Here is a 60,948-nt window from a genome sequence, read left to right as displayed (position 1 = left end):
CTACCACAGCACACAAACACTTCTTCCCCATACAGACGTTTGGTGCGCGAGTGTCATCCGAATTCCAAACGCGCGAAGCTCCGAAACAATCCGAAATTCGCGGGTTGGTGACGTGGGCCCTTCAGGCCAAACGTAGTCCGTTTATTCTATTTTTCAGTTTTTTTTACTATAAATACTCCACGATCTTTTCTATCTGCCTCGACGCCCGCACTCATTTCGTAAGGTGACTTTGTTCTCTTTCAGTGGAAGGGTGGAGCAGAGGAGGTGCGAGACGTAGAAGATGAAGGTGATCGAGAAGATCCGTGAGGCGGAGGCGGATGGGAAGACAGTCTTCTCGTTCGAGTACTTTCCGCCGAAGACGGAAGATGGCGTGGAGAATTTGTTCGAGCGGATGGATCGGATGGTGGCGCACGGCCCGCATTTCTGTGACATTACTTGGGGTGCCGGTGGATCTACTGCCGATGTCACGCTCGATATCGCCAAAAGGATGCAGAACATGGTACGGTGATGCTTGGTTGTGTTCTGTTTCTGCACGATGATGTGGTCGATGGTCTTGTTTTGTGATGGATCTGAATGTGAAGGGCGAGTTTTGGTTCGTATGTGTGTTTTTTGTCGGTTTGGTTGGTGAATTTTGCGGGACTTGTTGTTTTGTGAGATCTTGTCTGTGCTGCACTGTGTTTTCGATTCTGAAATGTGCGAGATCTGTTTTTGCTATGTCTTTTGAGCTCTGTCAGGTGATGGAGGGTAGCTCGTTTCGTTTAGTTGTTTGTCTTGCTTTGTTGCATGCTGATTCGGTGAATAAGATTGTTTTTTACTAGAAATTAAGGACACTAGATCTTTTGGAGTTTTATCTGCTTCTGTCCTTTTGTTAGCTGTAGATTCAGTGATGACAAATTAGTTCTTGTTTGCCCGTGTTTGTGCTTTATTCTGGTTTCTATCTTATTATCTACTGGTTCTGATTTTTGGTTTGAATCTGTTTGTTTTGTTCCGTTCGTCCTTTGCCCGCTTTTCTTGTGTTCGCTCCTTCCTATTAGAAGCTCTAGATCTTGTATTCTGTTTTATTGGTTTCTTCCTGTAATTTAGCATAAAATGTGGCCAATTATTTGTTCTGATAAATCTAACTTGGCTCAATCTAGTAATCCATTATGTATCTGGTGTTCGTCTGGTATGTTTTACACAACTTGTTTGTCTTTTCGTGTCACTTAAGGATAGGATTTTTGGACTTCTGAGGTCTTACGTGAGTGGATGTCCGATTATTGCTTCTCTGTTACTTCTTCCTCTTTCCTTTCTCTTCATTCAAATGTATTTATGTATGCAGGTTTGTGTGGAGACAATGATGCATTTAACGTGTACGAACATGCCAGTGGAGAAACTCGAACATGCACTTGACACCATCAAGGCTAATGGAATCCAAAATGTTCTGGCCCTCAGGGGTGACCCACCTCACGGGCAGGATAAGTTTGTCCAAGTAGAGGGTGGATTTGCTTGTGCTCTTGACTTGGTGAGTACACCTACTTGTCTCATTGTTTTTGTCTGCTTTCTTCTTTCCACTATAAAATTTTGTGCAAAACAAATATATGGACTTTCGAAGATATAATTTCATTTCTAAAGAGCCTTTTTTTCTTTTTAGTTTAATAGGTCAAATTCTCAGAAGGAAACTTAATCCAATTTTATATGAAGATGGAAATTTTTACTATATCAAGGAAACAAGAGACTGTAAAGAATCAAGTGAACAAAGAAGTATCACTAGTCAAAGTAACATAAACCACAAATCTGAGAAATTCTTTAACAAGCTATGCCCGTATGCATCTATCCACTGTAAGTATTGTTCTATATATGATTCCAAATGTATTTGAAGCCAGAAGTTAGTACTCATGGGAGAAGGTTCAGTGCTTGAAAGGAGCAAAACCCTTTTTTTTTATTAAAGGAGCAAAACTTTGTATGATGAATAGGATTAAATTTCACTGGTTATACTAACTTTGTTCTTGCTCGATTATTTGTATATATCTTCATTTCTGCTTTATGACTTGTTGAAGTATCATTATTCATTATATGATTGAGAAGGCCACTAAGAAGAATAAAGGAAAATATGCACTACATTACCACATAATTGGTTCATTTTCTGGTGATGATTTCCACTGTGTTTGTCAATATGATCATGGGTATCATGCTTTGGTACAGGTGCAACATATTCGTGCCAAATATGGTGACTACTTTGGCATTACTGTTGCTGGTTATCCAGGTTGGTGACATTAAATTAAACTGCTTAGCAGGAAAATTGCCTTTGGATTTATATGTAGTTCACCTATGTAACTTGTTTATTGCACCCCCAGCTGATATATGCTGTGAAATGTTCTTTGAATCCAGAGGCACATCCTGAGATGATACAAGGTGAAAGTGCTACTTTAGAAGGATACAGTAATGATCTTGCTTATTTGAAGAGGAAGGTAACTTGATGTACTTTTTCTTGTAACGATTTTCATGGGATTCCAAGTTTATTCTAAATAGGTTATATTTCTTTTCAAATGATTCTATTGTTTATATCGATCATTCCTGTAAAAATGCTGCTCTTTCATTCTCACAGGTTGATGCTGGTGCAGACGTAATTATCACTCAACTATTTTATGACACTAATATTTTCCTTAAATTTGTGAATGACTGCCGTCAAATTGGGATAACCTGCCCAATTGTACCTGGGATTATGCCTATTAACAACTACAAGGGCTTCCTGCGAATGACTGGGTTTTGCAAAACCAAGGTGTGCTTTCTTCTTAATGATTTTATTTCTGAATTCTGGACTTTTTCTTCATTTATCTATTTTAGACAAGGTAACCTTCTGAATTTAACATCCACTGTTTCTTCAGATTTTTTAATAAAAGACAATCAGGACAATAGTTTTTTTCTTACTTTTCAATATACTTATAAAATAGTGTTGGTGGCTTGTTGCCCCTTCTTTAATATTAGTTTACCTTGACATTTTACTGGATGGTTTAACTAGTTGTTTGTGATGTAGTCTGTGGTTAATTAAACCTGATTTTATTCAATCTAGCTGAAAAATTACTTCACACTTCACTTTCTGTGATAAAAGCAAGGGCCATGCTTTGACTTGGTCTTGCCACACTGTATTACCAACCGAAGTGGGTGTTTCTGTTAATGTTGCTTTGATCAAGTGTCTTATATTGGAACTGCACTAGAGGATCACCCGTAAATACTTGTTTGGCGTTCCTCTCTAGAACCTTTGATTTTCTTGTCAACAAGGCCCCTCAATCAAGAGTATGTTATAATAGGTTTTATACAATCATTTGTGTTTATATATATATACCGCCTTATTATTATCTCCTCACTATTTTCCTCACTCCTAATAGATGTGCCCAAGTTCTTTCTGACTAAAGTGAACTGCATAGCTTAATCTTTTCGTTGGTGCATGTATCGAAGCTGAATCTTCATACCTCAACTTTGTTCGTTGCATTTTGTCTTGATTAAGTTTGTTGGCATGATGCTGAGATGCAGCTCACAGCAGATGAATTACTGTAGTATTATCCTTATTTTCCTTGATATGTTGTGATATTGTAGATACCTGCTGACATTATGGCTGCTCTGGAGCCAATAAAAGAAAACGAGGATGCAGTCAGGGCTTATGGGGTACACCTTGGAACTGAAATGTGTAAAAACATTATGTCTCATGGGATCAAGACCTTGCATCTCTACACACTGAACATGGAAAAATCTGCACTGGCTATTTTGAAGGTAAGCTGTGAGTGAAACTTTTTGGATTTACGTGATGCCATTTGGTTTCAATTGGTTACTGTGCACAAACCTGTTTTTAATTGTTCTCCTTTTTGCTAAAAAACAATTTCTTGCACAATCTTGTCTGTCTCCTTTCCTGTTCAGATATTTGGTGAGTAGCTACACTGTAAATAATTTTTAGTTTTATTATCGGGAAATAAGTGCCTGTTTGTGGTTATCTAGAGTTAGGGTACTAAATAAACTGGTCTTCTTCCAATTTCTGGAAACACAATTATCTTGACACAAAGACCAGCGACGTTTTATTTTTAATTCTGGTTTCTATATAACAAAGTTTATCTGCAGAACCTTGGATTGATCGAGGAGACCAAGATCTCAAGGCCTCTACCATGGCGGCGTCCTGCAAATGTTTTCCGTGTTAAAGAAGATGTTCGCCCAATTTTCTGGTATTTATTGTTCCATATAAATAGGCAATTAGTAATGCTGCTGTAAGGCCTCAATTTTGAAGAATGAACCACATCTAAATCTCTCTTGACATCAATATGATAGGGCGAACCGTCCTAAAAGCTATATAGCCAGGACTATAGGGTGGGATCAGTATCCACGTGGACGATGGAGTGATTCTGGCAATCCATCTTATGGAGCACTGAGTGACCACCAGGTAAATACAGTTCTAAACTATTTGACTCTTCACATTCATTTTCCAGATTTCTATGAACTCAATTATCATAGCATGCATATATACCATATCTTTGGCAGAAAAAAAATCAATTAAAACATCAATAATTAGTGAATATCTTTTCTTGATCATGAAAAAGAGTACGTTTTATTGCCTCAAACAGCGGCTTTCCTCTATATCTTCAGAGAGAACAAAAAGGTTCTCATGTATCAGTGATGGTACTAAAAGTATTTTCAGTTTCTTTGTCTTTACCTCTTTTATTTTGTTTAGAATGTAAGAACTATCTGAAAGGTTAAAAAACTTCTACATGAGTTATAGCTATCCAACAGGTCTGCTATGCAATCTGTCATCCAATTATTTTGTTTGGTTTTACATTATTTAGATTGTAAGAACTATCTGAAAACTTAAAGAACTTCTATACGAGTTATAGCTATCCAACAGGTCTGCTATGCAATCTGTCATTCACGTTTCTTTTTTAGTTTTACATTGTTTAGAATGTAAGAACTATCTGAAAAGTTAAAGAACTACTATATGAGTTATAGCTATCCAACAGGTCTGATATGCAACCTGCACTTTTTTTTTTGGTTTTTCATTTCATTTTAACATATTATTTTAAATGCTAAAAAGGACACGGTTCATTAAGAAGGAAATATGCTTGGTAAAAGTATTGATTTTGACAATTAATATTGCAAGTCTTTTAGCTCATCCACTGATCAAAGTAGTGAAAGATGGGAGGCCAAAGAACCTTTTAAATCCATTGGTCTTGTCCTTCCTTCTTTACCACCTTCTGAAATGTGAATGACATTAAATGCAATAACCAATTCTCAATTAATACGGATATGTACTATCTGGTCATCAAGATAACATCTGCTATTAGTCTTCAGAGCTTTAAGGAGTGAAGAAATCTCTGGACTTTAATGAGAAATGACTTTTTCTTGCTGTACTGTTACTCATTTCTTTTTAGATTTATATTCAAATCAGTATTTTTTGGGAGCCTAACCCTGACTAAGTCTTGCCTTTCTGGCAGTTCATGAGGCCCCGTGCTCGTGACAAGAAACTTCAAGAAGAATGGGCTGTCCCACTGAAGTCTATTGAAGATATACGTGAGGTAATATGTCTTTGTATTTTGTTGCTCCGTTAGTGTTTTCCTTCCAGATGCAGGGATGGAAGTGTGTAGTACCATTCTGAGTGTTCTTTCAAAGGTGCATATTCGAAAAGTGTGTAGTTATGTTCTGCATTGTGTTTTGTCAGAGATTCATGAACATCTGCTTGGGGAAGCTCAAAACAAGTCCATGGTCAGAGTTAGATGGGCTTCAGCCAGAGACGAAGATCATTGATGAGAAATTAGGACAGATTAACTTGAAAGGCTTCCTTACTATCAATAGCCAACCAGCTGTCAATGGGGAGAGATCTGACTCTCCTGCAGTGGGTAATTTAAACATTCAGATGAATTGTATCTTTTTGATGATTTTCAAGAGATCATACAAGTGGTAAGAAACAAAAATGTACTCAATTCTGTTTAACATGCTTTCAACAGGATGGGGTGGACCAGGTGGCTATGTGTATCAGAAGGCCTATTTGGAGTTCTTCTGCTCCAGGGAAAAGTTAGATTCGTTGGTCAATAAATGCAATGCTCTACCATCACTTACCTTCATGGCTGTGAATAAAGAAGGCCAATGCATGACAAACATTGGCCCAGATGCTGTTAATGCTGTCACATGGGGTGTTTTTCCTGCCAAGGAAATTATTCAGCCGACTGTTGTGGACCCTGCAAGTTTTGTGGTCTGGAAGGATGAGGCATTCGAGATCTGGACAAGAGCTTGGGCTAACTTGTACCCAGAGGATGATACCACCTCAAGGAAATTAGTGGAAGAGGTGCAGTTCTTAATCTTTCATTATATTTATATTCATTAGCTTATCTGCTCCTTTTGCGGCCTCCAGGAAGATGAAGAGCATTCTTCTAGTGTTCAGTAGTCTGATAAGTAGTGTCTGAAAGCATTTGGAATCTTCCTGGGTGTTGTTGGTAAACGTATCACCTAACACCTGCTTAGCATCCTCACAAAAAAAAAAAAAAAAAAAAAAAAAAGAGCTAGTGCCAGAATTCTTAGTGTAAATATAAGAAATATAAAAATGGAATGGTTGATCTCTCTGATCCTCGAGGTTCTTCCATTTCGGTCTAAAACTGTCTGTATAACCATGTGACATTTTGAACTTTTATTTGAACCTGGTCATGATAGTTAAGCCGCTTTCCAGATCAGTTATATGAATTTCTGTTTAACCTCTTTGTTTGTTTAGAACTTTAATCTGTTGTTCCCTGTTCCCTAGCTTTATTCTTTATTGGTATTGTCGCAATTTCATTAATGAACACTCTTTTGAGCAGGTGCAAAGAAGTTACTTCTTGGTTAGCTTGGTGGATAACGACTACATCCATGGAAACATCTTTGCAGCATTTACCAATATTTGAAGAGGTGCTGCTTTTTGGGTACTCTCTTTTTAAAGTCTATGGGCCTTTGACATAAGCAGTACAAGAAAAGCAGGAGAAGAGTTTGGTTTGTGTTTAAGCAAAGTCTATGTATTTTATTTTCTAGTTTAATTGCTTATTGTTAAGGTGAAACAATAAATCCTGCTGTGGTTTTCTTTTCCTTTCTTTCTGCCGTTACACGAGAAATGCACGAAAAAGTTGGGAATGTTATGATTATTTATTTTTTTAAGGAAAAATTATTATTCATGGTATGGGGGATAAACTATAATAATAAAACCCAAGACAAAAAGAACCGTAACAGTTAACATCTCAAAAAGAAACCTCTCCGAGTCTTCCCTAAAAAGTCTAGTGACGTACGAGACATCCATTCATGCAAAAGTTGTTTAAAACCTGAAAGACCTTAATTGCAAGAAAATATAGTAAGCATTAATTTTTATCAATGGCTGTTTTTTGACTATTTTTTAAAGAAAGCAGCTTATTATAAAAAATAAAAATAAACAAAAGAACTTCATCTTTGCCAATTGCAAACAAAGAACTTCATCTTTGCCAATTGCAATGTTTTCTAAAGTCTAAACACAATGAAGTTCAATTCATACAAAAAATAAAAAAATAAATAAAAACAAATTGGTATAATTGCATGCCTAAATAGCTTCTTCACACGCTATAGAAAATCAATAATTAAATAATACTTGTATGGTAGGTCTCAGGTTTGTAATCATTGTATCTAAAAGAGATTTACCTCTTTGCATGCACCAGATTTTAGTGATCCCTTACGAAGAAACAATGAAAATACATGAATTTTAAAAATTCAAGACACAAACAATTAGTACATTGTATCTTTTGATGATAGGTATCTTTCAAACTTAAAACTTTCATCTACTTAGCATTTTGACACCCACACCAATCCTTCTTAACAAGTCTTAAATTGGATTTTATGTATAGGTTTTGAGAACATTGAACAACTAAGTGTCCATGTGTAGGTATCTTATCTTGTGAGTATCTCTTAAATAATAAACTTTTTATTCTTTATTAGACTACAACCCCCTAGTCTATTGGGTAACCCTTTTCATTGGTCACACCTTTGATTTGAACATGTTACTTGGTGCCTACTCTAATATCCATGTTAGGTACCCAAATGTTGAATAATAGGTAAGAAAGAGTTTTACATGAATCTCACAACAAGAAGCTCACAAATCTTAAATTAATGTGGTGGAGTCTAATAGGAGTGTAATGGGAAGGAAGTCTCACGGAAGAGTCTTACTTTGAAGTTGTTTTAGTTATATTAGTCTTCTATTTATATTTGATTATTTAATTACTCTAAGATTTATCTTTAAGTGTTTCATTTTGGATGTAATAGGAGCCGAAGAGGACTATATACCAGACCTTGCCTATACCGCTCTCTGGTAGTTCAAGACAACCCAATACTAATGCATTGTCATCGATACTCTCGAGCATCATGACTTTATCAAAAACATGATTATTGGTTCTATCGCACATCTGATGCAACTTGTCTAGCATCGTCTTTGAACTCAAAGTTTTGATTGAAATTCCTAGTTAGTAAACTGGTCACTCAACCAATCTCAATCCTCTATATCTGGAAACCCCACAATAAGGTGTCTCCTCCCTTCAACTTCATCTAGAAGCCCATGAACCACCCATGCAAAACACAGTATCCCATTTGACCTATGTACATTGTTGAGCCTTCTCATAATTGAACAAATATGCCTCAAGATTTCCTTCAACAAACAAACGATACAATACATCAAGCTCAATCTTAACAAAACAGACAAATACAAAAGGATTTTTTTTACCATGATGTAAGAATACATGTGAACTTCTTTACTTGATTGGATGCAAGATGTTGGGTTCTCTAGCCATGGATCGAGTCACTCGATGATCTTCTCTGGCTTCCAGTCTTGATGACGAGGAAGGAAGTGTCTTTGGATTCTTAGAACGCCCAATGATGGTTGACGAGTTCAGGGAGGATGGAGATGGAAGACGCTATGAGAGAATGAGCTTTCAAAGGAGCTCTACCCTTAGGCCTCATGAGAGAGAGAACCTGATCTCATTTACCTATTGACATTGCTTCCTTTGTTACATTCAATGACGCCCATATAAATCTTAGGAACGTCCCCTTACAGTAGCTAACGCAAAACCCAAGTTCTGAAATAAAATTACATTCACGCCACTAAGTTGAGCAATTCAGAAAATTACATATGTTACCCTCTACGTCTACGTGCTACTCTGGATGCTATGGAGTCCATAACATCACCCCCCTCCTGGAGAAAGAGCTTGTCCACAAGCTCAAAGGTGGGGTAAAGGGCCCGAAAGCCTCAAGTGGTTCCCATGATGCTGGAAGCAGATCGACGTCAGCCCACTGTACTAGAAGCTCCCATGAATCTTGAACGTGGCGAGCCTGCAAGACCTGTGCGGGGGAAGGAAGAGTACACCCCTCATGCAGTGGAGGCAATGGCGTGTGCGGCATGGGTGAGTCGCCCCGAAATGGCCTCAAGAGAGAGACATGGAAGACGTCGTGTATACTGGTGTCTGGGGGAAGCTGGAGACGATAGGCAACATCGCCAATACGAGCCAAGACCTGGAAAGGGCCATAATATTTGGGAGAAAGTTTGTGCCTTCGTGCTGCTGTGAGTGAGCGCTGGCGGTAAGGTTGAAGTCGCAAACAGACATAATCTCTCAGAGCAAAAGAAATGTCCATGTGACACTTGTCATAGGAAAGCTTCATAGTGTCCTACGCTTTCTGCAATGAGCCTTGACCTGTGCAAGCATAGTATCTCGGTCACCCAAATTCTGGTCGATCAGTGGTAGGCGTGACAAACTAGGTTCATAAGAGAGGAGACGAGGAGGTTCACACCCATAGACCACCCTGAATGGAGTAGTGCCCAATATTGTATGGTACGAGGTGTTATAACAATACTCTGCCCATGCTAACCAGTGCACCTTACGTTTGGGGTTATCCCCAACGAAACACCGCAAATAAATTTCAAGAGTGCGGTTCACCACGTCGGTTTGCCCATCGGATTGAGCGTGGTAGGCTGAGGAGAAGGCCAACTTGGTACCCTGTAATTTGAAGAGTGCCTTCCAGTAGGTACTAGTGAAGATGACATCTCGTTCACTGGTGATGGACTCGGGTAAGCCATGCAGACGTACAATCTGACCCATGAAAAACTGAGCTACCTGTGGCGCTGTATATGGATGTGCCAAAGGTAGGAAGTGGCCGTATTTAGAGAACCGATCCACCACAAACAGAATAATAGATTTACCCGAAGAATTGGGGAGGCCCTTGATAAAATCCATGGATATCTCTGCCCACACCTAAGACGGCAGGTGAAGAGGCTGTAGCAGGCCAACTGGGTGGAGGGATTCCGCTTTGTTCCGTTGGCAAAATTGGCACGCAGAGACATTTTCAGCAACCATATGTTTCATGCCCTTCCAATAGAAGTCCCTGCGAATACGGAAGTAAGTTTTCTGCTGGTTCTCATGAGTACTATCATGCAAGGAAGAGACAATGCTGGTGAGAAGCGGAGACGTGTGCTGGAGAAAAATGCGTTTCTTGTAGAAGATGAGGCGGTCCTGAATTGCCCAATTGGGGTTGACCGTGCCTTGCTCAATCTGCTGGTACAACTTCAGGAGCTCGGGATGTTGCTGGGTTTCATCTCTGATGGCGTTGAGCAAAAGAACCATCGATTGACTGATAGCATGCAGTTGAGGTTCTGACAAGTCTTTGCGTGACAGTGCGTCTGTGCCTTTGTTAAGGTGGCCTGGATTGTGTTCTACCTTGAAATCAAACCCCATGAGTTTATTAAGCCAATATTGGTGGGGGAAAGTCGTGAGACGTTGCTCCAGCAAATACTTCAAGCTGCAATGGTCTGTCCATATCACAAAATGTCAACCCCACAGGTAGGGCCTCCAATGCTGAACAACTTTGGCCTAAGCCGATGAGTTCTCATTCATAGGCAGCTAATTTCTGGTGGTGCGCGGCCAAGTGGCGGTTGAAGAACGCTATGGGGTGACCGTGTTGCTGTAACACTGCTCCAATGCCCCCACCAGAAGCATCACATTCAATAATGAATTGGTCTTCAAAATTCGGAAGTTGGAGAACCGGTGCAAACGCGAAAGACTGTTTCAGCAGTTGGAAGGATGAATTTGCTTCTATTGTCCATGTGAAGGCATTCCGCTTGAGTAAGTTTGTAAGCGGTGCGACGATCTGGCCATAGTCACGAATAAACTTTCTGTAATAGCCGGCCAAGCCTAGAAACCCCCTCAAAGCCGTGACCGACTGTGGAATAGGCCAGTCCAGCACTGATCGTATTTTGTTGCTGTCCACTTTCACTCCGGAGACGAAGATGACATGACCCAAGTAGGCGACCTCGGAGGTGCCCATCGCACATTTGGATTTATTGAGGAACAAATGGTGGGAGCGCAGCAGGTGGAACACCTGATGTAAGTGCTAAATGTGGTCTTCCTAATTTTGACTATAGATTAAGATATTATAAAAAAACACAAGAACATATTTGCGCAAGAAGGGACGAAATACCTCATTCATCAGCGCCTGGAAGGTGGACAGGGCATTTGAAAGACCAAAGGGCATCGCCAAGAATTCAAAATGGTCGTGGTAGGTACGGAAAGCCGTCTTCTCCACATCGTCAGGGTGGACCCGAATTTGATGGTAGCCGGATTTAAAGTCCAACTTCGTAAAGACTGTTGCCCTATGAAGTTTGTCCACCACGGGGATGAGAAATTTATCCTTGACCGTGTGAGCGTTGAGCTCCCTGTAGTCCACACAGAATCGCCATGAATTGTCATATTTTTTTTACCAACAACACGGGTGAAGAGAATGGCGAATGGCTGGGTTGAATTAGGCCTTGAGTCAACATAAGCTGGCACTGGCGCTCTATCTCGTCTTTCTGCAAGAGGGGGTAACAGTATGGACGCACAACTATTGGTTCGGTGCCCAACTGCAGCCGAATACGATGATCACAAGCTCGTATCGGAGGGAGGGCAGTAGGCTGCTGAAATAAGTCGGCGAAGTCATCCACTAGCTGGGAGAGCTGACGACCATCTGATTCCCGGACTTGGAGAGCTTGGAGAGTACACGGAAGGGGAGCATGAGTACCATGGAGTGTGAGCTATTGTTGATCTTGGCTGAAGCTCATGGTGAGGGAGTGGAAGTTCCATAAAATCGGACCCAATTGCTGCAGCCATTTAATGCCCAGTACCAAATCAAAACCAGCAAGTGGAATCACTAGAAAATATGTCTTGAAGGTGTGGCCGTCAATCACAAATGAGATGGCGGAACATACTCCCACATTGGTAATTTTTTCCCCATTAGCTACCGAAACGGACAGGCCCGAATTGTTTTGAATGGACAAGCCCAACTGGTGTGCTGCTAATTGGCTCAGGAAATTGTGGTGTTACCCGAGTCGACCAGTGCAAGTAATATAAGAGACAGAATGCCAGCGTGTACCTGCATCGTATTGGTGTTGTGCAACCCCGTCAAGGCATGGAGGGAAATGGCGGGTTCTTTGTCTTTTGTGATACCCTCTTCTTCTAAAGGAGTGTTGTCGTCGGGATCCTCCACCTCTAACCAAAACAGCCTCTTGCATAAGTGGCCTTGGAAGTACTTTTCATTGCAATTAAAACGGAGTCCCTAGGCCTTTCGTTGATCCATTTTGGATTTAGAAAGGCGTTTAATGTACTGCGGGGGAGGGGCGGACATGGAAGGCTCCGATGAAGGGGCGGTAGGAGGTCCTTGGCGCAAAGGGGTGTTGTGATTTGAGGCGGCACCAAACGTACTTTTGCTCTGCCATGGTGGGTGACGCACCAGGGATTCTTTCAAAATTGGGTGTTTAGCATCCAACGTTCTGGCCAAATTCATAGCATGGGCTAAGGATGGGGGGCCATGCAATCCCACTTGAAGGCGTAGAGCCTCCACCAAGCCAGTAGTAAACAAATGCATGTACTAGCTAGGATGAACAAAGGGACTGACACAGGCAAGGTGTTCCTGAAACTGTTTCTGATACGCCTCAATGGTCCCGGTTTGTTTGAGATTAACCAAATCCCCCAGAGGATTGCTGTGGGTAGGTGGGCCAAACATCAACATACAGTAATCTTTAAATATGTCCCAATCATGCACGTGATGTTCCAAATTAAATTGGGTATACCACAACAGCGCTTCATTGAGCAAGTAGAAGGCAGCTAAAGAGACCCTCTCCTTAGGTGGAGTTCGTTGGTGCAAAAATAATGGTCACACCGATGCAACCAGAGTAAGGGGTCAATAGACCCATCATAGGTGGGAAAGGTCAATTTGGTGTACCTGGGCACATGGGGGGGGGGGGGGGGGGGGATGGGCATAGTGGGTTGCTTAGTAGGGCGTGAGGGGCCTCCTGGTGGGGCTGCCGGTCTAGCAAGGCCGTCGTCCATTCGAAGGAGAATTTGTTGGAGGGTATCTTGCATGGCGGAAACTTGTTGTTGCAGAGCGTCAACTCGAGTTCCAACTTCCACACGATTTTCTTCAACAACATGGCACCAATCGGCAGGAGAAGAAGAATCGTTCAGGGTGGTCTTGTCTGATACCAAGATGTTGGGTTCTCTAGCCATGGATCGAGTCACCCAACGATCTTCTCTGGCTTCCAGTGTTGATGATGAGGAAGAAAGTGTCTTTGGCTTCTTAGAACGCCCAATGATGGCTGACGAGTTCAGGGAGGATGGAGATGGAAGACACTGTGAGAGAATGAGCTTTCAAATGAGCTCCACCCTTAGGCCTCGTGAGAGAGAGAACCTGATCTCATTTACCTATTGAAATTGCTTCCTTCATTACATTCAATGACGCCCATATAAATCTTAGAAATGTCCCCTTACAGCAGCTAACGTAAAACCCAAGTTCTGAAATAAAATTATATTCACGCCACTAAGTTAAAAATTTCAGAAAATTACATACGTTACCCTCTACGTCTACCTACTACTTTGGATGCTATGGAGTCCATAACACAAGATTCCCCAACACATGACCAAGATAGTAAACAAAGAGGATAGCATAGCCTCCAACTGGCCTCTTGAAACCCTCAGGTATCTCTATGGGAAAGGGACTTCCATCATTCCTATGGATGGTCACCTCAATGGCTAAGCCTTTAGTGGGATTGCACTCCCATTTATGTGAGGGCATGGAAAAAAAAACTTCCTATTAAAACAAAGAAATTCAACAACTAATTATGAGAAGTTGAACTGAACCACATATTTGTATTGATTAAGAATGATATTTATACAATTTAGAATAGGAAGAATAAATACAATCATGGAGATCTTATCTCCTAAACTGAAGGGGAGATAAGATATCTTATCTCCCAAACCTAAGTAAAAATAATAAATCACTTGTCATGCCCCCTCAAGATAGGTCACAATTAGATAGGCCAATTTCATCTCTTAGCAACTGAAACTGTGAATGTGGCAATGGCTTCGTAAGGAGATCATACCCAATAAGGACGAATTTGAGCCAAGAGGGAGAGACTTGAATTTTGAGAGAGATTTACAGTGAGGGTTTTCGATGGACAAAGCTTGGAGCCATGAATGTACCCAAGGAAATCATACCTGGTAAAGACGAATTTGAACCAAGTGGAAGAAGCTTGAATTTGAGAGAGATTTGTAGTGAGGACTTTCGTCGAACAAGGTTTGGAGCTATCAATGTACCCAAGGAGATCATCATACCGATAAGGATGAATATAAGCCAAGTAGGAGAGGCTTGAATTTTGGGAGAGATTTGTTATGATGGTTTTCGGTGGACAGGGTTTGCATCCATCAATGTACCCAAGGAGATCATACCTGATAAGGATGAATTTGAGCCAAGAGGTTGATGCTTGAATTTGGGGAGAGATTTGAAGTGAGTTGGAATAGAGAAATAATGAGCAGGCAGTCATTGACTGCAAAGATTGTTTTTTTTTTTTAACTTTTGTTGCTCATATGAAACTCACACATGTGAACCACATATGTGCTCCCTTTCCTTTGATTAATCATAAAGTTAAAAGGGAATGTGTGAAGGAGGAAGAAGGGAAAACCAAGGCAACAATTCCTAGAGGTTCGATTTCGGTGATGGTGGTTGGTGAAGGCATTGGTGAACTTCCTCTACAATAACGATGATGCTTTTGTGGGGACTGGTCAATGGTTGGAGCACGACGAAGGCTGGAAAGCATCGACTTGGGTTGCACTAGAGACTGGTGGGGCGGTGAAGGATGATACGTCAACGAGTAGTCTAAAGGACATCGATTGAAGGAAGAACAATCATCAACGAAATTTGGGTGCGACAACAGGAAGATGAAGAATCTAGACAATGAGTGTTGGAAAGTTGGTGAAAGATTATCGACGTCAGTGATGGTCCAGTCGAAGGCTTGACGGGAGGTTGACGATCACGGACGGAATTCGGTGACAACAATCTAGAATTTGGTGTTGAGTTTCTGTCGGAGAGGGTGTTGCAAAGAGAGTAGAATGAGGGCAACATTCTTGGGAAGGAAACGATAGCAACTTCGAGCGACTGGAGGGAGGAGTATTCGATCTGTATTTGGTCCATTCTCACAACTGGTCCTAGTGACTAATCAACCAGAATTAGATTCCTCAACGTTGAACCACATTGAGAATAATCACTGTTATTGGAGTCAAGTAATGGACTGCAACAGGATTGTTCAACAATAACAGATGGAATCGGGGTCAAGATTAAGGGAAGAGGAGGAGATAGCAGGGATGCAATTCCGATGGCTCAACTTGAATTGTTGGAGGCGCACGGAAACTCAGTGGGTGCAAGTTTCTACCGGAGAGGGCATGACGGGAGAGGCAGAAGAAACGAAAAAAAATCGAAAGAAGGCAGATGCAAAGGATTAATCGATATGCTTTGATACCATATGAGAAGCTGAAGTGAACCACATTTTTGCATTGATTAAGAGTGATATTTATATAATTTAGAATAGAAAAGATAAATACAATTCATGGAGATTTTATCTCCTAAACCGAAGAGGAGATAAGAGATCTTATCTCATGAACATAAGTGAAGACAATCCCTTATCAATAATAAGCATAATATAGTAGAAATAAAGGGCGGAGGATCCAAAATTAAAATTATCCCCAATAAATTGATTGTTATAATAAAGGGTTGAAGATCCTATTATTTATGTGTGTGGGCTTGCTTGAGACTCATCTCAATATGAGATAGCAATCAAAACCATTCATTTATAATGAACCCAAGTGAATCCATTACTCTAACAATCATGTCAAATTGAGACTATTCTATAGATAAAGGATCCAATATATGCACACAAGTTTCCTAAAACATGTCTCAATATGAGATGACAATCAAAACCATCCATTCATAAGTCTCCTCTTATTGTCATCTCATGGAGAGACCATCTCATAACATGTCAAGGGCAATTTATGAGTTTAAGCTATAGGCTACTATATAAGATAAAGGTCACTAATCACTAGTAACCAAGTCCACATTAATTGGAACTATAAATGGTTATGAAAGATATTTGGTAATGTTTGGTTGGATATTTTCCGACTTCACTCCCTTTTACTTTAGGAAATAAACCTATCTTCCCATAATTAAAATTTCTTGAGATGCAACAAGAGTTACATTAGCACACATTAACAGACAACATTGGTACAAGATCATAGCACTTAACATGACATAATCACATAACATTGTATCTAATTTCAAACTAATCTAAATTTTTAGGGTTTTATTTTTCATGCCCCATAACCCACATGGGGGTAGCCCCATGAATAGATGACCCCATATTACCCGTGGTTCATCTATGTGAATGGAGAGAGCTCTAATTCCTTCTCTTGCAACGAAGCTGCCTAGCAATCTTCGTGGGACAACCTAACGAGCCTTAATATTTTTAGTAACTCTTCATATAGATTGAGGTGGGAAAGGATAGCTGCGGCGGGAACGCGGAATGCCCAGCTACATACAGTTCATATCTAGCTGCCGTTGCGTGCGGCGGGAAATACGGAATTCAAGGAAACACGTATGTTGGAAGAGAAAAACCAGAGATGTTCCAGGAAGAATATGGAAAGAAAGAAGCATGAGGCCGGCGTCAATGGCTGGGATCGGTCTGGGACCAGCTGTCCGAACGCGGCGGCGCTCTCTCTCTCCGTGTTTACTAAATAAAGGGACTGAAAAGATCAATTTCGGTTGAGAAGTTATAAAGAGAGAGAAAAGGAGAGAAAGTCTGGTGTAACGGGGCAACCAACGGACGGTTGGTGTGGGAAGAGAGAGAAGAGACGATCGAGCAAGAACGAGCGGAGAAGAGGTCGTCCCTGTTGGTATATATAAAGGAAGGAAGGAAGGAGGGGTTTGGACAGAGCAACGGGAATTTCTCTCTTCTCCTCTTCTGATAACAGCAGTCCTCTCTCCCGGGTCTCCAATGGCTTCTCGCTAATCGTATCGTTTCAGTGGACAGTGAAGCGTAGTCAATTCAGAGAGACTCTGCGTTTCAGCTTTTGTTAGTCGATAGATAAGACTGTGAGAAAGGATGGTTCGTGCAGCGTCGTTGCTCCCTCTGGTGGTGTCGCTGCTGTTGGTGGCGGCTTGGGCTGAGGACCCTTATCTCTTCTTCACCTGGAACGTCACCTACGGGACCATCTCCCCGTTGGGGACGCCCCAGCAGGTGATTCTCATCAACGGCCAGTTCCCCGGACCCAACATCAACTCCACCACCAATAACAACATTGTCATCAATGTCTTCAACAATCTTGACGAGCCATTCCTCCTCACATGGAACGGTATCCAACAGAGGAAGAATTCATGGATGGACGGCACCCCCGGAGCTCAATGCCCAATCGCCCCCGGAACCAACTTCACCTATCATTTCCAGGTTAAGGATCAGATTGGCAGCTTCTTCTACTTCCCCACCACCGGAATTCACCGTGCCGGCGGCGGCTTTGGAGGTCTCAGGGTGAACAGCCGCCTGCTCATCCCTGTCCCCTTCGATGACCCAGAAGATGACTACACCGTCCTCGTTGGTGACTGGTACAACAAGGACCACAAGACTCTCCAGCGCCTCCTCGACAGCGGCCGCACCCTTGCTCGCCCCACCGGCTTGCTCATCAATGGCGAAAGCCGCAAGGTAGGAGAGAGTGATGATGCCACTAGGAAGCCCTTGTTCACGATGAAGGAAGGTAAGACCTACCGTTACAGAATCTGTAACGTCGGGCTGAGGAACTCCATCAACTTTAGGATCCAAGACCACCCCATGAAGCTGGTGGAGATGGACGGTTCTCACACAGTGCAGAATGTGTACGAATCTCTTGATATCCATGTCGGACAGTGCTTGTCCGTGCTCGTCACTGCCAACCAGCAGATTAAGCGCTACTACATGGTTGCATCCTCCCGTTTCACCAAGTATGACCTCAGCAGCGTTGCCTTGGTCGGCTATGAAGGAGCCCCCGCAGAGGCACCCTCACCGGCCCTCCCACCTCCCCCCACCGGATGGGCCTGGTCCCTCAACCAGTTTCGCTCCTTCCGTTGGAATCTCACCGCCAGCGCTGCTCGCCCCAACCCTCAGGGCTCCTACCACTACGGCGGCATCAACATCACTCGTACCATCAAGATCGCCAACACCGCCGGAACCGTTGATGGCAAGCTTCGCTATGCCATCAACGGCGTCTCCTTCGTCAACCCCACCACCCCCATCAAGCTCGCCGAGTACTTCGGTGCAACTGACAAGGTCTTCAAGTATGATATCATTGGCGACGAGCCACCCGCAACAGTCAACAACCTCAAGCTCGACACCATAGTCGTAAACGCCACTTTCCGCAACTACGTCGAGATTGTGTTCGAAAACCATGAAAAGAGCATCCAGTCTTGGCACATTGACGGCTACTCCTTCTTCGCCGTCGGGATGGAGCCCGGAAAGTGGACTCCGGCCAGCCGCAAGAACTACAACCTCCTGGATGCAGTGAGCAGGCATACCATCCAAGTGTACCCAAAGTCATGGAGTGCCATCCTCCTCACCCTCGACAATGCCGGAATGTGGAGTGTTCGATCCAACGCCTTGGAGAGGCAGTACCTGGGCCAACAGTTCTACTTCAGCGTCCTTTCCCCGGCCAGGTCGCTGCGCGATGAGTACAGTTTGCCGGAAAACACCCCCCTCTGTGGAATCGTCAAGGACCTTCCACTCCCTCCTCCATACACCATCTAAACAACAGAATTGGATAGGATCCTGAATCCAATAATGAGGCAGTTCACTCATTGTATTGTATTATTATCATTCTTTTATTAATTGAATTGAACCATTTTTTTTTTTTTTTGTCACCATTAAAGATGGAACTTCTCCGGTCTTTGCTTCTGCAATTTTGCAGAGAAATTTGTTCGAACCATCGAACCACAATGGGCACTTTTTATATCCAAATTCTAGAAGGTTGGTTGGTTCATTTGTATATAAGTTAGGTTTATTAAATAGAAAATCTAAATTTTTCTTATCATCTCTTTGTATGAAACATTATAAAACTTTGGGTTAAATCAAACATAAACCCTTTTCGGGTTAACACAATATCAGATTGATAAGAACCGGTCCTACTTTCATTAGTGAACCAGCCCATAAACTCGCATCATTTGTCATTGCAATGGGAGTTCTTTCTACATAGCATATATCAAACACTCCGCCATCCTCCTAAATACCTAAGTATTAAATGAATACCATACTAAAGAGGGCTGAAATCAATGGAAGAGGGGCAAAAGGGAGTAGGAGTTCTAACCTCAAAGGGACACCTACTTCAAGAACACCTGGACGACGGTCTGGTCCTTCTCTGGGCCTTCCTCATTGCCTTTACCATAGGGCAGACTCTCTTTACAACCTTTTTCTTACTACAATCCTCATGCCTGATTGGCATAAATGTAAAATAAATAACAAATTTTAAATCATTCAATCAGAAATTAATGGTTAACTACAAAAAAGAGTACACCAACCTTAAATAATGCCAAATAAAAGTCTTTTTTTTCCCCTTATAATCATCAAATTCAAATTCAGGGCACCAAGAACTGAGCAGAAGACGGACACAAAAGGAAAATTAAGAGGTAAACCACCAGAATGCAATTTCATCAAAACTAAGTTCCCATTGATATATCAATAAACCCGAATTCCGGGTGAGAAAAACGGAAAAGAAATTACTCAGCAGTATATCCACATTCGACAAATTAACGTGGAAAAAGAAAGGAACAAAAAAATGAATCTACATGAGACTCTGTAACGAATGGTGGCAATCCAGCTCAGGATGCCGGAACAATCTTCTGCTCATCTCTATATCACAGGGAATGAATGGCAAGTAAACTGACCCAAGTACTCCCAGTTTACAGAATCAAACCAACTCTCTGGCTAGCTACTGTCTTCCCATCTCTACTACATTCACCGAAAAACACCATACCTTGTGTTAAAGCCCTCTGACATTAAGCAACCTCCATGGTCGTGGTAAAACTTTCGACAGTTTCTCCACAGGGCCCTGTAATCTTTTATTACCAAAAGGAATCTCCACCATGGTGAGGTTGGTAGTTGGATAGATAACCATTCAGTATAGGGGCCTCTCGTATCTCTTACTAGCTGTTGGCTCTTTTCTTCTCAAATGCCCAGTCGAACATCCATTGGCCTAATCTGATTGTAGAAGTTGGATGGGAGAGGACAGATAGTGTAGCCTATAGGTGCCATCTAGATGAGGCAGTGTCGTTTACTACATATAAACAGCACAGGTCAGGTTGCATCAGATCCGGAGCTTTTGCCATCGAGCCGCACATAGCAATCATCCATGAACTGATCTTCACGTGTTAGGAACTCCAACCAGTAGCCTCTATATTGTTTTATGCCAAGGTCAAGCCACGGCTTCATGTTGCCATTGTAATGCAATACAGCTGCTTTCTTTATCAATTCTGTATCAACCCTATAGTTGTAGCCCAATCCTGACAATGCCCATGAATTGTCTAATGCATATATCTGATTATGAAATGCTAGCAAGTACGCAGGCAAGGTTCCAGCGGTCTTAAATTCCTTATCCCCATTCTGTTGCTGCTGCTGTCCATTTACAAAAACACAAACACAAAAGTCATGGAAGAATGTAAAAAGGAAATTCGGTTACAGTTTGAAATATAAATTGCTACAGCATTTTGCTTTCGCTTTTCTTTCCACAAGACACACAGCATGATAGACAGTGATAACTTCTCTTTTTTATACGGTACAAGAAGTCCCACGAAATATATAATAATAAAATATTCAAGTAGGAATGTTTTTATGATGGTGGATTGATTTTTCATTTTATGTTCTATACTGCAGTGTAAGAATTAAATAAACTGAGACAAGGAAATACAGAAGACACCGGCGAAATCATTTTCACATCTGCAAAGATCAGTTTAAAGTAAAGAACCACAAACAAGCGAGAAAACAAAGCACTAGTGCCATTGTTTGAGATACACAATCTGGATGGAAGCAAAGAAGAACAGGAATCAAGGGGAAAAAGGGAATACTGCAGCTAGGAGAAAAGAAGGATCAGGAGTCTCAGATGTGAATAACCATGAAGACTCCCTAAAATAAAGCAAACCCAAATACGCAAAATGACCAGCCACAACCGATACAAAATGTGCTGAACTTTGAGTTGTCACTTCAAACCAACCTCAACTCAGTTAGCATGAAGTTACCCCCGGCCCCAAAAGAAAAAAAAAAGAACCTACTGATCCCACAGTTACCTAGTTCAACTGACTACCTCAAAGGGGGTAAATAGGAACAATTAAATCTTCTGCACTTGCTTATTCCATTTATCCTAACTTATTTAAAGGGCATTTAGTTATGCATTTATTTACCCAATCATCCACTTAAATCAAATACTCTAAGAATAACTTTAAAAATCTTCAAATATTAATAAAAAATTATAAAATAACAGTAAAATCAATAACACCTATAGCAATGTTAACTAAACATATAATTAACTAATATCTTACAAAACCCAACTACTATTAAACTATCTTAAAATGGGGATAGAATTAGCACTTGCCCTGAAAATAACTGGTAATATGGTAATCCAGTACATAATATCCTTTACTGATATCTGTTCCCTATGGTAGAACCTATACGGGATAGAGGTATCATACAATAATTCATAAACAGGTAAAAAAAATTATTTGCGACCCTTTAGTAATCAGATAGGTGAAAAAGGAAGAATAGATAATCAGGTTAAATTGTCAGCTATACCTGTAAGTTTAAAAATAGCCCTTTTAAAAAAATTCTCCGAAATTAAGTATCAACATGGATTCTACTCATAATAAATTTGCCACCCAAAAGGAAAATGAAAAAGATGTTTACCATTAGGTGCCTCCGGTAAGTTTCAGTGAGATTACTCTCTCGCCACCTTTCCAGATTGATCACATTTAGACCAGACATCCAAGCACATGAGTTGCTGTCAAGTATACTCTGACCCAGATAACGTCTAAGCTGACCATGCCTCACCCCACAGTACTCTACAGCCCCATTCACCATTCCTTCCATATCAAGGCTCCACAAAGGAGACAAATCTCGTTTAACAACAACATCATCACCCAAAACTACCACCCTTTTCAAATTTGGAAATATTTCAGGAAGTAAAAAGTGTGTTGATCCAAATACAGATATATATTCCGTTCTTGTCTGGATAGCAGAAAGATTTTCAGCACTTGCACTTCGGATGGAAACACGGAACTCCTCATGTACCAATAGATGAGATACAGACTCTTCCATATGTTTCAGGTTCAGGTCATCAATATTCAGAACATCAACGGTGGCATTTTTGTATTTATGTCTAATAAACCAGAACTTCATTGCAAAATAGTTCTGCCCATCAGTGACCACATGAAAAACCAGGTTTGCAGTGTCCTGTAACATGGGAATGTTCATAATCAAAACCAAAAAGAAACTCAATTCTTGCAAATAGTTTTCATAGTCCACAGTGATGCTTCCCCATCCCACAAGCTCAGACAACACGGGACAGGAGTTAAGAATTAATACCAAACAAAACAACATTTCACCATTCAATTTTAGTCCACCAGTCTATAGTTGTAAATGTCTTCCATGTCTCAGACAATTTGTCTAAGAGTAATAATTGTTCTCTGTAGCATAATAGTCCCACATTGGTTAGGGTATGAAAACATCATATGCTTATTAGTTGGGACATTGCTCCTAACTGCAGCTAGCCGTTTTGAGAGGAACTCAAGCCCCTGTTTGTATTCTATTATTCTATGTGGGTCCTATTTTTGTTCTCTATGGCCTCTATGTGTATATTCTCTATGTCTTAAGCCAGTTTATCAGTTTAGACCCATACATGAGGGTGAGTGTTTAGTGACTAAGAAAATATCCACAGTTTATAGTTGTACATGTGCTCCACACTCGGGCTAGTTGTCTTACACTTAAGATTTGGCGTAGGGGAATAATCTTGGTTCCGGATTGAAAATATCGAATGGTTATTAGCTGGGAAGAGAGGCCGGCCGGCTAAGTTCAACCACTCATTTTGGGAGGAACCAGACAACTTTAACAAAAACTTACATCTGAGTATGAGCAAAAATAAATAAATGCATTTGACGTACCTCTGAGTGCATAACAGTTGAGTTAATAACAACAGAAGCCGCAAGGATGTGATTGGAGAAAATGACATAATGGTGATATGTAGGATCCTCGTGTTTATCATCCTCCTCACCTGCTGAGTGCGATCTAAAGTATTCTACTGTCAATCTCATTGACAAACAGTGAAGACTCTTTGGCACTGTATGCACACCAAGTTGGTATAAGAAAGCACTCTGTTTCATGTGAAAATGAGCTTCATCCTCGGTCAGATCAAGTAACTGCCTAAATTTCTTATCCACATTGCTGGTGCATGCCACATGTTCTTTTGCTTTGGAAATTACTGCAGCCATCTTCTGCATCTTTTCTTCAACACTGGAACATAAAAGCAAATTAACCTTCCAAATTTTTTTAAAAAAAAAACCTTCCAGATATCAAGTTGCTATCAAGGAACTTTTCCTAAGATCATGCTCACTTACTGCACTGGAATATCAGAATCTGTTGTGGCTTCACTGAGCATGCGTTCATATTCTTGAATGTTCATCTTCATTTCACGAGACAGATTGTCCTGTGCTGGAAGTTTTGCAACACTAGGATAGTAAGCTCTGGCCACAAAAAGCTTATCCTTTAATTGCTTCACTTTAGAATCCTGCATTTGTTCTTTATGCTCATCACGCCAAAGGCAGTAGCTACCGAATTCAAGTTGACATGAAGCTTCAGTTTCATCAACAGCAGCACCTGACAGGTCTGGGATACTTCCTGCCATAGTTTTATCATTTATCTTCTGCATAAAATAAGGAAACCTGATAAGTGCAATCACAGGAATTCTCACAGCCCAAGGACTGCATCAGTATAAAACATTTAGATAGTTCTGGACTACTATACGTTCTCCATGCAGCTGTTTCCACATACAATCAGATATCTCAAAACAAGATAAATCTGGTAATTAAAGCCAACTGGAGGCTTTTTCCACCCTTTTCCATGTTTACAAGATACAGGATAAGAAGAAAGTATTGACATAGATATAAACAGCCTATTCAAAACTCGGTGCTTTCACAAATGCATTACAAAGTATTAGAAGGTGAATTCACCAGAGATCCAGGAATAGATTTCAGCGTAGCAGCAGAAGCTGGAACAGGTAGACCTATACAAACCCAAGTTTGAATAGAGTTTCAGCCATTATAGTTATTGGAATAGAAAAAATCTAAGTGACTTGAAACGGGCACATACTTGTTGACTCAACTATAGTGCCTTTCAGTGCAGTAAGTGTGGAAAGAGTACTTTGAGAAGTTTTACTGATCGCTACCTTGGCAATGCTTTCAATAACTTCCTGAGGCACGTATTACAAAAAGTCCATTCAAAACCAAAACAAAAGATACCTAATGCACCAAATTTCTCAAACAACCAATTAGCAAAGGAAACCATTAGTTCAAGGATGTAAAAAAGTGTAAAAGGGTTTCAACCACCAGCAAAATGCACAAAAAATAAATGAACTATGGAAAAAGAACAAAAGACCATGATCCACATAAGTACATAATCATCTCAAACCTCATTATGAGATTAAATGAGAAAAGTAGTCATTTTAGTGACAAGAGTCAAAGATTACAAATAAACAGAAACCTTAATCACTCGCTCAGCACAATCCAGCAACTAAAAGAATATTTTTCCTGATGAACACCAAAATTAAGTCCCCTACAGCTGCTTAGACCCTTCAGAAAATATGCTTTTCCTAAAGGTATAATATAAGCCAATTTCAGGGTAGACACACAAACAGAGCCAAGCTACCCATACCCTAGGCTAGGTAGCTGATCATCATCTAATAGCAGCCTGATGGTGCTACATTAAAATATTGCATAAGATGGAATAGTGAGATGGCCTACTTGCCTAACAGGTGTTATGGTCCTGGGTTAAGTACCTATGTCTTCCGCTCCTAATAAGCCGGTCTTTTGGGTAGTATTGGCTAGGTGCTTAACATTTGGTATCAGAACGGGCTCCCACGTCGCGAGTTAGAGTCCCGGGACGGGCAAAGGCCAGATTAAAATACTGGTAGGTCCTTGTGATAAGCCCTGGGTCGGGCCAGTGTCGTTGCGCGGGCGCAAAGGCTAGATTAAAATACTGGTAGGTCGCGTCTAGGTATTATCGCGGTCGGGCCAGTGTCATTGAGCCACCGTGGTCGTCGACTAGCGAAGGTGGGGTATGATATTATGGTCCTGGGTTAAGTACTTATGTCTTCTGCTCCTAACAGGCCTGTCTTTTGGGTAGTATTGAGTCATTTGGTATAAGAGCGGGCTCCCACGTCGCGAGTTCCCCTAAGCAAGTGATCGCGAACCCCGGACGCGGTGGCCGTAAGAGATAATGGGATTTTGACCTAGCTCCCGTCGCTAAGTGTTAAGCTGCCATGGACGTTGGCTCGCTATTGTTATGGTCCTGGGGTTAAGTACCTATGTCTTCCGCTCCTAATAGGCCGGTCTTTAGGGTAGTATTGGCTAGGTGCTTAACATTTGGTATCAGAACGGGCTCCCACGTCGCGAGTTTGAATCCCCGAGGGGAGTTCCCCGACGCGGGTGATCGCGAACCCCGGACGCGGTGGCCGTAAGAGATTATGAGATTCTGACCCGGCTCCCGCCGCTAAGTGTTAAGCCGCCGTGGACGTCGGCTCGCGAAAGTGGGGTGTACTATTATGGTCCTGGGGTTAAGTACCTATGTCTTCCGCTCTTAATAGGCCGGTCTTTTGGGTAATATTGGCTAGGTGCTTAATATTTGGTATCAGAACGGGCTCCCACGTCGCGAGTTCGAATCCCCGAGGGGAGTTCCCCGACGCGGGTGATCGCAAACCCCAGACGCGGTGGCCGTAGGAGATTATGGGATTCTGACCCAACTCCCGTCGCTAAGTGTTAAGCCGCCGTGGATGTCAGCTCGCGAAGGTGGGGTGTACTGTTATAGTCCTGGGGTTAAGTACCTATGCCTTCCGCTCCTAACAGGCCGGTCTTTTGGGTAGTATTGGCTAGGTGCATAACATTTGGTATCAAAGCGGGCTCCCACGTCGGGAGTTCGAATCCCCGAGGGGAGTTCCCCGGCACGGGTGATTGCAAACCCCGGACGCGGTGGCCGTAAGTGATTATGGGATTCTGACCTAGCTCCCGTCGCTAAGTGTTAAGCCGCCGTGGACGTCGGCTCGCAAAGGTGGAGTGTACTGTTATGGTCCTGGGGTTAAGTACCTATGCCTTCCGCTCCTAACAGGCCGGTCTTTTGGGTAGTATTGGCTAGGTGCTTAACAACAGAGTACACAGATCTCCATGCCTAACCTTTAGCCATTAATTGACCACATTCAATAATAAAGAGAAATGACAAACTCCCTCCAGATCATTCAACACAACAATAACTCCAGTAACAGATCAAAGTCAAAGTTATAGTTACTTTCTAAAAAATTGCCCACAATTTCCAACATATTAAAGTATAAAGGTGCAAAATTTTGCTTTCGCCTTTTGGACATGTTTGTCATCCAGTTGACCTCACAGGTTTAGTCAATTGAAAACTTAATTATGAAGGAATAAGGGAAAAAATCATGAAAATTTTCTAAGAAGGTACACTATAAATACATGGCAGAGATAATAAATAATAAAAAAGACTTCCTCAGTAAAGCTGTTTCATAGTTAAACACTAAGTGGTGAGCATACTTTTCATGCTTGTTTATGTAGCATTGTCATTCTATGGCACAGTGATTGCAGGAGTTCAACATGAGAAACTTAACTAGTCAAAAGGTAAGTACTGATTCAGATCTTGCTGATGATACATACATCATGTCTCTAGCACCAAACATATGTCAAATTAAAAATATACTAATATACTTCTGTTTAGAAACAGAATCATGTAAAAAGTAATTGAAAGAATGTTTTTCATGGTCTTGCTTTCACAGAGCCTCCATCAAGCACAGGGTAAATTCTCAAACAATTAAAATACCTAGAGAAGTGAGCAGCTAAAAAATTTACCTAATGAATTAGTACAAATTTGAGGCGAGAAAATAGTGTCCTCACTAATATAAGACACTCAAACTTCCAGGATCAAATGGACCTGGAAATACATGTAGCAAAATGAATATGAAATCTTAAAACCCAACCTGAGATGCTTGATGATTCAAAGTCCTCAAAAACAATCATTTACTTATCTCCCAGGGCCTGTTATTAGGGATAATTGAAATTTCTGGCTGTTTCTTCTCATTACCTCATGACTAAGGTTCTTAAACGAACCCCCTGGTTGATGATAGTTCAAAATAAAGTTTGAATAGAAGTTCCAGAGATACCCCAGGTCCAGCTAGGGGAGGGGCAGCCATTCATGATTCTTTGCAGAGAATCAAACTGGTATGCTCTCCCCCTTTATGACTGCAAAATCTACTGAGGCTGGTTTGAGATTTTTCTTGGATTCATTGACCAATCTGCTAGTCATTAAAGGCAATCCTATGGTGACTGCACACTTGTTTCTGGTCCCCCCCCCCCCCCCCCCCCCCCCCAACGACATGTCTTCATTGTTTTTTTTTTTTTTTCAAGGACACCACATGTATGCATAGTTGCCTCAATGAGATCACTCACATTGCTTTCTTGCTCGATGTCACATCCCCTGAGAGGCCAGTTGGGTGGCAGACTCTCTTGCAAAGAGTAGTTGGTACCTCTCAACAATATAAGACCTTCCCACTGTGTTCCACTTACGGTCTTTGTTTTGTTTTGTCTTTATCCCACATACCTTTTTGTTTTTTACTTTCTTTAATTTTCCTTTAGGCTAGTTCAGTATCACCCCTTTTGTATTTCTCTTTTTAATGAGTCACGTCTCATTAATCTTGAACAAGAAAAGAAACTACATAAAGACAAAATTGAGTGTGCATATATCAAATGCTAACATGAATGTGCAGCAAAACTAGAAAAAAAAGAGACCTAACAAATACCAATCAAATATTAGATGTAGATCAGACTAGAGAAAAGGGATTCTTGGATCCAATCACAAGAAGGTTCCGAGGAAGCCTGATAAGAAAAAATGGTGACATTAACGATATGGCACTAGGCCTAAACTCACAATATTTATTCATTTAAGTTTTTTTTATGGCACAGTCACAAGATTCACCTCCTTACTGTGATTTTTTTTTTAATAGAGACGTTTCTTTTTAGAATAACATTATGTACAACATATTCATAAGTTCACAAAGAAGCCATACAAATTTTTTTTATCAATGATAGCTTTCCTCTTTATTTAAGGTTAAATTTTAAAATAAATTCCAGACACCAAAAGTTTTTCACTTTATTTACAAGGGACAACAAATTTAAAAATAAAAGACAGATCTTCAAAGAATACCTTAGAGATGCTTGGCCCTAATCTTCTCATTAGATCATCCACGCGTCTTGATTGGTCCCTCTGCTCCTGCGATGAATCACACACGCACAACAGTTGTAATTGTGTAGAAAAGTCCTAAAACACTCAGTTTGAGATGCATCAAGAAAAAATACCTCAGACAGATTACTAACTTCAGTATGTTCATCCACATCTAATCGTTTCAATACAGCAGCCTGATTTTCAAGCAGATAGCAAAAAAACGCAATAAGAAACCGAATAGCATCTAGAGATATAGAACACTGTAATAGTATCTACAGGATCCTCACCGGACTTTCAGTTTCCACCGAGTAGCCTGCGCACGAAATGTAACCCCGAAAGTGTTACTACGAGAAAGTAACAAAACTAAACTGTATAGTTATAAATCCCGCTTATTTAAAAACAAACAAGCACATAACCATTCGCAAACGAACAAAACGAAAAACATAAAAAGTTCTCAACAGCCAACAAAATGCCATGACGCACTAAAAACGTGTCTATTCAAACGATGATCGCACGGAGTAACAAAAAGCAAAATAATGAGAACCAAAATTACGAGTAGACAATGCAGCCGCGTTCCCCTCAAAACCACGAGAAACATACGAAACACAACACAAAGACGTGCAATTCCAAGCCAGATCTACAGATCTTAGGGTTTTCCGAGCACCGTACCGGACTGATTAACTAAGAAGAAGAGCGGAACGAGCAGAGACAGCAGCACGAGACTAAGAACTGGAAAACAGAAACCTCTCCATCCTCTCTTATGAGGAACCGGAGCAGCACCCTTCATCTCCTCCACACTCCTTGTTGTCCGCCTTCTTCCTCCTCTTTCTCTTCTTCTTCCTCCACTTTCTCCTCCCCTTGTTCCCCCACCCGCCGGCCTTCGATCTACGTCCCTCCTCTTCCCCTCGCCGCTTCTCTCGACCGATCTCTCATGCAAAATTGGAAATGCGAGCGATAGAAAGACAAAAACAGATGCAGAGAGTGTTGTCTGCGTGTGTGAGAGAGAGAGAGAGCGAGAGGAGGGAGAGAAGTTTTTGGCTTAAAAAACGAAGACAGTGAAAGCCTCTTTTTTTTCGCCCCTTTGGTTGCTTAACTGATTCAAACTCTTCCGAGTTACCGTTTTTACTCCTACACTCGTTCCCTGACTCGCCCGGGTTTTCCCGGACTCAGATTCCGTTACCTCGTTGAAAGCCGTCTAATTCTTGTAAATCTACCTAGTAAATCCTATCCGAAAAATTCTCTTTTTGAATCCATCAAAATCCATGACTGCGATGTGATCTTGTTTCGTGATTTGCATTAATTGTTCAATCCCATGCACACAGTAATTGATCATGTCATATAATACATGCCCAATTTGAGATTTTTTGTATCTTAGAATTGATGAGATAGGCAGAATCGATCATCTAGAGTGCAACCCGAAAGCATGATCAATCATTTGCATAGGCACGATAGATCATACAAAAGTTGTAAGGAAGGGTTTATAAAGCATGATCGATCATACAAAATACTGCATGATCAGTTTTATAAAGTACTTGATGCTTGGGAACTAAAAAAATATGGCTCCCAATCTCGAGCAATTATTGAGTATTTATTGGTATACAAAGTTTTAACAAAAGATTTATTTTACTTATTGATTATTTGAATATATGAATTTTTAAATATTTTTATGATGCTTAATTTCAAATTAATTATTTTTCGATATAATTATAAATAATATTTAGTTAATTTAATTTTGATGGTAAAAATGAATAAATATAGTGCAAGATTTGTAAGCTCATATCATTTATAACCAGACAATCTTAGTGACAGCCAAACTTTCCTTCTCCCACAGGATCAGAACTCGGACGCGTAGTCGTTCATTGAGTATGGTTTTTTGATCGGTTAAGATCCGGAAGGACAAAGTCTTTCGGTGTATATCCCTCTTCGTCTCCGTGGTGCCCGTCCGTGTTTAGGGTTTTCAGGCCCTCCGGGGATTTTCTGATCTAAGATTCAGGCGCGATTCTGCTTAGAAATCGATTCTTTTCGTCCTATTTTTACTTGGTGGGGGAATTTGTTCCCCCGAGGAGCCGGGCGGAAAGAACTTGAAGAAATTTTTTGATATCTCTGTTTATGGAATATCACTGAAGCATTTATGCATCAAAGAATCCGATTCTTGCCGCAGATGGGTCTGGGAGACACTCGTAGGGACTGCCTCGACGTGGGTCATCATGTCAGCGACGACGATGAGGAGGACGAGGACTATATGATTGAAAGCTCACTGGGGAGACCCCATTTGGGAGAAGAAGATGATATCATCGAAAGTTCCCTGGAAAGACCCCTTGATGATGGCCTCCTGCCACACATTGATGATGACGGGGAAATGCTGGAGAATATGGTCGGAAGGCACCATCACCAAATGGTGGTGGTGGAGGATGGCGAAATGATTGAGAACACTCTGGGGAGGGACTTGTTGTCGTACGGGGGTAATGAAGAAGATTTGGAGCCCAGGGAAGGTATGGAGTTCGATTCGGAGGAGGCGGCCAAGATTTTTTACAACTCTTACGCTAGGCGGATCGGATTTAGCATTCGTGTTAGTATCTATTGCCGGTCTAAGCGAGACGGAAGTATTATTTCTCGCAGATTTGTGTGTTCCAAAGAAGGATTCCGGCGAAAGAGAAATGTGAACGCTGAGGGTAAGATGAAGCGGCCCCGTGCAATCACAAGGGAAGGTTGTAAGGCAATGATTTTGGTTAAGAAGCAGAATTCGGGAAAATGGGTTCTTGCAAAATTTGAGAGGGACCACAGTCATCCATTGGCGCCTCCGGGGAAGGTTCATTGTCTACGATCTCATAGGGTGAGTTTTTCTTTCTTCTACTTACCTGCAATATTTTGTTTTATCAAGAAAGAAATGGATTTTCTTTATAAAACTTTAAGTGTAAAACTTGGAAGGTTTGTCTATGTGCTTCATGTGGTGCTTCTTTCTCACTTTCTTCTTCCTTTATGGTTCATAATTCATAATTAACTCCATCTGGTCTACGTTTGCCATTTTAATGGCATTGAAGAAGGTGTAAATCTTGGTTTTATTTAATCTGGGTCGAATCCTAGAAAGCGGTTTAGTCTGGGTGTTCTCTTTCTATTGGAATGGAGATTTATTTTGTTTATGCTAGTGTATTTTATATTAGTTTTCTACTCTGCGGAAGTAGTTGAATAAAGTGACAAGTCTTCTGTCTTCCTGTTGGTTTCTGAGTATGGGTAGAATTCTAAAACGTAGTAAGAAAAAGTTCTGCAGTAAGATTCTCAAAAGAATTGGAGAAAGAAAGGACGTGCATTGATAGTTTAGTCAGCTTGCTTAACTCGTCTTTTTGGAGCACTCACTTGTGAACTGAGATAATTAAATTTCATAGATTATGTTAATGCATTTACTGTTAACAAGTAATTGGAATATATTGATTATCAAACCTAGAGGCACTGATAATTGTCCGACCTGCTGATAGGAGGGGTTATTATGCTCTTCTTTAGTGGTTGGTTCCTTGTAGCTCATGAAAGCAATTATAGTGGAAGTTCGTTTTGGTGCTAACCTCATGTATGAGTTCTTGGATTTTCTTTTGCAAAGGAAGATTGTAGTACTTTAGTTTTTGGTTTTGACTGAATTTCCTGGAACTGGAAACATATATTACATATTTTGTGAATGTTTCCCACAAAGTTAACCTTCAGAGGCCTTTCAAAAAAAAAGCTTTAAGAGGTGTATGAATTGGTCAGTTTATTCCATGATTTAAATCTGAGTGAAGGTTTGGTTTTCTTTGGTGCTCCTCTAAAATGCTCAGTTGAACATTCTCCAATTTGTGTATGCCTTCGGCTTAATCTGTTGTTGCAGGTATATGCATTGAATTATGAGTTTATATGTACACAAATGTGATTAATTTTTTTTCTAATCTTTGTAATGTTTGAGAAATATAAGTTGGGAATTTGTTTGGGATAAGTTGTGATCAGTATTGAAGACTTCTACAAATTTGGTCAAATTTAGGACCACTTCCACCTGAGTACCTGACATAAGGCCCTCATAGGGTTGTCTAACTGTGAGGAATGCCAGTAGAGTGTCTTAAATTTTTCAATTGATTTGGAATGTGGATGCAATTTTTGCAGCAGCATCTTGACTTCATTCCAAATTATGACCTGCTTGAGGTCTATCTACCGGGTGTTTCCATGGAAAGTGAAACAATCTGTTTTGTTGGTCTCATCCCCTCTCTTTCTCTCTTACTCAAACATAAGCATAATATTACTGAAGCACATGCACAATTTGACCCAAGGTTAGCTCAGCATGATGAATTCGGTATGCATTGACATGCTTACTGAGCTGAATTGATCATTGGCCTGGTTGGTTTTTGTGCTGCTTGGCGATGTTTTTGACTAGAATTTTTTATCATTTAGAAAACCATGCTTTTATTTATACAAGTAGTATGATTTTGCTAGCCTTGTAGCTTATGCAATAGCTACTCGTTACTGTGGAAAGGTTGGGGTAGAGCAATTTTATTAAACCTGGGCCAGTCACTGAGGTGACTGTATCCTGTTGAACAGGGGATGATGCCATCAGACGCGATTAAGTTATAGGAAAATATGGAAAAAAAGATGGGGGAGAGACATCTCCACCGATTGCATGAGTGATCGAGGGGTGGGAGTCTCACCCTCCCCGCTTCCATCTGCCGGCAAGGAAGGGAGCCTCTATTCCTCTCCATGTGGACGTTATATGCAGTTCCGAGGAGGGGGGGCCTATGCTCCTGCCTCCCACCCCCCATCCACACATACAATCCCCTTTTTGCAACAGCAGGGATTGTCAACCCTCCTGCAGGAGCCGATATAGCCATGCATACCTCTGGCTTCCCCCAGTTTAGCTCCTTTTTTGGTGTCTTTATGCTTCTTGATACCTCGTTCTCTTTCTTTCTCTCTCTCTGTTTCCCTTTTTCCTATGTTGATTGGTTGTTGGTGCTTTGCTACTTTTGCTTGTAGGGTGATAAGGATAAAACCATTCGAGAACTAACGCAGGAGCTGGATCGTGTGAATCATCGATGTGCGAGCTATCGCGCACATCTCCTCATGGTATTAAAAGATATTGAAGAACAGTTGTCCAAGAAAGTTGATGACATTAGGCAGAGTATCAGAGCGATCGAATCTGGAGATCAATCAATGCTACACTTCAAATAACCAGAGCAGAAACCAGTTTCTCTTTCTGAATGGCGCGGTAGTGCCCTGTGGCAGCAAGTTATGTTGCAATTCAGATGTTCAGGTGTATGTGGATTCATCTTGTTCTGGGTTCCCTGATGAGGGATCTTGTTACTTGTATATGGGTTTTAAGGACAGAGAAATGTATGATCGCGAGTGTACAAAATGGAAATTTCTGGGGTTGGAAGGAATTAGTTTGGCCCCCACAGTAATTATTTTGGCCCTTTTGAAATCTATCTGATAGAGATGATACTAAACAGAATCTACCAGTTGCTGTTGATACTTTGCATATTCTTCCACCCAAAATCCCCTTATGTACTGAAAATGGAAATTACAAAGGAGAATATCCCAATGCTCATAATGTTTATACACGCTTTGAGTCAACCTTGAAAGGGTGCTATGTATGTGATAAGGATCTCCTGTTTCCAATTCTGCTGGTTCCATTGATATTTTCATGTACCAAAAGAAATGTGAATAGGAGAAGTACAAAACTTTCAAAAGGTATCATATGAATTGCTCACTGCACCTTGCATAAGCCCTTCTGCAGAAGTAATCAGTATTAGAGAGAGCATATGATAAGAAAAACTTAAAAGAAGCAAATGGGCAAATAGAATTGGAATAATGTAATCCTTAAAACAAGGAAAAACAGAGTAAAGAGATTACATTCTGAAAAACTTAAAAAATGCTCACCATTAGATTGTTAGATACAGTATCACCAGAATTAACCTGCTTGTTCAGTAGCACGAGACCAGAGCTCATCATCTGAAGACTCTGAGCTTTGATACTCCCTTCTTTCTACAAATGCACAAACAACCAAGCGACTGAGAGAACTGCCTAAAAAAACATGTTGAAGTATTTATCTCTATTTTCTTGCAGGGAAGGGTAGCTAAACATCTCCAAAAGAATCAATTGAAGTACAAATACAGAAGAACATGGAAAGAAGGAAGGATCATGCATTTGAGATTCCAATACGTAATCAAGAAATTCCTGGTTTTCAAGTTTTAAGGGAAAAAACTTGAATTTCCAGGTGCTATTTTGTAACTACAAGTAACTAGCACAAGGGAGAAATTCACTAAGAAAATATTATCAGCAAAACAAGGAGAAAACAAATGTGCTCCAACAGCCAAAGAGAAAATGTATTGATCTTGAAATCTTCTGAAAGTTATAGCTTATCTTTTTGTAGATTCTGAAACTACCATGTCCTTGCCAACATAGGCAATACTGCTTTGGTTGAATTTTCCTAGGACTAGACTTCCTAATTACAATTGAGTCGTGACTTAATAGAATTGAAAACCACTTGCTGGAGAAGAATTCCAGCAATTAACTTACTACCACAAATAAACACTATATATGTTTTCTAAATCGACTACTAATATAAAAAACTACTAACCAAACATTTTCCTAAATAAAATTCTCCTAATTTAGACTTATTGACAAACTAGGAAACTGATAAAAGTAGAAACTTGCTGATTTTCCTTTGATAGAAAGTACTAAACCATGGTACTTTCCAAAAAAAGTGCCTTTTACAGAAAAAGTAAGTTGTTGTATTTTCAGTCTTCCTCTTTCCTTTTCTGCTTCCTCCCTTAATGAGTCTTCAATTGTGTAGGATGACTTAGTTTGTCTTCATATTTTTTTCAGCAATCTCTTTGACATTAGAATTATGTACTACGTCATTCACATCCTCTTGGAAAGAACTCAACCGTGAGTGCTCAGAGTCAACTTTATATTCGTCATAATAATGTGATAGATGCATGATGTTCAAGTACCATTCATGTGTAGACATTGTTATTGATCTTTTGTAGAACTTCACTTGGACCTATCTTCTTAGGCTTGAGCTTATGATATTCATCAGCAGGATACCTTTTTTGAAAGATATACCCAAACTTCATTACAGACATCAAAAGTAACCTCCTTTCTGTGTTTATCAGGTGGGACCTTGTTGAACTTGAAAATTTGTGCAATAGTTACCCAATCAAGGTAATCTTCAGCATCAAGGATCCCATTAAATTTAGGAACCTCAAATTTAATTTCTCTCTCTCATTAACTGTTGTATGTAGGTGGAAGGTTATCTTGCAGGAGTCTTCGGTGCTGATTCCATGGTTTTACAACAGAAACATGTCCTTGGGCTGGAGCTTTCATGAAAATTTCACCTTTTTCAAAATCCCAAAGCCCCATATTGCCAATTCCCATATTAGCAGCAGTACTTATAGTGGTTTGTGATAATTGCTTCATGAGCTGCTCAAATTTGTTTGTGATGCCAGCCTAAAACTTCTCAAAATCTGATCTTGACATGCTCTCCATGTTGATTTTTCAAGATCTAGAGTCTTGTCACTAACCTGGATTAACACTAGTTTTAATACCAAATACCACTGCAAAACTGATAAAATATGGTTGATAGGTAAGACTGGAATATGAGATACCCAGCCACCACCTTCTCAACTTTAGGAAGTTCCTGGTTTTCAAGTTCCAGGGGAAGAACTTGAATTTCTAGGTGTCGTTCTCTAACTAGCAGTAGCTAGCATAGAAGAAAAACGTTTTTTTGTTTTTGATGAAAAATAGAAGAAAAACTCACTAAGAAAATATTTTCAGCAAGAGAAAGAGAAAACAATGGTGCTCCAACAGCTAAAGGGTAAATTTGTATGGATGTTGAAAATTGCTGAAAGTTGCAGCTTATCTCCCTATTTATAGATTCTAAAACTACCATGTCCTTGCCAAAATAGACTACAATTTGGCAGAATTTTCCTAGGATTAGACTTCCTAATTGCAATTGAATTGTGACTTACTAAAATTAAAAACCACTTGCTGGAAAAAATTCCAGCAATTAACTTAAATAGAAACTACCAACACTTAAACACTTTATGACTTTTCTAAACTGACTACTCATAAGGGAAACTACTAACCAAACACTTTCCGAAATAAAACTCATCTAATTGGGGCTTATAACAAACCAGGAAACAAAAAGTAGAAACTTGCTGACTTTCCTTTGATAGAAAGTACTAAACCATGGTACTTTCCAAAAGAGTGAGTTTCCACAAAAAGTTAATTTATTTTCAGTCTTCCTCTTTCCTTTTCTGCTTCCTCCTGTCATAAACCTTCAATGGTTTAGAATGACTTAGTTTGTCCCCATACTTTTCAGCACTTTCTTTAACGTTAGAATTATGTACTACATCACTTTTCCAGAGTTGGATGGATTGATAATAATTAAAAGTTTTTTTTTTATAATAAACAGTGGCAAATGACAAAGAATTGTGTCAGAAATTGAGACTGTGGGAACCAAACAATTGACAGTAAAACTGATTTTGTGAATAAACTTAAAAGTAAACAAGTGAAACATAGGATGAAAGCAAACAGCGCATACCAGTCATCTTTTCATTTTTATCTTCATCTCCTTTCTTCTTCGAGGCCTTTCTTTCTTTCTTGAGCTTCCCCTTTGGAGTTTCAATGAACAATTTTTTGTATTTCTCTAGTATCCGTGTCTGTTCATCCAACAACCCTAACATCTCATATGCATCTGCCACTTGCTTCACTATAGATTTATCTGGAGGCTTTCGGTTGAAAGATTCAAGGCCCTTAAAAAGCTATACATAAGAGTCCAAGTATCAGCTCAAGTGTGAATGGTGAAATACTCTAAAGAAATACTGCACAGAACTTCAGCCAAACTGATGAGCAAAGAGAGATGTAGTCGTACTACTTGATCAGTCTCAATTAGTGCTATAAAATCTTACCTACAGATATATAAATAAGATATTTTTTTGAATTTTTTTAGAAAAATATATAGAAATAAAATATAAATCAAAGAGATTATCAAACGAATCAATTGAACATGGAAAAATATTGTGTAAATTTGGCATTCTGATTTTGTGATTATGCAGTTGAAATTGCTCATTGTGAGTGCTTCCAAACCTAAATTCAAACTTATACTTATAAAGCATCTAGTTAGTACTTCTGGAATGCGTTTCTGACCCCATAATAAAAATCACATTGAAAAACTTTCCAGAGTGAGCTAGTTGCACCGCCTCTACCTAAACGACATCTTGGTATTGGATCTGTCATTTGCTGACAGTAAATACAAGTGCAAGTTTGAAAGAAAAATAATTTAAAGTTCAAATAATAAAAATTTGTATACGAAATAACCTCTATAAGTCTCTCCAACATGTTGTTTCGATAATAAATAGACATCATAAGTTTGCATAACTGCCAAGGTACTGAATGAAGATCATGGCCAATTCTTTTTCCCCAAAAAGCATGTGCTTCTTCTGCCCTATAGTCTTTTTCTAAAGCTCGGATTAATTGTTCATATGTTCCCATTGTATTGCCTTGTCCTTTGCTCAGCATCCATTTTATAACCTGGAAGAAAGAGATTGGAAGTTAAACCAGAAGAAGAGACACAACTATATAGCACATAACTCCACAAGAGCTTAGATTTTCCAACCAAAGCAGAAAGCATATTGTTAATCTATATGAAAGATAAGTTAGTTGATTTCTGTTTGAGGTGAGACTCAGGTCAGTAGAAGTTTGGTAACTTTCAGGATTGCGAGATTAAGAAGCCAATATATGGTTAAAATATTCATCAAGATTTAAGGCTGTTCCATACTTTTTCTGTTTTTTCTCTTCCCTTGTGGTGGAAAAGTGCAGATCAAACCTGATCCTTTTAGTGCCTAAACAACCAAGCAAATTTAGCTAGGTTTCTTTTCCTTTTGCAGGTTCATCAATTTTTGCTGTGCTTGATTAAAGTCAACAAGCAGTTGATAAAAGACATCTGGGAAGGTACAGAACTACCAAGATGATTCAAACTGAGGACAAAGGACTAAAGACAACCAAATATGTTTAATGATAAATTTTTTCAAAAGATTCTTAGTGCCCATAATTCAGTTTACAAAGGAAACTGCAATGCAGAACTATGGATAAGACACATTTTCAAGGGAAACTGGAATGCAGAACTATGGATAAAACACATTTTAGGAGTCTGAAGACTATAATAGAGTACCAGTAAGCTGGAAGCCTTCCCTCAAGACAACAATGATTTTTTATCAAAATAACCCAAAATTTATCATTCTAACTAGTTATACTTGTTTTTTTATTGATAGTGTACAAACAAAGATGGCAGATTTTATTCTTCAAAGTCGTTGTTTCTGATAATGTCTAAACACTATTAACCCTTTTGACGAGTCACTAGCGGGCAAGCAGCCCTGTAATATCAATTATACTTACGGATCAAACAAAGTGAATTTTAGTAGCTCGGTAAGATTTATTCAAGCGGCATACATAGTCTCTCATTAGATTTAACATTGTAGCTTTTGATGACAAACACGAAGACATGGAGACTCTCTGGCAGGGATTGCTTTGGTTATATGAACCAACAAGTTGCAGCTGGAACCAATCAGTTGCAGCTGTTACCAAAATTAACAATTTGAATAGATATATAACTGGTAAATTGGAAAGTTAGATTGGTACCTGAACAACTTTATGCCACTGTTGCTCCTTTTCAAGAGTAATCAGAGCTCTCCTCAGTGAAACTAAAGGGAATGTCTGCTCCCATGCAACCCACGCATCCAGTGCTCCATAAACAGCTTCTTTAGATTCTTTGAGATCTAAAAGCTGCCAAAGTAGAGGTACTTTTAACAATCTGTTCATGTCGGGAAAAAAAGAGAAAAACCGTTCCAAATTTAGGAGAATAAAAACACACTTACCAGGTTAACAAGAAACTGAACCTTATCTCTCCTTGAGATGTTTTTCCCAATTTGCTCATTCCTATCTGCAGAAGGCTCCATCTCTCGATTCACTCGATCCTCTCTTGGAACCTTAAAACATATGTGAAAGTTTCAGTATTAGAAAAAAAAAAAAAAATCAGTTCAGTTTTTCTCCCCATTGGTGAACCCAGAAGAACCTCTGATAATGCCAAGGCCACTTGTCTTGAAGAATCAAACTGGCGTTGCAGGTAATCCTTAGGACCGAGTTCCTCCGCATTTCGCGCTGGTGCAATCCCACGAGAGCTATATCTCTTGCAACATTGAGTGGCGCCCTCAACCTGCTGCCAAAACGAACCTTTTATCTTTTAAAGCCTCCACAATCAAGAAGTCTAATGAGGATGAACCTTACCTTCATTGAAGAATTCCAGTTCCTGGAAATACCCACAAGACAACAGTTAGAGCTCAGACATGAAAAACACAAAAAAAACTGTCTCTATTATGAACTCGTGAAATCAGAACACCGATGTCCTTGCATTTCAAACTTGAAAAAACAGATTGGCCAATCGATACGTAATCACTAACACCAAAAAACGCGGAGCAAATGGTACTAGAAACTCAAACTGAAGAAGAGATGTTCACAGAGAAGAAACTACAAATCGAGATGAAATTAAAAAGGTTATCAGAGTGAAAGAGAAGGATTAACCTCAAACTTTCTGCCCCGCAGAAGCGGAGAAACCGAGTACAGAGCCGAGAAGCCATTGCGCCTCCTTGTCTTCTGTTTTCAGCTTCTACTTAAGCATTTTTCACGAATACGATTGCAGCTTTCCCCTCCTTGCCGCATGCAGATTCTAGTCAGCCAGATGAATTCCCCCTTCGCGGTGAGAAGACTGAGAGGAAGGTCAGAGGCCAAGCCGAGGGCGCGCAAGCTCAACTGTGCTTGAGCGTGAAACTGACTAACATAGTTCGTGACACACAGTCCCGGTACCGAAATTCCGTTACAAAGGAAACACACTCAAGCCGGTTCACCCCTATATAGATATGAAAATAACCGAAATTGAAAACGATTTTCAAATAAGACGATCTAGATATCATATTTTCAGAAAATGATAAAAATAATGATCCCGAACGGTGGGGCTAGGCTTTTGTATATAAATAAGTATTTTATTTTAAAATATTATAAATATCTTAAAAAGATAATTTTACCCTTATCAGCTTATTCTTTCTTTAAAAAAAAATATTAGAGATTGTATATAAAATTCAGCCACATTGAAACACGAATTATCTAATACGAAAAACCCTTGATGCAAAAGGGCTATCTCAGCCATCTGATCATGATTGGAAGGCTGAGATACCCCTTGATCGAACGACTGACATAGATGTTGATCGAACGGGTGAGATAGCTGTTGATCGGACGGCTGAGATAACCGTTTATTATGATCAGACAGCTAAGATAGCGTTTTGCACCAAATGACTTTTCGTACTAGATCAACCTTCCATATTGAAAAATACAAGATTACAACGGTTATAGTTGAAATACAAAAAAGTATTTCACAAGGGAGATGATATTAATTCCCTCTTCAAAAATTACCCCTAAAAAGTTTATATGAAGAATTGAGAGGATGGACACTACCTCCATACTAGGCTGAAAATTTTGTAGAACCCCTTTAAAGCTGCAATAGTCATCTTCTTCTAAGAAGAGGCATCACCTATTCTTCAAGTTTCCTTCACTTCAAGAAATCCTGCCTGAAAAACAAGAAGAGGAAGAAGGGATGCCTTCTTGTTCCTATGGACAAACACAGAAAGGAGATTAGGGAACCTTTGCCATCACATTACCTTTTATGCACCCTTGGCCTGTAATTGGCTTCTCCTGTTTAACTTGTAACATAACTAAATGATCCCAGTTGTCAAACAACTCTGCAAGGTCTTTAGAGAGCTTGAGTGACCAATGAAAGTAGCTTCATCTTAGTTATATTGATGCAACTTGTTTGAATACTAACAAATGAAACCATAGCAAGACTTACCCTCAACACTATCACAAATAAATAACTTGAAAAAGGAGTCATAAACACTACTAAACTATCAAGAAATAAGTTCAATCAACTACTACTCACTGATAATTAACTTTGTTTGATAATTATCAGAATTTTCAATAAGGTCATCGCAATAAATTTAACTGTCTAATGGGTGACAACCATTAGCTTGATGGAAGTGTTTGTAATTTGTAAGAATATAGGAAAAAATTAATGAAAACAAAAGGTTAACTTCAATTTTTCCATTTGTATCCCTTGACAAAACAGCATTCTTTCAATACAGCAATATGAGCATACAGGTAATAGTAATTTGAACTAATTGATAAGTATGCCAATAGAAAATCAATTGACTACTGAATGACATCCAATAGTGCATCCTTCATGTCGGATACCACCTCACCTATGAACAAGTTCATATAATGACTGGGACACTGAGACCTGAAATGAAGGACCATCAAACTGTTTCTAAATCCATCACATTTAGAGATCCTCATTTTATCAGATCAACTTGTCACTAATCAACTAAACTTTCACAGGACAACATTATGAAGAAGTAAGGCCCCAATTACAATAGCTACTTGTCATTTATGAATTCAATTTTCAGAGGACCACATTATGAAGAAGTAAGACTTCAATTACAATAGCTACTGGTCATTTATCAATTAGACTTTCAGAGGACAACATTATGAAAAAGGCTTCAATAACAATAGCTATATTTTGGTGGGAGACATCACCCCAATAAAATTTGATTTCAAACTTGGCCTTATTTATCAGCAGAGAGTACAGGCGGCCTGTTACCTTTTCAGCAATGATAATAAACACTTCTTTTGATCAATATTTTAAAAACAAAAAATTCCTTTTCCATCCTTGTACTACATTAACTTGTCAACATAAAATTAGTAAGTTGTTCTTGGCACATGTTTACTTTGATCATATTTTTGTTGACAAATCATCTTATTCGCTAACAACTGCAACTTTTAACAATGTAGTCCAGATACCAACAATGAAATGCCTGCAACATCATTTGGTCTGTATCAGAAACTCTGCAGCGTCACTGGAGTCAGACCAAAATCTTGATAACACTTCCATAATGATTGAAGTGAAGTGGTAGATAAACAAAACACATCATGGGCGTCTTTTTAGAGGTTCATAACTCTGATCAAGCAGCTTTTCAATCCTACTAGATAAATCAGAAGCAACAGAATACTTGTTGTTGCTATAGCAAGCAGTCATGAACCCAGTAAAAGCAATACGGTTAGGCCTTGGCTCTGTTTCTAACAGTCTATGGAAAAGAAGAGCTGCATTGTCAACATCACCATCATTGCTCAGCTTTCTTACCAAAATATTTGCAGTTCGAGCCCAGGCCTTCTTTTCCAACCTGTCCAAGACAGCCATGGCAATCACAGATTCCTCTTTCCTGAAGCATTCATAAGCAACAGTAACTGAGGTAACTTCACAAGGAGATAGCCCCTTATCCACCATAGCATCATAAAGAGCCTTTGCCTCCTTTAACTTGGACTGTTTACAAAGACCACTAATTAAAGCCCCATAAGTAACTGAATCAGCAATGCAAACCTTCTCTGTCATTTTTTCGAAAAACTTCAGAGCTGCCTCCAAATTCCCATCTCTACAGTATCCACAAATCATTGAAGTGTAAGTTTGCTTGGTTGGAGTCAGCCCAAGTTTGACAACTTCATGAAAGAGCTGCTCACTCTCTCTCATCCTCCTTTGCTTTGAGTAGGCAGTTATCAGTGTGGTGTAAGTATGAATATCAGGCTTACAGCCAAATTTAAACATCTCATTAAACAATAATAAAGCCCGACCTAAGTCAGCTCGTTTGCAGTTTTCATTTATAAGGATAGTATATGTAACTTGATCAGCCTGTAATCCATGTTTCAGACCCATCTGAAGAAGTTCATGAGCTTCGTGGAGTTTTCCCCTCTTGCAAAGCGCATTTGTTATTGTATTATATGTACAAATATTAGGAGCAAACCCTTGTGTTGTCATTCTGTCCATCAGTTGATAAGCTCGACTGAAGTTACCTACTTTGCAGTGTCCATCAATAAGAGTTGTGTAAGTGTTTGTGTTTGGAACCAGTCCTTGCTCTTGCATTCTAGAAAATAACATCTCAGCCCGATTCAACTTGTTCTCCTTACAGTACCCCCCAATCATAGCAGTGTAAGTACTAACATTAGGTTTGTAAGTATTACTTCTCACAAGTTTCAGAAACAATCGAAAAGCCTTCTCAGTCCAACCTTTCTTACAAAGCCCATCTATCAAAACTGTGTGAGTATATACATTTGGTTTTAAACCCTTCCTAACCATTTCCTCTAAAACTTCAAATGCTTGCTTTATGCTACCTCTCTTGCATAATCCATGAATTAAGGCCGTGTAATTGATCATATTTGGACCAGAGCCACTATCGGCCATCTTCTCAAGAATGCCAAATGCCCTGCCTACATGACCATTTTCACAAAAAGCATTAACAACTACAGTACACATAACATTATCGATTTGGAAGCCTTTCCCTGTCATCTCCCGCAACAACTTATCACCTTTTTCAACGGACCCATTCTTACAGTATGCGATGATCAAAGTCTTGAAACTGCAAATATCAGCCGAAACCCCTCGTTCAATCATTTCTACAAACGCGTATTCTGCTAAATCAATCAGACCAAAATCCACAGTAACCCGTAGAATAAAATTTAGTATGTGGACAGTAAGAGGCAGACCTCTTGTTGTCATCTCTATTACCATATCAATGGCTTCTTTTAATTTCCCAATTTCTGAGAAATTCTTCACCATATGTCGCATCACATCGTGGGCTTTCTCCCATACTCCGGAATCAATTAAGGAACTTGCCATTGTTATATACAGGCGCATGAAATGCCGGAATTCCACACGCCTAGTCGCCCACTCGAAAAAAGCCAAAGCAACCATGGGTCCAGTTCTCTCTACAAGCAACGCAGCAATAGTTACGGCCTGCTCGTGACTCAAATCGGAATCAATTTGCAGAGACAGAAGCCTTCTATCGCCTTCTTCATAACAATGAGAAATTGAGTCGCATACTCTGACAACCGTTTCTGATGCGGTCCCGCTGAAAGACGCAATATCCTTACTTCCTTCCCTCTCTTGTTGGGAATAAGGCCAGTCATTATCACTGCTCTCTCCAGATGGGTGTTGGAGAAAACCGATTCTGGAGGAGCCCAGAGCCTGGTTTAGAGAGGAGCGACGAGTTTGAATAAATCGCTTTCGCCTGAAGAGAGAAACAAGAGGCCGATTTATGACGCGCAATCGGTTAAGAAAGGCCATACTGCACTGGGTAGGGGAGAGGAGAAAGGGAGTTCACATAGCGGGAGGTAACGGTAACACTGAAACGTTGATTTCCGTACTTCTTGAACTGAACCCAGAGCTCAATTTCAATTCAACTCGCTTGAAAGGTTGGGAAACTGGGAAAGTGAAAAAAAGGAAAATGTCAAGAGAATAAAAGTAAAAAAGAAAACGAAAAAAATGAAACAAGACTCTATGTATTCCAAAAATATTCATTTACATGAGAATTCATGAGGGGGATGCAACATTGCCCATACAACTCAGTTCAAATAGATATGAAAAATTTAACTCATATATTATTGTGGATTTGTTGGATAAATTAATTTTTTATATTCATTTGCAGTTGTTTTATATCGTATCAAGTGACTTTCAAATTTACATGCAATCCATTTTTATACCGATAGAAGTAGGTGCGGATTGCTTCTCGATTTTATTAATTATGGATTACTATTTAATTTTATTATAACGGTGAATGTACTTTTGTTGGAGTCTTCATAAAATGTGAGAAAATGGTTTAAGTTTCCTACTCCAACATACGACTAATTATAACTTAAATCCTAAACTTTAAACCAAAAATAACCACAAATGATATTGTTGAATTTATGACCTCATGATTAGAACCTCGAGCAAAGTAAGAGAGAGAGAGAGAGAAGAAGAAGAAGAGAAAAGAGGATAAGAGAAGAAGAGAGAACTCGAGTAAATAAGGGAGAAAGAGAGAAAAGGGAGAGAGCCTTTAGGTTAAGAGAGCTTGAACGAATTTGAAAAAGAAGAGAGACTTGATTGAATAAGGCCACTCACTTGGTCATGCAAGTAAATCAAATTGGGCCCCCAACAAGTATCACTTTAGTAAGTAAAAAAATGGGTGTAACTGGCATGTGTTAAAGACCAGAAAAGTTAGTTTCTAAGAAGTAGGGTGTAAGACTTATGTCCTCAAGTTTAATTAATGAGAAAAGTTAACATTAGGAGGGCAAACAAAACACATAATCATGTCTTGCCCAACTTTCAACACATAACCCCAAACTAGCGATAGATTGAAAACTCAACCCTGTCCATGCCTTGCCCTCATATTCCTAACCCACCCATAATTGTGGTACATAACCCATTCAACTGGACATTTAGTGTGAAAACTTTGGACAAGCCGCAATCCTTAAGACCTATTAGAGAGTTAAGAATGCAGTTAAAGAAAATGGGACTTTCACCTAGACGAGCTTCTACTAATCTTGGTAAGGAGACAGAATTTATACTGCCTAAAATCCCTAAGTGTCAATGAGGCGGATGTATTTAAACCCACTCGTCCTAGTCTCTTAAGTGCTCTTTAGATAAACCCTAGATGCATGTATTTATTAATTGGATATTTCATAAGGACATTAGGTATTCTCTTCAACTATTGAAACACTCATGTATATTTTCTATGAAGGCGATTTTTTAAATTGTTTTGATAAGATAATCAGGTTCATGTACTAAGGATACAATTCGATAGATATTTCGAATAAAAACCTTTGAGAAACTTCCAAATATATATTTAAGATAATTAAAAAATCAATTATATATTAAAATTTGCAGGCGCAGTTCCCCCTTCTCTGTACAAGAAGCACAATGTACATGATTAATGATTGAATTCCTCTCCCCTTTAACAGTTAAAAATAATTGATCAGATAATGGGGTTTTACTTACTACACAATGTACATGATTAATGATTGAATTCCTCTCCCCTTTAACAGTTAAAAATAATTGATCAGATAATGGGGTTTTACTTACTACGGATCCAGCTCAATAGAGTTTATAAGAAAAAACTTATGAACTTATTGATGGTATATATTTAAAATAATTATACATTAAAACACAGACATAAGCCTCCCTTGCTTGTACACGAAGCACGATGTATACAATTAGGGATCAAACTCCTCTCTTGATGTTTTTCCTATTTATGTTTCCTCATAACATTTAATAGAGATCAATGCCTGCATAATCCAATCCCTAAAAGTCATTAAGGAGGAGGTATTTAATCTTCCTCTTCCTAATCTCTCAAAGGTTCTTTGGACTAAATCCATGTGCCTAGTATATATTAATTGAATATTTAAGAATGAACATTAGGTAAACTCTATGAAGACAGTTTTTTACATTTGTTTTGATAAGATGGTTAGGTTTATGTACTAAGGATCCAATTCGATAGATATTTTCCAATAGAAACATCACAAAGCAACAAAATATATAATTTTTAAATATAATAATTATACATAACACTCCCCCCCCCCTCCCCCTTCCCCCTTCTTATATGCAAGATGCACGGTGTACATGATTAGGACTGAATTCCTCGCCTGATTTATTTCCTATTTATAGTTCCTTTTAATAATGATGGATGCAATCCATTCCCAACCTAATAAGACCTGGATGTTGAATCCTTAAGTGTACTCTAAAAACCAACAATAGATTTTTTAATCTTTATATTTTCGTATTCAAGTTGATTTGTGAAACTTTTGGCCAATACGAGATACTTAAGATCTATTAGAAAGTGAGATATGTAATTAAAGAAAATCGAAACTACAACTAAGACTATTGTCTACTAATCTTAGTAAGGTTACAAAATCTATAATGTCTAAAATCTGTAAGAGTCACTAAGTGGAAGTATTTCATCCATCTCTTCCAAAAGCACCCTTTTGGACAAACCCTAAGTGTATTATTTATTAATTAGATAATTCATAAGGACATTTGGTATTTTCTTTGACTATTGAAACATTCATGCATATTTTTTATGAAGATAGTTTTTTAATTTGTTTTGATAAGATATTCAGGTTTATGTAGGACGAATTTGATTCGATAGATTTTCCAATAGAAACCTCGTCAAGCAGCCTAATATAAAAATTTTAAAATAAAATTTAATGTTAACAAGAAAGAACAACTCTCCCCTCTCTACGAGAAATGTGGCTTACACGACCAGAGACCGATCAACTTTCTTTCCTAATACTTTTCCTATGTATGACTCCACTTAACTTCTAGTAATAATGAATGCTCTCATATTCCAATCCCGACCTAATACGACATAAATGTCCATTAAGAGAGTTCAAGGATGATCCTTATCTTTTATTTGGATTTGGATTGTTCGAATAATTGTTGATGGGTTAGAATGCTGACCCATTTCCAACCCTTTGAAGGCATTCAGGAGAGCAACCCTTTTGGACAAACCCTAAGTGTATTATTTATTAATTAGATAATTCATAAAGACATTTGGTATTTTCTTTGACTATTGAAACATTCATGCATATTTTCTATGAAGATAGTTTAATTTGGTTTGATAAGATATTCAGGTTTATGTAGGACGAATTTGATTCGATAGATTTCCCAATAGAAACCTCGTCGAGTAGCCTAATATATAAATTTTAAAATAAAATTTAATGTTAACAAGAAAAAACAATTCCCCCCTCTCTACGAGAAATGTGGCTTACATGACAAGAGACCGATCAACTTTCTTTCCTAATATTTTTCCTATGTATGACTCTACTTAACTTCTAGTAATAATGAATGCTCTCATATTCCAATCCCGACCTAATACGACATAGATGTCCATTAAGAGAGTTCAAGGATGATCCTTATCTTTTATTTGGATTTGGATTGTTCGAATAATTGTTGATAGGTTAGAATGCCGATCCATTTCCAACCCTCTGAAGGCATTGGGGAGAACAACCCTTTTGGACAAACCCTAAGTGTATTATTTATTAATTAGATAATTCATAAGGACATTAGGTATTTTCTTTGACTATTGAAACATTCATATTTTCTATGAAGATAGTTTTTTAATTTGTTTTAATAAGATATTCAGGTTTATGTAGGACGAATTTGATTCGATAGATTTTCCAATAGAAACCTCGTCGAGCAGCCTAATATATAAATTTTAAAATAAATTTTAATGTTAACAAGAAAGAACAACTCCCCCCTCTCTACGAGAAATGTGGCTTACACGACCAGAGACATATCAACTTTCTTTCCTAATATTTTTCCTATGTATGACTCCATTTAACTTCTATTAATAATGAATGCTCTCATATTCCAATCCCGACCTAATACGACATAGATGTCCATTAAGAGAGTTCAAGGATGATCCTTATCTTTTATTTGGATTTGGATTGTTCGAATAATTGTTGATTGGTTAGAATGCTGATCCATTTCCAACCCTCTGAAGGCATTCGGGAGAGCAACCCTTTTGGACAAACCCTAAGTGTATTATTTATTAATTAGGTAATTCATAAGGACATTAGGTATTTTCTTTGACTATTGAAACATTCATGCATATTTTCTATGAAGATAGTTTTTTAATTTGTTTTGATAAGATATTCAGGTTTATGTAGGACGAATTTAATTCGATAGATTTTCCAATAGAAACCTCATCGAGTAGCCTAATATATAAAGTTTAAAATAAAATTTAATGTTAACAAGAAAGAACAACTCCCCCCTCTCTACGAGAAATGTGCCATACACGACCAGAGACCGATCAACTTTCTTTCCTAATATTTTTCCTATATATGACTCCACTTAACTTCTAGTAATAATGAATGTTCTCATATTCCAATCCCGACCTAATACAACATAGATGTCCATTAAGAGAGTTCAAGGATGATCCTTATCTTTTATTTGGATTTGGATTGTTCGAATAATTGTTGATAGGTTAGAATGCCGATCCATTTCCAACCCTCTAAAGGCATTCAGGAGAGCAACCCTTTTGGACAAACCCTAAGTGTATTATTTATTAATTAGATAATTCATAAGGACATTAGGTATTTTCTTTGACTATTGAACATTCATGTATATTTTCTATGAAGTTAGTTTTTTAATTTGTTTTGATAAGATATTCAGGTTTATGTAGGACGAATTTGATTCGATAGATTTTCCAATAGAAACCTCGTCAAGCAGCCTAATATATAAATTTTAAAATAAAATTTAATGTTAACAAGAAAGAAAAAATCGCCCCTCTCTACGAAAAATGTGGCTTACACGACCAGAGACCGATCAACTTTCTTTCCTAATATTTTTCCTATGTATGACTCCACTTAACTTCTAGTAATAATGAATGCTCTCATATTCCAATCTAGACCTAATACGACATAGATGTCCATTAAGAGAGTTCAAGGATGATTCTTATCTTTTATTTGGATTTGGATTGTTCGGCATTCGGGAGAGCAAGGGAGGAATAAAAGATGCCTATAAGCAGGTGGGCAAATATCCTCTTTTGAAAAGGTTTTTCCATAGTTGAAAGAGAAACAACTATGAGCCCTCATTTTACACTTTTTTGGCAAGTGTTAATTGGCAATAAGTGGTACAACCAAGGAATGACTCTTCTTTGAGAAGCTAGGTAGTCAAATGTGGAAAGCCACCCAGCTAACAAGCTGGCACAATGTTTCCATGGCAGGTAATGACACCAATGGGTACCCACGAAGCATAAATGGCTTTCCTCCTCTTTGCCTTAAATATCGAGGAGGTTTGGCCTCTCTTCAACATCTCTGGAGGTCTAGGGCCAAAGCTGAAGCTTGCTCCATGTCTTCACCTTGAGATGTCTCCAAATAGCATTCAGCAGTTGAGAAGATGCGTTGAGGCTTATTGCTGTTGGTGGAGGTTCCTTTGTGAGGTAAGAGCTCTGGGCCTCCTTTTGTGTCTAGAACACCATGTAGATTGTTTCAGTATTTTAATATTGATCTCCTTGCTATTCCTATGCAGAGCTCTAACGGAAAATGTTGGACACGAGGGTGGGACTCCATTATTGAAGGAGAAAGGGAGTCTTCTCCTCCAGGGACTCGTCTGAAACAGCCTCATTTCAGCATCGCTCAACAGCGGTTTAATTCCCACTAGATATGTTCTCCACTTCTTGTGCGTTGGATGCTAATCTGTCCTCTGAATCATTCATCCTTGGTTCTTGGTAAATCCGAGATTTGACTTTTTAGTAATACCTCCGGTTTGACAGAGATGCTGGCCTTGTAGTTGGTATTCGAGGCTTTTGTTCTTCTCCTCAAGCTGCAATCGCAGAAGTTCAGTGTTGAATTCCCACTAGATATGTTTTCTACCTCCTGAGCTATTTGTCTATCCCCTGAACTGGCCCATCCTTTTCTGGATGATAGGGGTGAGGGCCTGACCCAAGCCACGGAAAACACTATTTAGAGCAGCGTCAGTTATCGTAACCGATGCATCCGCCGAAACAGGCAAAGGGGTAAGTTGGGAGATTGAATTCCTCTCAATCATTCATCCTTGGTTCTTGGTAAATCCCAGATTACACTTTTTAGTAATCCCTCCGGTTTGAGAGACATGCTGACCTTGTAGTTGTCTCAGAAACTATCTGATGATTGAGAGAATGATTTTTCTTCTGCTGCAAAGACTCTTACCTAGTCTGAGAGAAGGGAATAAGGTGTGTAGCTGGTCTTCGAGGCTATTGTTCTTCTCCTCCAGCTGCGATCCAAGAAGCTCTGTGTTGATCTCATCGTCACCCAGGAACGCACGGGCTCCTCTGTAAACTGCCCCATTTTAGCATCGCTCAATAGCGGTTGCTGGAAAATCAATGATCAAAATTGTTCATCATCTGGAAGACATGATTTTCTAATGTTTTTGCTTATTTAACCTAATGTTATGTTAATAAACTCAACAAACTTTCTAATATTTGATCTCTTGAAGCTTTTCCTTTTTAAACAGAGTGAGATAGCGTAAATCTATTTCAAATGGGAACGATAATCTAAATGTAGCGTTTCCAAACCTCTGTAAACTGCCTCATTTCAGCATCGCCCAACATTTAGAGCGGTTGAAAACACCATTTAGAGCGGCGTCAGTTTTCGTAACTGCTGCATCAGATGCTAATTTGCCTGCCATGCAGCCTTTAATGATTTGTTCCCTGTCAGGAAAAAACACCACGATGATATAACCGTAAGAGCATGACACTCAGAGGTCAAGAGGGTTTCCTCCGACGGAAACTCGAAGCAGCCTTCCGACTTTGATTCATCAAACGGTTGGGACTCTTTTTTCTATCTCATAACATTGCTACGGAGGAAGTCCAAAATACCGCCGCCTGCCATTTCAGATAAGCTGCATTTCCTAAAAAGGTACCACCTCAAATGGTCCTTAAAACAAAAAACCCTAATGGTCCTACTGCAAAATTGCATACAGGACCATTCTTTAATAAGATAATTATTTAAACAATTAAAATTTAAAAATAAACAATTTACATAATAAAATTTTATATATCCAAATTATGGAACATTGATAAGCTCATCCTTAAGAAGCGACATCCACCCCATGCAAAGGAGACATCCACCTTGCTCATGCAAGGTACGCCAAGGGTGACGTCCCCATGCATGGATGAATCTGAGTTACCTCAAGGATCCTCTTGAATAATTTATCTTACAATCACTCATATGAGGGACCCACCACAAACTTTATTTGCTATTCGAGATTCTCCTACAAATCCTATTCAATCAATCCAAATCATTCAAGGACAATTTATCCTTACAAATCAATCACTCAGGAGAGGAGGATCAAGATCCAAGAATCATGGAAGAAGAATAGAAGGAACAACCCATTGGTTTGTACAAATTTATAAAGACACCTAGTTGCCTGTTAGTATATAGGGAAAACATTGAAAAATTCGATTTCTCTAGAGAAAGTGGTTTTCCAGTATTTGTCAACCTAGAAAGTCATGGTGGAAGTCACTTCGCCCAGAGAGAGTGAATCACCCCGTTTCTTAAGAAAACGATGGAACATAAAATCCACCTCTCTAGTTAGAATTTTACTTTCCATCCTTGGTTGCCTTTGAAGGTTTTCACATTGCTCCTTCGTCCTCCTTCGTTCTTCCTTTTTCTTCTTTTTTTTTTTTATAAATTTCATAATTAGTAATCAGATTGATTAAAATTTTATGAACTATTATTATTTCTTAATCATAATAATTAATTATAAAAATATCTTTTTATCAAAATTCAAAATTTATTTTAATCAATATATATTAATTTAAATGTAATTAAAAATCGTATTTTTTTAATGAAAAGCCTAGTACTTCCATGCATAATTAAGTAGTTTTTCTTGTTTTTAAATTATGATTATTTGATAAATATTTTTTAATGTTTTATAATTTTCATATAGTATCCTTGAAATTTTTTTGATTAGTTATCATTATTGGTGAATAAATTAATTACGAATTTAATTCATAATAAAAATATAATTTTTATTTAATTAAAATTAATTATATATTTAAACAAATTAAAAAAATTCTTATAAAATTTTTAATTGAATAATTTAATTATATACAATAAATGTAAATTTAATTCTAAATTACCTTTACGATTTAAATTTATGTCATCTAATTAGAAAATTATTTTATAACTATAGTAGTCAATACAAGATTTTTGTCAACTAATAAAAAATATTTATAATATATAATGATTTATAATAGCATGAATGCCCTCTTTCCTAGTTATTTTATCATTAATCTATTTTATTAGTGAATTCCTTTGGCACTCGTCATATTGTTAACTAACAAAAAAATTTACATTCTATTGTACTTTCTATAGGCCATACTAACATAAAATAAGTACATTCCCTAGGGAAAGTTGATCACCTCAGAATTCACTTTCACTTGCTCTTTCCCTGGATGATCTACTTTCTAAGTGTACTAACCCACCAGATCACTGTAAGATACCACAACATGTGAAATTCTAGAGCTTTTTATTTCCTTCCTCCTTGGCTTTCGAAAAACTATATAAACCCTTGGACTCTTACTTCTACACATTGAATTCACTCAAAAAAATTTTTTTGTTCCTCTCTTGGTGGTTGAAGGCTTGTTCCTAGGCATTGAATCTCCTAGGCTAGAGAATTAGGGTTGTGGGATTAGTCTAAACCCTTTCCCTTAAGCTATATTTATAGATGCTAAAAGTACCAATATTATAATTATACCCTTCACCCTAGTAAGAGTGAAGAAGAGATAAGAAATATGAACTAATTACATCAATGTCACGCAAATTACCTCATATCTTCCAACTCTCCCCCTCAAGCGGGGAGGTAATGGCAGTGATCACAACATGAAAAAAATAGCATAGATGTAGTAATAATCTCCTCCATCACGGTGTCCCAAGGACAAGTGTGACATCGGGCACATACTCTCAAGGGGTAGAAATGGGTGATAAAACACAAGTCGAAACCAACTTCAAATGATTTCGAACAAATATAGTGATAATAATCACTAAAGTGGCTAATCCATGTCAATCACAAGACAGATAAAAAACCTAAGGGTACCAATAAAAAACCTCAATGGACTTAAAATCACCTACATATATCAATTGGACCAACCAAAACAACACTCCAAAAGGGTTGGCCAAAGGGGTAAGTGAGAGTCAACTAAAGAACGGTTGGAGAAAGGCTACCAAATAATAAAAGGGCAATGGGGAATCAATAGGAAGACAAGATGAAAAAGTTGGGGCCATCATGTGCTTTTTTATGAAGTAATCCAAATTCTTCATCATATGAACCAATGCCGACAACAGTCAGCAAATAATGAACCCAAGGCAAACAACTGAGGAGTTCATCTTCAATAATAATGTCTCAATCAAAGAGACACAATACCAGTTGTGGTAGTGATCCAATGCCCAAATAACACATACCAAATATATTCTTATATAACAATGGATAACTAGTAAATAGTAAAAGTCCTTAAGAGTAATAAAGACACATGAGATAATTTGCAGCAAGTCCATGTAAATAAGGAAGATGTACACCAATTAATAAGTTGTAACGGAGTACTATGCTACCAATAAGTTGAATCGATTGTTGTTAATATTCTAATTGTTGATTTTCAGGACTCCATGAATTTAGCTCATGGAGAAAAAGGGAAAGAAACCCATTGGGAGAAAACTAGAGGAAGAAGGGTTATGGAATTGATTCCTAACCCTCCCCCCTGAAGCTCTATTTATAGATTAATGAAACTACTATATTAAAATAATACCCTGAACTTAGGGTTTAGGGTTTTAACCCTGGAACTTTAACTTAATTACATCAATGTCATCTCTATGAGATAACCCTTTATTTACCATCCTGCCATCAATGTATGGGGGTGAGAGAATAGCATGAGCTCCCAGCTTGCTGCAAATGATGTATAAAATATTTTTTTGTATAATATGCCTTCATCTTCCAACACTCCCCCTCATGCTGGTGCTCTCATTCATGAGGCCCAGTTGGTATAATATCAGTGAGAGTAAATCACTCCTAGCCGTTAAGACATTTCTCTAAAGTGTCCACCTCCACCACCGTGTCCCGCCACAGGACAACGACTCTCAAGTGGTAGAGTAATATATGATATTAATGAGGTTGGGAGAGTAACATAAATATCATAATAAGTTCTTCCGTCATGGACTTCCAACCACAAAAATTAAATATTTTTTACGGGGATGAAGTTCCTCCGTCATGGACTTCCAACCACAAAAAAAAATTGTTATTTTTGACGGGGATGAAGTTCCTCTGTCATGGACTCCCAACCACAAATAAATTTGATATTTTTTACGGTGATGAAGTTCCTCCGTCATGGACTCCCAACCAAAAAAATTTGATATTTTTTACGGGGATGAAGTTCCTCCGTCTGATGTAGAATTTAATTACATCGGCTTTAATACCTCGCAAGCGTACGAATCGTTCATGTAATTTAGCAGGAAGTGAGGGTCATATCCACAGGGAGGACTGAATTTTGTGTATTCTTCAGTCAACTAGCCTAACCAAATATGATGAATTAATATGAACTAAACACTAATTATATCCTAAATTATCAAGCAATCATCTGGTTAACTACTTTCACAACAGGAAATGTCAACTTTGGATTTTACGGTGGTTCGTGCCTCTCTCGAGCGCCACGTAACCACGGATCCGATTTCTCAATCCTTGCATCTAGCTCCTCTCGGGCGCATAGAGTGAAAGACAGAAATCGGATTAAAATACCAAAATCCAACCTCAATTATAATCCTACCCTAATTAGCTAATTTAATCAAATATCCGGAAAACAAATATTCAATAAACATTAATTATCAAATCAGATTCAATAAACATTCAAAACCTAAGTTCAAACTATATAAGAAATGAAATTCAAAAATTACGAATTACTCCCCTTCTTCTCCCTCTCACTCGGGCAGCAACTCCTTCTCACGGGTGCTGCAATTTCCTGAAATTAATGGCTTCGGGTAACAAGAGTGAGTGGCCGGAAGTGGAGACGTCGCCGGCGACGAAGGTTGGAAGTCGACGGACAGAGGTAACGTCCGGCAAAGAACGAAACAGAGCTGACGTTCTCTAACCGGCTCTCTCAAGTCTCGGTCGGAGTCGGAATAGCTCCGGGACTGGTTGGAAATATGTAATAGACGGCGGAGGATAGTCGAAAAGCGGAAGTGGCACCGGAGAAGCCCTCTCGGATCACTTCTCGGCCTGGCGAGCGACGACTGTCGAACTCACCTCGACGGAGAATCTCTCGAGCTCTCCTCGGGTTTGTTCTTGGTTGTTGGACGGCAGTGGACGGCGGTGGTCGACGGTGGCGCGGCGAAAGACAGTGGCCTAGCGAACAACGGTGGGAAACTCCTCTCGGGTCTCCCCTGTTTCCGGTGCTCTATTCTGGTCGACGCACCCTCTGTTTTCTCTTTACGCCCCCCTTCCCTTCGACCTCCTCTTCCCTTTAATACCCTCTTATTTATTTTAAAACGATTTGACCTAAAAATCACCTTCATTTCACTAAGGGCATTTTGGTAAATATCTCCTTCTCCACCAAAATTCTCCTGAAATACTATAATTGAATCTATAAAAAGCATTTCAAGAAGAAATAAACCTTAAAATCAATGAAATATAATTCAGGAGAGAAAAATATGCAATATCGACAGTGATTAATGCCAAATTCAATAAATGCTCATTTCATTTGAAAACCGATAAATAACCACCTATAACAAAATTATAAAGGTTATTCTATTATAATTAACCTAGTTCTCATGTCAGAATATGACATCTATCACACCCCCAAACCTAAATCTTTGCTAGTCCCTAGCAAAACAACAATCGAACCAAAATTAAGCCTAGGAAAACAAAATGCCACTTTCGTAGGGAGCACGATTGCATTTAGCGCATGCAACAAGCCGTTAAACCCCTACTCTGCAGTAGTGGACGAGTTATGTCTCGTGAGGGTTTGCATGGAATTTACCCACAAAATTCATCTAAATCAATAATATAAAAAGAAAAACTGAAGAACATTGACTCCTCATTAGCATATGACTAACACTTAGTATCATAAAATATCTGAAAATCATATGAGATCTTGCGCAATTTGAAAACCTGTGTAAAATATAGCATATTATCAATCCAAATACACTCATTGTTACTCCACCTGAATCAATGTGACCCATCAGCAATTACTTCAACAGAACAAAGAGGCAACAAATAACAATAAAATCCTGGTCACATCACAATTAAGAGAAAACAGTAGAGTAAGCCTGTTGTCTGACAATCTCACAAAAGAAATATACCAATTTCAATCTTGACTTGCAACTTCTTTCAAATTACAATTCATCAATAAAGTTAAGGAAACTCATTGCTTCCAGATTTAAAACCATTTTATGCTATTACCAGCGCACTTTTGCTATTACCAGCGTAATTTTTATTTCACTGAATACTTTTGGTATTACCACCATTTTGTATTCGTCTTCACTGCACATGCACTTATTTTCAAGTAACCGACTGTTCCGGTGCATGTCCCTGGGTTTGCCCAGGCTGTTTTTGAAGTTATCTGTCTTTTGCAAGCAAGAGCATTTCCATTTGCATTCATACGTTACAACAAGGAATTTCACTGAGGTATAAAAAAGGAACGAGTTCAAACAGGCATACAAGACTATCCAGACTAACATAGATCAACACTAGATTTACATGTTCTTTTTTTTCAACTAAGTTCCAAGTCTAATGCAATAGTAAGTTATCCCACTGAATTCTCATGGATCACAACAAATGATATCAGATTTCTAATAGGCATATTCTACACAGTTTTACGAAAATTTTTGAAACACATTTGAGCAACTTATTTTAACTCTACTAATGTTAACCACATACTAAGAGGAGTAATTTGAAAACCACGGACAGAAATCAAAAGAAAATTATTGCTAAGACATAAAAGAGTCGTTCTCCCCCCCCAAACCTAAACCTGACATTGTCTTCAATGGGGAAAAGTTAAAACACTATAACGACTACAAAAAGGAATAACATCTTAGCTAGTTATACTCCAACAGGGTGAGGGTTAAGCTCCCTCAGGGCTCCCAAATCCATAGGTGAGACCATATGTGTTTGGTCATCAACAATAATACCAAAAAGTCAATAAAGACCCCCAAGAATGATACATAGTCTCCCTCGAAGAAGGTTTACTCGTATCAGCAGTACCCGTAGGTAATCATCCGTAGATGAAACCGTTATCCCACATCACACTTTGAAGAAATCTCCATGTGACTGGCCACTGAAGGCAGCAGGAATCACGCACTGAACACAAGTCCTTAAGTTACTCACCATAAGGTTTTCATTCAATACTTCAAGATCGAACTGGTCAATCCCAGAACGGTTGTTTGAGTACAAACCTCTCAAACTAGGGACCAAAAGTCTGGTCATCGACTACCGGAACCATTTATGCTCTCAACCGGCAAATAAGAATGAATAAACCAAAAAAATAAAATAAAAATAAAACTGTAATGTACAAAGGGATAGAAACGTGGGGATTGCCCACAATGTGCTAAGTTTATAGTCGTAAGCAAGACTCTGACGCATTCAAGATGCTAAGACAAGTTCCTCCAAGAAAATCACCATCACCTCCTCTGGTGTGGGGACATTCTCAAGATACGGTTTGAGCCTCTGACTGTTAACTTTGAAGACCAACCCGTCTCCGTGATTGTGGATCTCAATAGCGCCATGAGGAAACACCTGTGTAACTTCAAATGGACCGGACCACCTGGATCTTAGCTTCCCTAGAAACAAATGCAATCGTGAGTTATAAAGTAAAACATTCTGCCCAACAGTAAAAGACTTGCGAAAAATAGATTTATCATGTAAAAGCTTTGTTCGCTCCTTATAGAGTTTGGCATTCTCATAAGCATCATGACGTATCTCCTCCAACTCGTTCAATTGCAATTTTCTCTCCTCACCTGCTTGAGTTAAATCAAAATTCAAGGCCTTAATGGCCCAATAAGCTCTATGCTCAAGCTCAACAGGTAGATGACATGCTTTGCCGAACACTAGGCGAAATGGAGACATCCCAATAAGAGTCTTATAAGCGGTTCGATAGGCCCATAAAGTATCATCCAATCGAGTGGACCAATCTTTCCTATCAAAGCGAACCGACTTTTCCAAAATCCGTTTGATCTCCCTATTAGAGATTTCCACTTGACCACAAGTTTGTGGGTGGTACAGAGTGGACACCCGATGAGTGATGGAATATTTCTTCAATAAGGTCTCAAATGCTCTGTTACAAAAATGAGATCCCCCATCACTGATGATCGCTCTCGGGGTACCAAACCGATTAAAGATATTTTCTTTTAAAAACTTTACCACCACTTTGTGATCGTTTGTCTTACATGCAATAGCTTCAATCCATTTAGAGACATATTCAACAGCAACAAGGATGTATTGATAGCCGAACGAGATAGGAAAAGGACCCATGAAGTCAATACCCCACACATCAAACAATTCAGCAATAAGAATGGGGTTAAGAGGCATTATGTTCTTCCTAGACAAACAACCAGTTCGTTGGCATTTATCATACACCTGACAAAACTCATGGGCATCTCTAAATAATGAAGGCTAATAGAAACCACATTGCAAGACTTTAGCTGCGGTCTTTCTAGCACCAAAATGTCCACCACATGCGTGGGAATGACAAAATTCAAGAATGTTGGCAAAGTCTTGCTCATGTACACAACGCCTAATGACTTGGTCAGAACACACCTTGAACAAATAAGGGTCATCCCAAAAAAAAATGTTTGACTTGGGAAAAGAATTTCAACCGATCTTGTTTACTCCAATAATCAGGAATTTTATGAGTTACAAGATAGTTGACTATGTCAGCAAACCAAGGCAACTGGGATACTTGGAGAAGTTGTTCATCAGGGAAGGAATCATTTAAAGGAAGGAATCCTTCCTGAGGTACTACACAGATCCTAGATAGATGATCAGCATCAACATTCTCACAACCCTTCTTATCTCGAATCTCAAGGTCAAATTCGTGCAATTGCAAGATCCATCTAATCAAGCGAGGTTTAGTGTCCTTGATGGATAATAAGTACTTCAAAGTAGAATGATCAGTAAACACTATAACCTTTGACCCTAACAGATATGATATGAATTTGTTCAAGGCAAACACAACGGCTAGCAACTCCTTCTCAGTGGTAGTGTAATTCAATTGAGCATCATGAAGAGTGCGGCTAGCATACTGAATGACACAGGGCATTTTATCCGTCTTTTGTCCCAAAACAACCCCCAATGCATAGTCAGAGGCATCACACATCAACTCAAAAGGCAAAGACCAAATAGGGGGTTGGACAATGGGTGCAGTGGACAAACATTTCTTCAGTGTCTCAAAAGCATGAATACAGGTATCATCAAAGGCAAAAACAACATCTTGAGCAAGTAAATTCGTCAAAGGACGAGAAATTTTGCTAAAGTCTTTAATGAAACGCCTATAGAACCCAGCATGGCCAAGGAAAGAACGCACCCCCTTCACAGAAGTAGGTGGTGGCAAATTGGCAATTAGGTCAACCTTGGCTTTGTCCACTTCTACACCCCGCTCAGACACTACATGTCCTAAAACAATTCCTTCTTTCACCATGAAGTGGCATTTCTCCCAATTCAAGACTAA

The 60,948-nt window shown here is 39.0% G+C and overlaps 6 protein-coding genes across 10 annotated transcripts; 3 read left to right on the top strand and 3 right to left on the bottom strand.

Annotated features, from left to right (window-relative positions):
- The first annotated feature begins 214 nt into the window (after positions 1–214).
- Positions 215–7,151, top strand: LOC137965539 (methylenetetrahydrofolate reductase (NADH) 1-like). Its single transcript, XM_068811804.1, has 12 exons — positions 215–499; positions 1,319–1,501; positions 2,182–2,242; positions 2,368–2,447; positions 2,585–2,758; positions 3,574–3,747; positions 4,090–4,190; positions 4,294–4,405; positions 5,451–5,531; positions 5,675–5,852; positions 5,961–6,298; positions 6,804–7,151. The coding sequence occupies exons 1-12, from the start codon at positions 281–283 to the stop codon at positions 6,885–6,887; spliced, it is 1,785 nt and encodes a 594-aa protein (XP_068667905.1). The 5' UTR covers positions 215–280; the 3' UTR covers positions 6,888–7,151.
- Positions 7,152–7,598: 447 nt separating this feature from the next.
- Positions 7,599–19,145, top strand: LOC137966334 (L-ascorbate oxidase homolog). Its single transcript, XM_068812917.1, has 7 exons — positions 7,599–7,625; positions 12,053–12,080; positions 13,463–13,648; positions 14,706–14,768; positions 15,609–15,703; positions 16,827–16,936; positions 17,443–19,145. The coding sequence occupies exons 1-7, from the start codon at positions 7,599–7,601 to the stop codon at positions 19,109–19,111; spliced, it is 2,178 nt and encodes a 725-aa protein (XP_068669018.1). The 3' UTR covers positions 19,112–19,145.
- Positions 19,146–19,852: 707 nt separating this feature from the next.
- On the bottom strand, positions 19,853–29,845 carry LOC137966156 (probable galacturonosyltransferase 7). Of its 4 annotated transcripts, none has more exons than XM_068812687.1 (10): positions 29,507–29,845; positions 29,125–29,150; positions 28,972–29,031; positions 28,820–28,885; positions 24,710–24,809; positions 24,571–24,623; positions 23,959–24,263; positions 23,506–23,854; positions 22,253–22,798; positions 19,853–20,971 (listed from the first exon to the last, which is right to left on the bottom strand). In XM_068812687.1, the coding sequence occupies exons 1-10, from the start codon at positions 29,622–29,624 to the stop codon at positions 20,654–20,656; spliced, it is 1,941 nt and encodes a 646-aa protein (XP_068668788.1). In that variant the 5' UTR covers positions 29,625–29,845; the 3' UTR covers positions 19,853–20,653. The 4 variants fall into 4 exon arrangements, with proteins under 4 accessions (XP_068668788.1, XP_068668791.1, XP_068668790.1 ...); XM_068812690.1 differs by having other exon boundaries at positions 19,853–20,968; XM_068812689.1 differs by having other exon boundaries at positions 23,959–24,260.
- Positions 29,846–30,647: 802 nt separating this feature from the next.
- LOC137966641 (protein FAR1-RELATED SEQUENCE 5-like) lies at positions 30,648–34,227 on the top strand. The gene is made up of 2 exons (XM_068813327.1): positions 30,648–31,670; positions 33,821–34,227. Exons 1-2 carry the CDS (start codon positions 30,969–30,971, stop codon positions 34,013–34,015), a joined length of 897 nt encoding a protein of 298 aa, XP_068669428.1. The 5' UTR covers positions 30,648–30,968; the 3' UTR covers positions 34,016–34,227.
- A 20-nt stretch (positions 34,228–34,247) lies between these two features.
- LOC137966640 (pentatricopeptide repeat-containing protein At4g21190) lies at positions 34,248–40,632 on the bottom strand. 2 transcript variants are annotated; one of them, XM_068813326.1, is made up of 9 exons: positions 40,427–40,632; positions 40,133–40,154; positions 39,921–40,061; positions 39,724–39,834; positions 39,488–39,631; positions 38,168–38,380; positions 37,392–37,611; positions 34,724–34,828; positions 34,248–34,574 (listed from the first exon to the last, which is right to left on the bottom strand). In XM_068813326.1, exons 1-8 carry the CDS (start codon positions 40,480–40,482, stop codon positions 34,755–34,757), a joined length of 981 nt encoding a protein of 326 aa, XP_068669427.1. In that variant the 5' UTR covers positions 40,483–40,632; the 3' UTR covers positions 34,248–34,574; positions 34,724–34,754. The 2 variants fall into 2 exon arrangements, with proteins under 2 accessions (XP_068669427.1, XP_068669426.1); XM_068813325.1 differs by having other exon boundaries at positions 34,249–34,574; positions 39,921–40,064.
- A 1,996-nt stretch (positions 40,633–42,628) lies between these two features.
- Positions 42,629–45,065, bottom strand: LOC137966333 (pentatricopeptide repeat-containing protein At4g19890). The gene has a single exon (XM_068812916.1). The coding sequence runs from the start codon at positions 45,063–45,065 to the stop codon at positions 42,879–42,881; it is 2,187 nt and encodes a 728-aa protein (XP_068669017.1). The 3' UTR covers positions 42,629–42,878.
- Between the last annotated feature and the right edge of the window lie 15,883 nt (positions 45,066–60,948).

Source organism: Aristolochia californica, unplaced genomic scaffold (genome assembly GCF_029961685.1).
Source record: "Aristolochia californica isolate CCGP_79_NKW_82.1479 unplaced genomic scaffold, dmAriCali1.0.hap1 SCAF_5, whole genome shotgun sequence".
Taxonomy (NCBI): Eukaryota; Viridiplantae; Streptophyta; class Magnoliopsida; order Piperales; family Aristolochiaceae; genus Aristolochia; species Aristolochia californica.
The sequence above is the reverse complement of the archived record's forward strand: the minus strand, read 5'-3'. Positions and strand labels throughout refer to the sequence as shown.

Bases quoted from the DNA above. Each gene is read 5' to 3' on its own strand.
- LOC137965539 (XM_068811804.1), top strand. From the start codon at position 281: ATGAAGGTGATCGAGAAGATCCGTGAGGCGGAGGCGGATGGGAAGACA. The intron at 4,406-5,450 runs GTAAATACAGTT...CCTTTCTGGCAG, and splicing joins GAGCACTGAGTGACCACCAG to TTCATGAGGCCCCGTGCTCG. The intron at 6,299-6,803 runs GTGCAGTTCTTA...TCTTTTGAGCAG, and splicing joins CAAGGAAATTAGTGGAAGAG to GTGCAAAGAAGTTACTTCTT.
- LOC137966334 (XM_068812917.1), top strand. From the start codon at position 7,599: ATGGTAGGTCTCAGGTTTGTAATCATT. The intron at 12,081-13,462 runs GTGAGGGAGTGG...ACCAATCGGCAG, and splicing joins GATCTTGGCTGAAGCTCATG to GAGAAGAAGAATCGTTCAGG. The intron at 13,649-14,705 runs GTGAGAGAATGA...TTCGGTGGACAG, and splicing joins GGATGGAGATGGAAGACACT to GGTTTGCATCCATCAATGTA.
- LOC137966156 (XM_068812687.1), bottom strand. From the start codon at position 29,624: ATGAAGGGTGCTGCTCCGGTTCCTCATAAGAGAGGATGGAGAGGTTTC. The intron at 29,151-29,506 runs GTACGGTGCTCG...TTTCGTGCGCAG, and splicing joins CTTCTTAGTTAATCAGTCCG to GCTACTCGGTGGAAACTGAA. The intron at 22,799-23,505 runs GTACGTCAAATG...CCCATGTTACAG, and splicing joins CAACTGTTATGCACTCAGAG to GACACTGCAAACCTGGTTTT.
- LOC137966641 (XM_068813327.1), top strand. From the start codon at position 30,969: ATGCATCAAAGAATCCGATTCTTGCCGCAGATGGGTCTGGGAGACACT. The intron at 31,671-33,820 runs GTGAGTTTTTCT...TTTTGCTTGTAG, and splicing joins ATTGTCTACGATCTCATAGG to GGTGATAAGGATAAAACCAT.
- LOC137966640 (XM_068813325.1), bottom strand. From the start codon at position 40,482: ATGGCTTCTCGGCTCTGTACTCGGTTTCTCCGCTTCTGCGGGGCAGAA. The intron at 40,155-40,426 runs GTTAATCCTTCT...GGGTATTTCCAG, and splicing joins TGCGGGGCAGAAAGTTTGAG to GAACTGGAATTCTTCAATGA. The intron at 39,835-39,920 runs GTTCTTCTGGGT...ATATGTTTTAAG, and splicing joins TGGCCTTGGCATTATCAGAG to GTTCCAAGAGAGGATCGAGT.
- LOC137966333 (XM_068812916.1), bottom strand. From the start codon at position 45,065: ATGGCCTTTCTTAACCGATTGCGCGTCATAAATCGGCCTCTTGTTTCT.